General features: G+C 44.8%; 1 protein-coding gene and 1 long non-coding RNA gene across 2 annotated transcripts in view; both read left to right on the forward strand.

The window, feature by feature from the left end:
• LOC306919572 (uncharacterized protein) overlaps window positions 1-2166 on the forward strand; it is a gene marked incomplete at its 3' end in the record, with an annotated part of 47573 nt that extends 45407 nt beyond the window's left edge. The window contains exon 5 of the mRNA XM_079532332.1: window positions 2141-2166. Within this exon, the coding sequence (XP_079388458.1) occupies window positions 2141-2166 (26 nt within the window). The remainder of the gene's footprint in view (window positions 1-2140) is intronic.
• Window positions 2167-28899: 26733 nt separating this feature from the next.
• LOC306919583 lies at window positions 28900-35149 on the forward strand. Its single transcript, XR_013789576.1, has 3 exons — window positions 28900-29350; window positions 30449-30544; window positions 32724-35149. It is a non-coding gene; the product is annotated as an uncharacterized lncRNA (long non-coding RNA).
• Window positions 35150-72089: the final 36940 nt, after the last annotated feature.

Below are 72089 nucleotides of genomic sequence, written 5' to 3' on the forward strand. Positions count from 1 at the left end.
TAGGGTCCATCATCGGTTATTCCACTTTCCATAGGACGCAGATTTACATACTCTCTGTTCACGGAGACCCGCGCCGTCGCTTGAGTGTTTGTGTCTTTGTGAGATGTTTCAAAGATGCATAACACAGCTATAGGAAACAACTGAAATGTGTGCGAAATAGCGCTAATCGGAGTTGCCGTTAAGTATTTTTAATCTTTTTCCCGAAAGGGGCTACTCTCCTCCTTGTGTCTGTGTGTAAAGAGGTTTCTTCTCTCCTCCTTGTGTCTGTGTGTAAAGAGGTTTCCCCTTTACATGAGGAGAGGAGGTCCAGTCTGGTCAAGGAGGAACCACAACATGAGGAGAGGAGGTCCAGTTTGGTCCAGGAGGAACCACAACCCTCACAACATGAGGAGAGGAGGTCCAGTCTGGTCAAGGAGGAACCACAACCCTCACAACATGAGGAGAGGAGGTCCAGTCTGGTCAAGGAGGAACCACAACCCTCACAACATGAGGAGAGGAGGTCCAGTCTGGTCAAGCAGGAACCACAGCCTACACACATTAAAGAGGAAAACATGGAAGAGGAGGTTGATGTGTCAACATTGACATTACTACATGGGAAGACAAGGTGCCACACTCTCTCAGGTAAAAAATAAAAATCACACCCGTGTGAAGTGAGGGGTGCTAATATAATTAAAGTCTAACTCATGTTGATTAGGTGATGTAATGGTGATGTAAAACTAGGGATGGATCTCGTTAATTTTTATTGATAATGATCACCTTATCGAGTAGGCTTATCGAGCCGGGTCCTTATCAAGCCCACTATCGATTCTGAACAGAACCTTATTTTTATTGGCCAGTTCAAACCAGTTGTGAGAGTTTGTATACCATAATTGTGTCTCTCTCTCACACACACACACACACACACACACACACACACACACACACACACACACACACCTTACATTCTCAAGATATATATTATTGTTATTATTAAACATCTGCATTACTTAATTTACAAGAAGTCAATTAATTTACAATTCGAGAATGTAGAATCATTTGTCGTTTGCCTGTCGTTCATCTCCTTTTTTTAAATAGGCTACTGTATTTATTATTAGATTGAGTGAATCGTTTTGAAACTACAGCTTATAGAACTGAAGTCAAGTTAAACCTCTTATAGAGAATGGCTATATCATTCAGAGATAGTTACATATCAATCCTCTATCTATGTATGGACCTATCCCATCATGCATAGCGGGGATTGCATTTGCTTTGTGTTCATTCATGGATGTCTTTCACGCCTCCGTGTGAGTAGTGTGACTAGTCTTGTTACAGATGATCTCTGACTGAGACCGGATGTAAGCAACTAGCATAACATAGAGAGTTTTTTTTACAAAATATCATTGCTTGACAGTGCCAGCAACATGATCAAGGCATTTTTACATCCTCCCTGAAGTGGAGAAAGATGATGATGAAGTGAAAAAAGCCACTATATGGCCATTGGCCGCGGCGCCTGGGGCCGTGTTTCAATTGTTATAAAGAGAGAGAGAGATGACTTTAGTCGCAGAAATAAAGGATTTTATGCAACTCACATTCAACACGTTGGCTTTCCAGGGCAGCTCCCCAAACTAGTAGCAGCTCCCTTTAATTCCTCTGAAGTGACGCAGAACTTTATTTCCAGTCCCCGTTCACAAAGTGCAACAGTCCCGTATATGTTATTAGGCTATCAACTGCCAAGCTTGGCTAGTAGTTTACATCAATCATTGCCTCTCAAGCCCATACGCGCAATCTGCGTCACGGACTGTCCATGAGAATAGACATACAAATCACCAATGCACCGCTCATGGCGTGTCGACAGTTTACAGATCTGTTCTTTTGGATTTGGACACATGCGACGACGGGTAGCCTACAATAAGCATTTTGGAAACGAAATAGCCTGTACAGTGGACTGTAGGCCTCATGTAACTTGCCTGTATCTTACATGTATGCAGTCTGCAGTGAACATTAACGTTTACGTTATATGGAGAGTTTACCGCGGTGACGTTGATTGATTAGGTCAGGATAACATTAGGTTATTATTCACTGCACCCAGCTGGGTTAACGAGACAGCAGTGCAACATGAAACCCTGATGTGTTTTTAAACGCATACATGTTTATGCTCCAGGCAATAATGACGATGTGTTTAATTAGACAATATCAGGAAAACAGCATTGTATTTATTTTTTCCCCCCCGCCATTTTTTGCTGCTGAGCGGGTGTATCTGAGCGGAGCGCGTAGCGCCCAATGCGCAAATGAAGGTGAGCGCTGAGCGAGCGTAGAGCGCCCTTGACTTTTATACCACTTAGAAAAGATCTGTTTCTCCAGATCGGGTAAATTGCCGATCACCGAGTTAAAATCTGCCGATTTAAGTCCGTGGCTGGTCGATTGGAGCATCTCTAATCAGTAGGCATTCCCGCATAACTTCCAGGTATGATGATGATGTCACACAATACCCTCTATAGCCAATAATGTTTAATGAAGATGGAATGCACTTGCTTTGCAGTAGGGCTACGGGGCAACCTGAAAGCAAACTCCACTCGTTATTTACTTGTCACGGGCAGTGGGGCAACCGTTAGTGTACCCCGTACAGTGTCCCATTTTGTCTAAATTAACGGTTTTACTGCTCCTGGCGGAACGTTCCGTCATAAGGAATCCAACCAGCAACTGCTTCTGGTGTAATGTTCCGTCTGCTAAGCTTTATTATTGATATCAAACCGGATCACTGATTTCTTTTTTTTTAATAATTATTTTGGCTTGGCCTTTCCTTCTTTAGCAACCCTAGACCGGATTGCGCTGCCGTCCACCTCCCTTCATACAGGCTGACTAAAAAGCTGAATAACTCGAAATCTACGGAGCTCTCCATGGTTTGGATAAAATGCGCGATGTTCGGAGGTCTTTGCTTATTATCCGGTGGTTTAGATGGAAACATTGGCGCTTTCTAGAGCAAGGATGGCTTCATTTTAGCTCGCTAGCATTGAAGCTATTTATTTAGCATTAAAGATGGACGCCCAGACAGGATATGAGTCCAGCGTGTGCTGCTTGGAAACCGGCTCGGCAGTCTGTGGTTGGCTCTGCGTCCAGCAGAAGGCAGTATATGAGCTAAGCATGCCATTTCTGTTTGCAGGTTGCCTAATCCAGTTTAAATGCATGTACAACACTTGAAGATCCGAACATCAATAAAGAATATGCAACACGACGGCTAATTGTTTAATCCAGGGTTCCACCACACGTAATACGCTAAACCCGCTATTTGTTTAATGCGTTTAATTCGCCGTTTTAAAATAATTAAAAAGAAATAGCCTATTTGTCCCGGACCTGGTGACGAGGCCGTCGCGTTATAATGACGAAACCGGAAATCAAGTCATTGAGCCCATTTTTGGTGGCATTTTTGGTCAAAACAAGGTTTATTCCACGGCCCAATGCCTTCCATTAGACTCCATTAGACCGGACGGTAAACAAGGAAGAGATCTTGCATCGTCACACACGCTTCCGGTCTGAAAATTTGGCTCTTCAAAATAAGAGCTGAACAGGTAAAAATGCTGTCGTGAATTATATCACAATTTATCAATAAATGCTGGCGGATTAAGAGTAAGTACGAGAATGCAAGCCCGACCACTGAAAAATATCAAGGTGACAATATTGTTTTAATTTCTTTTAAAATAATTAACATCCAGCCGACATGGAAGAACAGCACAGCAGCCAGCTATCAGCAGATAACTTCACAGAATCCAGAGCGGTTGAACTTGTGACATGAAATCCACTTTGATTTGTTGGCAAACAATTTGCAATTGAACCGTGAACAGAAGCTGCACTTTGACCGTGGCTCTGTCGGTGGTCAACATGTGACGATAACCTCAAGTTGAACATAAAATGTTTGCAATTGATGTCTTTTCTGCTTTAAAGTGATAGTTCGGATTTTTGGACTTACTATAGTCTAGGAAATACTTGCCATTAGTATAGTGGTTGCAAAGGTATTAATTGACTGACCGAGTCCCGTGGTGGGAGTTCTGTTCTGTTTTTTGGGAATATTAAGTAGTTCTGGGGGCCACGCATTACAAATAAATTAATCTACAAAACTAGCGTAATTTGTATTGTTAACCTATTTCTACCATACAAGTAAGACGCGCGAACGCGTGAAGCGAACGCAGATCGTAAATTGCAATAACAATTAGAATAAATTACGAATTATTGAAAAGTGTGTGGTACTGTGAAATTAGTGAAAACAGGGCCGCCACGAGAAGGCTCAGCACCGCTAGCCCCATAATATATATATATATATATATATATATATATATATATATATATATATATATATATATATATATATATATTTTTTTTTATTGGGGTTTATTTTGTTTTTTGTTTTTTTTGTCTTTGTTTTATACGTTTTTTTTTATTCATTTTTTTTGTCTTTGTTTTATACATTTTTTTTTGTGATACAGCTTGTGTAGTAGGTGGGAGTGAGAGGGTCTACGGAAAATGTAGTTATGCTTGTTCGTTGGCATGTGCCAGCTTGTTGTGCATTCGAAGTAAGGCCTTGTCCACGTTCCTGCGTTCATCATGACCCTTGGCTTTGTTGATTTTTTCAAACCGGGTCCATGTATTGGCCTGAATGTCTGCTGGTCGCAGGCACAGGCCTTGGGGAGACGTGACTCGGGAGCAGCCCACAAAAGTAATGCCCAAAGAATGTTCTGAGGCTCCGATGTCTAGCATGACTTTCTCTCTAGTCCATCCTTGGCTTTTGTGGATGGTAACGGCAAAGGATAAACAAAGGGGAAGCTGCGTACGTGTGCACACCTTCTCTCCTTTAATCCATTTGCGTGTCAGAGGGGGAATTGGTACGGTGCGGTTTGGCAGAATGTCTGGCAGGAAGGTTGGCCCTTTGTAGATGTCAAATGTGACGAGGACAGCCAAAGGCAGGGCGGGTGGCTGTGCCCCGTTGGGATCGTAGAGGACCCCTCTGATTGTCCCCAAGGCTCCGTTAGTCAAGCCAGCCTCCACCCAGAGATTTTGCCGCAGCATGACACGGGCCCCCTTTGCCAGCCGTAACACATTCTGCAGGCCCCCTGCATCCTCAGTCTTGGCATTCTTGGCATTTGGACCTGCATTGACCGCATGTATGCTGACCTTTGCGTCAGGTAAGCTGCGAAGTTTATCGTTGTTGATTACTTCCTCAGCTTGGTGTGTGCTGACGAGGATTTGCGCGTCCTTGAAGCTGTCTTTTTCCTCAGTATTCAGCGTGTGGAAGGATCGGCTGATGAGGAACTGCCAATCAGCTCGTGTGACTTGGCCTTTTCGAAGTCGGTCAAGAATGTCTGTGAACTGTTTCATGTTTGGTGTGTCGGCAGCGATGCGCTCCACCTTCTGGAGAACGATGGCCTGCGTAAAGGCAGCAAAGACTTTCTTTCCTGCACCGCTCAATCCTTGCGCTGCGGCCTTGGCATACATAGGTAGATCCATGACAGGTGGTAACTGTCCAAAATCTCCCATGAGCACGACGGAAACTCCTCCGAACCATTCCTGATTGCGTTCTGGGAAGATCTGTCGCAGGCGCGCATCAATGGCACCAAGGCATCGGCGGCCCACCATGCTCATTTCGTCAATGACTAGCACCTTCAGGTCCTGCAGCTTTGCCTGCAGGTTGCCAAGGGCTTCGGGTGGCATCTGTGGCAGAGTGTTGCACAGAGGCACTGGCAGGTTCAAGAGTGAGTGCAATGTGACCCCTGCGATGTTAAAAGCAGCTGTGCCAGTGGGAGCAGCCAATCTGATTGCAGCTGTGGCGTCTTGTTCTCCATACACTGTGCGACAATGGTTTACCAAGCATTTGATAATGTAGGATTTGCCTGTGCCAGCGGTGCCACAGATGAACATGCGTGTTGTGCGGCGCTGTGGCCCATTGAGCATGGCATCGTGGACAGCCTGGCACAGGCTGTTGAATGCCAATTGCTGGCGCTCGTTGAGCCTGGTCGTGTCTGCGTCGTCGTAATTGACATGAGCCAGCTGGTACTCGGCTTTGTTTTGTTGCACAAAATCCTTGGCATCTTGCAGCGTCTGTTCGGAGAACCCTTTGTCACGCAGCTCCTGCCAACATTGGCTTGGATCGAACTGTGGTCCGCTGTCTTGTTGTTCTGCGAATTCTGTGCGAACCGCAGCCGCGTGCATCCAATCATCTCGAAACTCTTCTGGCAATTCGTCCTCGTCACTTGAGCTGTCAGAGTGTTGTGGGGCGTGTTCAGGTTCTGCATTTGTTGTTAAGCGGTTGAAATCTGATGCGACGCGGTCTGGGGCGGATCCGTTTTCCACGGCGTGTTTCAGGGCTTGTTGCCAGGACCCATGATTGCCAAGGAGGTTGGCTTCGTTGCGGCAGGGTATATTCACCATCATTTGTAGACGACACCATTCCTCAAACTTCTCATCAAGGCTGCTGCCGCAGAAGATTCTGGGGAAAATTCGTGGGATGACTTCCTTGCGACGTGTCACGTACTTGCCCTTGGTGAAATTGCATCGTTCTGTGAATGTCCTGAAAGACAGGTTTTCAAGTTCTTTTTGGGGTCGTTCCACGTATATTTCCCAGTGTGACTTCTTGACCTTGCTGTCCTGCACACTCCACTCCTTGCTTCCGGTGAGGCTAGCGATTTGGAAGGATCGTGAGCACAGGTATGCGGGTAAGGCGAGGAGGTGGTGTGCCACCTCTTGGGCGGTGTAGTCTCTGTCGCCAACAGATCCTACCAGCACCCTGGTGTAGGCGTCAGCAGAGGTAGCGTTTTCCTGTTTTTGCAAGGCCTCCGCCACCACCTTCAGCGTCTGAGACGGCGGCTCGGCTTTGGTGCAGTACTTAGTGAGGTACGTTACCATTGCGTAGTGGCTGAGGACGGGTTTTATATCCATGTTTGCGCGCCAGCATTCATAGGCCTGATCCTTCACGGGGTAGGTGTTCATCAGGGGGTCGTTTCTTGCAGGGACATATACAAAATCGCCAGGGGCCCTTCCCTTATCTGAAAAGTCTGACTTGGCAGCCATCGGCCATGGTGCTCCCGCCTTGCATTGGTATTGGCCATGTTTCTTTTTTAGACAGGTTTGTGTAGAACAATTCTTATGTCTATTTGTGAAATTGGCCAAGGCAGCAAGGTTACTTGGTTGATCCGGGTCAAATTGTTTCCTGCAGGGGTGTTCGATGTTAGGTGGCAGAGGCAGGGGAGGGTTGGCCATGTCTGGAAAAAGCTTCGGGTTGGAGAGCATGATCTGGAGCTGATCCCGTGACCAGGACACGGGGTTCCATGCACTGCAGAACTGGTCATAAAAGTCCAGTAGCAGCTGCTGGTCAGCCTGGCGGGTAGGATCAGTGACGACAGCCTGCACATCATCGAATGGGCATTGGCCCGGCTCCAGCCAGATGACCGCATGGGCATGGATTGAACCGCGTCCTTGCCATTCGAAAATTATCCAATGTTCGTCAATTTTGAAGCCCTTCTTGCCGATGGTCGCCATGAAAATTTGCAGCCGTTCAAGGAACCACTCATTGACCAATGCAGGGTTTTCGTTAACGCGCCGATTTCGTCCATTGTCGTCAATGGGGTGGTCCGGCGGCTTCCCCTCTGACTGCAGCAGTACATGCTGTAGGAGGTCCCACTGGACGTCTGCTGAACTCCAAGTCACAAAGAAATGCGGCAGGCCCTTGGCATCTAGCATGTCTAGTAGTTCAGAGCGTCGTGCACGTTTCCAAGCGGGTGTGCCGCGCAAGTGTGAGGCAAAGTGGTACAACCTATGACAGGTTGCTCTGTCACCTTGGTCTAGAAGGTCGATGAGCTGGTTGAGCGTCATGTCGGCTTGGCCGTCTGCATGGTTCACAAACACTTTACCGGTCATGCGTGCACGACGTCTCTGCAGCATGTTAAAGACGTGGTAGCGCCACCGTGGATGCTTGGCGAAACGACCGTCCTTCCAGCTCATTAAGAATTGGGCCCAATCGGCCAAGGACACATCTCGGACTATGTTGTTACTACCGACATTGCTAATGTCGGCACGGCCTGTGGGGAATAACGTTGGGTAAGACATGCTCCAGAGGCCAGGGGTGTTGTACTCAGAAGCAGGTTCCTGTCCGCGTGTGGGCCATTGATGAACAGCGGCTCGTACTTTGGCCGCCTCAACCCGTGGATCTACCTCATCCGTCAAGCCGGTGACGACAGTGTCTCCCTGTTGGACCTCGCGCGACTCGTCAAGCTGTGGTTCCACGTTTTCGTCTTCATTGTCGTGCACAATCTCCTGTAGCTCGGTGGGCACCCCGTCTTCGGGTAGTTGTGCGATGACGTCGTCCTGGATGTTAATGTCGGCATACAATGGATTGTTGGTCTTCAACCATGTCAAGGCGGAGAGGATGCGTTGTCCACGAACTCTGAAGTCCTTGTGCGTGTTGTTGATGCCCTGCCTCCGCACGATGAGTATGTTTGCTTCACGTGGAGTCCGAGGAAGGTCGTCTACCAAGGTCTGAATGTCCTGTTGAAAGGCGATGACGTGATTTCGGTATCCGAACTGTCCACCAGCACGTAGGCGACACACATACATGCAGGGTAAGTAACGTGCAATGAGCATTTCTTCCAAGAAGGTAAGGTCAGAGAGCTCAGAGGGCACGTGTGCGTCTGGCTGCATGCCGTTGTTGGCACTCCATTTTTTTGGGTGCTGCTTGTCAGAGTGGCAGCTGAGGCAAAGGCCTTGGCGGTTGAGCATGAGCGTCAGGCGTTTGCGGTGACAGCAGGCACACTCTTGAAGTGTCAGTTTGCGTTCACTTTCTATGAACTCCTGCTGAGGTGTGGGAGGAGTTGGTGCGGCTCTTGACCGCTGGTGCTGCAGAGCATCTCGCTGCCGCAGCTGGACCCGGCTGTCCTCATCCAGTTGTTGGCGTTGCTGCTGCATCCTCTCAGCATTTTGTTCCCGCAGCTGGACCCGGCTGTCCTCATCCAGTTGTTGGCGTTGCTGCTGCATCCTCTCAGCATTTTGTTCCCGCAGCTGGGCCCGGCTGTCCTCATCCAGTTGTTGGCGTTGCTGCTGCATCCTCTCAGCATTTTGTTCCCGCAGCTGGACCCGGCTGTCCTCATCCAGTTGTTGGCGTTGCTGCTGCATCCTCTCAGCATTTTGTTCCCGCAGCTGGGCCCGGCTGTCCTCATCCAGTTGTTGGCGTTGCTGCTGCATCCTCTCAGCATTTTGTTCCCGCAGCTGGGCCCGGCTGTCCTCATCCAGTCGTTGGCGGTGCTGCTGCTTCATCTCAGCATCTCGTTGCCGCAGCTGGGCCCGGCTGTCCTCATCCAGTTGTTGGCGGTGCTGCTGCATCATCTCAGCATTTTGTTCCCGCAGCTGGGCCCGGCTGTCCTCATCCAGTCGTTGGCGGTGCTGCTGCTTCATCTCAGCATCTCGTTGCCGCAGCTGGGCCCGGCTGTCCTCATCCAGTTGTTGGCGGTGCTGCTGCATCATCTCAGCATTTTGTTGGCGCAGCTGGGCGAGCCTTTCGTCTGTGTGTTTTTTGCGTTGACGCTGCTTCCGTTCCCTGGCGAGACGTCGGCGACGATCTTCTTTACTCTCCTCTGGCCTATCTGCACATGAGGGTATTTGGCTGTTTGATGGTGATGTGCTGGTGGAGGGCTGGTGCTGTGACATGTCGATGTCGATGTTAAATGCAGTAGAGTAGAAGTGGCAATAGATATGTTGAAATGCTTGCTGGGGTAGTAGAACTGATTCACCCCTTTACCAACTCGCCCCTGCTTAGTGTTAATGTAGTTAACAGTGAATGTATTATTTCCCTACCGCCCTGAAATCATGGAAATTGTGTTGTATACAGATTTATTTGATATAGTAGAGTCTATCTCCATATTTTGTGCTAGTATCGACAGTGTCGTCGTTCAGCAGCAGTAAAGGTTTAGCCCATACACACACTAGTACACCTAGTTACATACAGTGTTGTTGGTAAGCAGCAGTAAAGGTTCACACTATTATTTTTAAATTACGTACTTTTTAAGGTTTTTTTTTAAGTTTTTTTGTTTTAAAAGTTTTTTCTTACGTTTTTTTAAGTTACGTTGTGTGTGTGTGTGTGTGTGTGTGTGTGTGTGTGTGCGTGCATGTGTGTGTGTGTGTGTTTTTCTAAGTTATTTTTTTTTAAAGTTTTTACTTGTAAGTTTTTTTTTTTAAGTTAAGTTTTTTTTAAGTTAGATTTTTTTAAGTTAAGTTGTGTGTGTGTGTGTGTGCGCGTGCATGTGTGTGTTTTTTTTTTAAGTTAAGTTTTTTTAAAGTGTTTTTCTAAGTAATTTTTTTTTAAGTTTTTACTTTTAAGTTTTTACTTTTAAGTTTTTATTTTTAAGTCAATTTTTTTTTAAGTTAAGTTTTTTTTAAGTTAATTTTTGTTTTAAGTTAAGTTTTTTGTGTGTGCGTTTTTCCTTTTTAAGTTTTTTTTTAAGTACATTTTTTTTTTAAGTTAAGTTTTTTGTGTGTGCGTTTTTCCTTTTTAAGTTTTTTTTTTAAGTTACGTTTTTTTTTAAGTTAAGTTTTTTTTTAAGTTAATTTTTTTTAAGTTAAGTTTTTTGTGTGCGTTTTTCCTTTTTAAGTTTTTTTTTTTTGAAGTTAAGTTTTTTTTTAAGTTAAGTTTTTTTTTTGTGTGTGTGTGTGTGCGTGTGTGCGTGCGTGCGTGTGTGTGTGTGTGTGTGTGTGCGTGTGTGTGTGTGTGTGTTTTTGTGTGTGATACAGCTGCGCCCTCTGGTGGTGGGCGGGTGGTGTTACAGCGTGACACACAGACACACAGACACACACACACACACACACACAGACGTGATCTGCTGGGTCTCATAGTAAATGCTCACTGCGTTCGCAATCACTGCGTTCGCAAATAGTAAATGCTCACTGCGTTCGCAATAAAGCAACTTTCTTTCAACTTTGACCCCTCTGTCACATGGTACTATTTTTTTGTGGTCAGTATCACTACACCGCATAGAGTGCAGCAGCTTCACGGGAATCGCGGCAGCATGAGCATTCAGCAGCCCTGGTCAGCCTTTTCTTTTTTTCCCAGATATTTTTTGCGGCTTTCGCTTTCGAGGTATAGGCAGTAGGCTGAGAGAGAGATGGGGGGTGACATGCAGTAAAGGCTGTCGGGATCAGGAGTCGAACCCGCGGCACACTGCCAGAATGGATTACCAGCCAAGGTGCCCTATGCCAGCCGCCCGGGCCCAGTCAGCTGTTTCTAGCGTAGCTACGACTCAGAGGTTTCAACGCAATTGAAAACATTTACTTTTATACTCGTTCCGGCTACTTTATACGTTTTGTTTCATAGAGGAAAATAATAGTTGTTTCAATTCTTTCAAACTAGATCTAAACATTAGTCAACATGTCAGACAGTTCAGAGTCAGACTATGAAAGTGATCAAGATATTGCTTTCACTGCACAACCGATGGCATGGATTGAAGTTCTCAGACTGATTTCAGTCTTCTTGAAATGAAATGAAATGAAATGAAATGAAATGAAATGAAATGAAATTCTTGATTCCAAAGAAGCCATCATCATGTGTTCTTTGGAGGCATGTTGCACAGCGAAAACATGCTCTTTGCTCTCAATGCGTTGCCATTGAGAGCTTGTAGATCGGGGACTGTGTGTGTGTGTGTGTGTGTGTGTGTGTGTCCGTCACATTTCTTCAACGGCCGCATGGGAACAGCATGCTCTTTAATTGAGAACCCCAGATGCGCAGCGTGTCCGTGCATTATTAGTTGATGTTTTTTCCAGAGAGAGATATCAGAAGCAAGAGCGGTACAGAGCGTATTTTGTCACAAGCAGAAATAAAGCAGCCCAATTGACAGTGAAACCAAACGTAACAATAAAATAATATCAACCATATTCACATAGCCTTTAGCCTATAGGCTGTATAATAGGCTAATATTTATTATGAGAATATTGCTATCCGTCGCATTCGCTATGCGCAGTATAGGCTATATACGCATGGCCATGGCTCCGTTCAGTTTATTTAATCCATTGCTTATGAAATAAAGAATGGATTAGGCCTACAACAATATTAACATTCTCTTTAATCAGTAACATGTGGGCTATAACTATATCAAATATTGTTTTATTCAGAGGCAATAAATGGCTAGACTGTATGAAGTCTCTCAGCCAGCTTTGGGTATGACTATAGGCCCATCACGCACTGTGTGCGCACCGCCGATCTACAAGCTGACTACAAGCAATAAAACGTATTATTTTTCTATAAACTGTCTGGCCATCCATAGCCTATCTAATAATAGCCTATTATGATTATAAAATGGGTCACCATGTCATACATGTGTGTATAAAACCAACGCGAAGTGTGTGTGTGTGTGTGTGTGTGTGTGTGTGTGTGTGTGTGTGTGTGTGTGTGTGTGTGTGTGTGTGTGTGTCTGTGTGACTGTGTGGTGTGACTGAGAGACTGGCTTTTGTGCTTCATTTCATCTGTGTATGTTTAAAGTTATTCTTGTAAAAAAGAGACATTACATGTTAAATTTTTGCAGTGATGTTACATAAATAACTGTAGTCTCACAGAGAAGCTAGTTCAGATTTTGCATTGACGCCATAGTGCATTAATTGTATATCATATTTGTCAGTTAAGATTATGACATGATTCTTTTTCTGTATTCACACTTTGGATTCTTAATAAATAGACGTAACGGTTTGTGTTCAAATGAAGAGGATGAGTGTTTGTGCTGTCTGGTGATGCGTACACATACACGTGCTCAGGTGCCAAAATGATTATAAATTATCTGCAGCTTTTCTTATTAGAGATGTCCCGATCACGTTTTTTCGCTCCCGATCCGATTCCGATCATTTGATCTTGAGACATGCCGATACCGATATCCGATCTTTATATTTTATAAAACACTTATGCCATGTGATAAATCTATGTCACTCTAGTCTAGTTAGTTGCCTTTCAATTGTGCAAAGGCAAAAATATGTGACTTTTATTAGAACTATAGAAGGACATTGTGGACTTTTTATGTTTTCATGTCGTATGAAAGCAGGGAATCATAGCAAAAATAATTATGTATTGGTTAATTAGATTGAGTGAATCTTGCAGTTGCAACTACAGCTTATGGAACAGAAGTCAAAGTTAAAACTCTTGTAGAGAAAACACCATTTGCATGGCTTTGGCTATCATTTGACTATGTATCGAGATAGATAGTAGGCCTACTACAGGACATTATCATATCATGCATAGTGGGGCTTGCGTTACTTTGTTTTCTTCATGGGACTATTTCACGCCTGTGTGAATGTCTTTTCACAAAATATACATCTTTCTCTCAGATTTACATTAGACACAAGCCTATTTAGACACACTTTTTTATTGAAATAAAAAAAGAAAATCTCCGATTTATTTCTCCCAATCCCGATCATTTGAAAATGACAATTTCCGATCACCCGATCCGATCAGGACATCCCTAATTATTATCACACCATATCACCAGATGACACTATTATACATATCGGCTATTACTCAGGCATTCCACGTTTCATATTTTTTACTTTATTTGTTTAAGTCCTTCAATTCCTTCATTCCAGACCAGTGTGTGGAGTCCAGCCTGCAGGTGATCATGAGTTCTCCACAACCAGCCTGCACTGTACAGAAACGGGAACATGACGACCACCTGGAAACCAGTACGTTTATTTTATTCTGCTATGTTGTAGGTGTAGGACTAGATCCTTGCCTGGTTTGGCACTTGAAATATTATGTCTATAACAAAGGTGTTTGTGTTTATAACTATTGGAATGGTGCGTTTAGACAGATAAAGAGTATTTTACTCTTTCTATTGACTGTATTGTACGACAGACAGCCGGAAGTAGTATTCAGATCAGTACAGTAAAATAAACGTAAATGTGTTGCACCGCATTGAAGAACCTCCTTCATTACTTAAAGGAGAGTTTCGCACAAGCTGTTTTCTTACCGTATATGAAGACACGTATCCATTCGTCATTAAAAACAAACATGGTTCCATACCAAATTAGCGGATTTACCGTCCGGGTAGATCAACCGCTAGAACTTTTATTCAATCGTGCTTTTAGTTTTTGTTTACATCTGTTGTAGATGATATGACAGGTTAGTCCATTCATTGTTGTTGCTGCACTCTTCCTCAGTGGTGTCATGCTCGTAGAACGCAGTACCACGCCATGGTGGCAGTAACTTTTTGACGTTCACGCACAGGGACGGAACGGTGCACGTGCGTGCATGCTAGAACGCGTCCCCCTATTCAAGAGAAGTCACCACCAAGACGCACCAAGTACCCAGTGGTCTAGGTTTACTGGTGTGGCTGACGCCCACCTCCCCCTAACTTTTTAGTTTCGCTAGTGTGCAGTAAAGATGTTTGTCTGACCATTTTAAGTCTACTTTTGTGTTTTGTTTGCGTTTCTAAAACTCATACACTATTTAACAATAGGTTTAGGCTATGCAGCTGTTTTGTGTGCATACCACGATGTGCACATGCACGCGCGTGCAACGTTCCGTGGTACCAGCATAGAGTATAAAGAAGGATAGAGACTGATCTGGCGCGAAGCTCCGCCCCCTCCGCTATTCATGTCAGTGGAAGTTGCTCAGTGGCGTTTTGAAGCACCCGGAAGGACCGTCTCAAAACGTCTACTTCCGCATTGTCCAATGCGGAAGTGCAACCGAGCGCTCAATGTTAAAGCCCAGCTGCACAGGGTTTCCCGGTCATGAATCCACGGGTCCGCCTGTAGTCCCTCCTCTTACCACTAGGGCCCAGTGCTTCAACGTTGGAGTGCCTCACTGGCCCCTTGGGTACCAGTAAAAAAATCACAGTGACACCACTGCTCTTCCTGTTCTACGTGGGCTGACGTTAGACCCCTCCTACGCTTTTCTTAAAGGACCAGCGCCCTATATGTTTATTTTTTTTGTATATTGTTTTTGGTCAATATACATTATAATCAACATGATTTTGTAAAAATAAAACGGTTAGGAAGAAATTCCCCTTTAAAAGAGAATTCCATGATAGAAGGCTTTCTTACCTTTCGTTGCAGTTGTTAGTTCTGCACCAAAGTGGTCCAGGTGTTCTCTCCGAGAGCCCTGTATAGTACAGTACAGTGTAGTGTACAGTACAGAGTACAGTCCAATTCAGAGTAGTACAGCACAGAGTACAGTATAATACAGATCGTGGATGAATGAGAATGACGTTAAAGTTGATCGAGTTGATTTTGTTTCTCCTAGCCCTGAAACGTGACTGTTATGACTACATTTACAACATTTAAGTCTACATAAACATTCCGATTCCAAATATAAAGTGCTCACCCCGGGGCCACGGATGTTAGAATTTTGCTCGGGTCGTTATTAGCACCCTTTTTGCGTTATGCGTTCAATACAAATATTTATTTTATCCCACCACCGGCCAGTTTCTCAGTCTTTCACCATGCTTTCAACTACGCACCCCTATCGGTTGGGAGGTGTATTGCACTCTGATACATAATTTGAGAAAATGGCCACAGATCGGATTAAAATGCTTTTTATTGAAGATTACGGGATACACGGGTGCTAATACCCATCTGTGCAAAATTCTAACATCCCGGAGGTGAGCACTTTAGATTTTAAATCTGAACGTTCATGTACACGTTAGCTTTGTAAATGTAGCAAGGCGCTCAAAACAGTGGGAAGGTGTGCCATCATGCTCGTTAAGAACGAGCATCACCATGGCTAACATTTCCTCCAACTACCACGGGAAATGTGTCTGAAGTGTTTACTTCCTTGTAGTACAACAGCGGAAACACTGCATGGAAAATGTTAAGTTCAACATTTAATGGATTTCTTTCATTTTATCTTTTGCCTAAAGAAGAGCTTTCCCCTGAACATCAGGAGAGGAGGTCCAGTCTGGTCCAGGAGGAACCAGAGTCTTTACAGATTAAACAGAAGCTACTTCAAAGATCAGTGGAGGATGACGGGTCAACATTGACATTACTTGCAGTGCAAAGTGATGATGATGATGGAGGCAGAGAGACAGAGCCTCTAGCCAGCACTTCAACCCAACACATGAATACACAAGCTGATGTAGAGGACTGTGGAACATCACAACCAACTGGTGATAACCAGCTCCTCTCTTTACACTCTTCTGAATCAGACAATAAATCTGACACTGAAGACAGTGATGAGTTAGAGGAGACCAGGGAAGGTCCATCAGATTTAAACACACCGACATCACACAAGACACAAAATGTGAAAGGTCAATCCTGGTCGTTGAGCAACAAGCTGTCCCAGGACCTGAAAACAACAAAACAAACTGATTCCATGAGGAGTCACACAGGGAAGAAAAGGTTTAGTTGTACAGAGTCTGGCAAAATGTGTAATAGGAAGGAACATCTTACCCAGCACATGAGGACTCATACAGGGGAAAAACCCTTTACTTGCAAAGTTTGTAGCAAAGGTTTTGGTCGAAAATGTGAATTAAAAGATCACATGAGGAGTCATACAGGGGAAAAGCCCTTTACTTGTAATGTTTGTTCCAAAGGCTTTGGTCTAAAGCGTTCTCTAACTTACCACATGACCACTCATACGGGGGAAAAAACATTTACTTGTGAAGTTTGTAGCACAGGCTTTTGTGGTAAGCCTGGTCTAACTTACCACATGACCACTCATATGGGGGAAATGGAAAAACCATTTACTTGTAAAGTTTGTAGCAAAGGCTTTGGTAGTAAGCCTGGTCTAACTTACCACATGACCACTCATATGGGGGAAATGGAAAAACCATTAACTTGTAAAGTTTGTAGCAAAGGCTTTGGTCATAAAAGTAATCTAAATCTTCACATGAGGAGTCATACAGGGGAAAAGCCCTTTACTTGTAAAGTTTGTAGCAAAGGCTTTGGTCATAAAAGTAATCTAAATGTTCACATGAGGAGTCATACAGGGGAAAAGCCCTTTACTTGTAAAGTTTGTAGCAAAGGCTTTGGTTTAAAAAGTAATCTAAAAGTTCACATGAGGAGTCATACAGGGGAAAGGCCCTTTACTTGTAACGTTTGTAGCAAAGGCTTTATTTTAAAGAGTCATCTAACTTGCCACATGATGACTCATACAGGAGAAAAGCCCTTTACATGTTAAGTTTGTGGGAAAGGCATGTGTAAAATGAGTAGTCTAAAAGTTCACATGAGTCATACAGGGGGATGGCCCTTTACTTGTAACGTTTGTAGCAAAGGCTATATGTTAAACAGTCATCTAAAAGAGCACATGAGGACTCATACGGGGGAAAAAACATTTACTTGGAAAGTTTGTAGCAAAGGCTTTATGTTAAAGAGTCATCTAACTTGCCACATGAGGACTCATACAGGGGAAAAGCCATTTACTTGTACAGTTTGTGGCAAATGCTTTTGGAAAAATAAAACACTTATAAAACACATGAGTCACACAGGGGAAGAACCACTTTAGTTAGAGCTTTTGGCAAATGCATTGGTCAATTTCACTTCTGGTACGAGGATTCATACACGGGAGGCAATGTCGGAAACAGTAATACAGCTTTCTTTTTCTCTCCCTTTCAAGTACGCCACACATTTATGACAAATGATAGATACTGAAGCATTTAGGAGTCCACAATATGACAATTACCACATGTTAAACTTTGTCAATTTACAATTGCAATTTACCAATTAGGCATTTAGCGGACAATCTTATCCAATCTTATAAGCAAGGTAAATAATCACTTAGAATGCAGAATGATGGTGTAGGTAGGGCCTCAATGAACTAGGACACCAGGTGAACCATGAACCTGGCATCTGTCTAAATAACACTGTTGTTGGGCCTCAAGAAAGTCGGACACCGGATAATAGTGGTCCTCCACTGCTGGGCCTGATTGATGTGCCTAAAAAAGTTCCAACTAAAAAACAAGGTGAAGCAGCTAACTGTTTCTACGGGCTGACGGCGTGGAACAAACTGACTATACCTTCGATGTCTGTAGACATTTTTGCTCAAGACCTACTTCTCCACTTTTGCTTTCAGTTGAGCTTTTAACATTAAAAGTTGTTATTCATGTCCTCACTGTATTTCATAACTGCTATTTTAATGTTTTTTGTCTTTATTTCTCTATTGCTTTGTAAAGCACCGTGAGCTGATGTCATGAAAAGGTGCTATACAAATAAAGTTTATTATCATTATTGTTATGTATATTATATTCGTATCATTTGTGATCAGGAAAAAAACACCTAAGAAACAAAAACATTGAGTGACCAAAGATATGTCTAAGTACCCCTATCTTGGTCAAACACTTGCAACAAGGGACACTTCACCCCTTTTGCAAAAAAATATATATTAATGACGTTTATAAGATTTGGAACACTTTACTGGGGTTCTTATGTGTAATCTGTGGTTTTAGATTTTTTCGGAGTGGCTCTGACGTCAGAGACACTGTTGTCACTTCCTTTATAACTTCAACTACCAGAATGCTTTGCGCACCCAAACTCCCTGACGGGGCACGGTTCCCAAAACACATCCACTCTATGATCCACCCTGGTTCCACCCTTAAGGCTCATTCATAGTATGGATTTTTGGTGGTGAGGTGACCACTGAACTACAACATGACGTCACGAGCCGCGGTGAAGAGCAAACCACCGCCCCAGCCCTTCTCTCTGTTTTTACTCACCACCACTCAACGTTATCTCAGCTCCGGTGGTCACCTAACCACCCGAGCGGTGGTCACCTCACCACCGAAAATCCAGACTATGAATGAGCATTATACTCTAGGTTCCACCCAGGTTGCATACACATAACACACTGTGTACAGTTTAGAAGCGGAGGAGGGACCATCCTGGCGAAGTTAGCAATTTCCAGTCAACGATCTAAAGCGTTCCATGGAGTGCGTCAGAGCAATTAAGAACCCAAAGTACAACAACAACACGCCACTCATAGAGTTACAGAATGAGCGAGTGTGTAGTCTGCAGTCTGCACTTCAAACCAGAGGAGTTTGAATGTGGCGACATGACGAGGTACCGTCTCATGGGAGGTAAAAAGCCTACAGCAGTGCTGTCGACCGGGGACCACTACGGTTCCTTCCATCAACTTGGACGAACCAGAGACAGCTGAACCTCTGCCAGCGAAAAGGAGTCGAACAGATCGAGGAACTCATAAAGTTAGTTACAGTAATTGTAATGCACAATCTATGTAAAGCGCCAATCCAAGGCGCTATATAAATGCACCATTTGCCATGACTGCATCTGAGTACATTGAGAAAACATAGCTATAACGTAGCATAACGATGTGTCTAATTTGGCTGCCCCATTGTGTAACACTATGCCCCCCCAACCTTTTTATGTTGTTTGTTTTGGGGTTCCGCAGCAACTTTTGCAGGGCGGTCCTTGGCGTCCAAGACACAGTTCTCCCTCGGGAGACAAAATAAAGAAACCTTGATATAGTATTGCAGCTCGCAGCAGCTGTTACAATGCCAAACATACAAATATGACCCGCGTCTAATAGTTATGGAGTGGGAACAGTATCAAAAGTGTCACGGTAAATATTACAGATTTGTAATTCACAAGTTCAGATTTGCAACTCACGTGAGTGAACTCACAGGTTCACATTTGTGTTTTGTATCCACAAGTTCAGATTTGTGTTTTGTATCTGTATTTCGCATCTGTGTTTTGTATTTGTGTTTTGTATTTGTGTTTTGTATCTGTAATTTGCATCTGTGTTTTGTATCCGTGTTTCGCATCTGTGTTTGAAACACAAATACAAAACACAGTTGTGAAACACGGATACAAAACACAGATGCAAATTACAGATACAAAACACAAATACAAAACACAAATACAAAACACGGATGCGAAACACGGATACAAAATACAAAACACAAATCTGAACTTCTGGATACAAAACACAAATGTGAACCTGTGAGTTCACTCACGTGAGTTGCAAATCTGAACTTGTGAGTTACAAATCTGTGAGACCTTTGAGTCTGTGCTAAAACTCTGCTGCTCTACTTTTGAGACTCTTCTGACATTGGGCGTTAACAAACGTCATCATTGGCTGAGGGAATGATTCCTCGGCCAATCAGATCGGTCCGCCTTCAGCCAATCCTATGGCTCTAACGCCCTGGGGGCACGCTGGTCCATAGCTCTAATGCCCTATGACGGCGGGCACGCTGGTCCATAGCCCTAACGCCCTATGGCGGGGGGCACGCTGGTCCATAGCCCTAACGCCCTATGGCGGGGGGCACGCTGGTCCATAGCCCTAACGCCCTATGGCGGGGGGCACGCTGATCCATAGCTCTAATGCCCTATGGCGGGGGCGCTCTGGTCCATAGCTCTAGAGCCCTATGGCGGGGGGCACGCTGGTCCACATAGCCCTAACGCCCTATGGCGGGGGGCACGCTGGTCCATAGCTCTAATGCCCAATGGCGGGGGGGCACGCTGGTCCATAGCTCTAATGCCCTATGGCGGTGGCACGCTGGTCCATAGCTCTAATACCCTGTGGCGGGGGGCACTAGAGCTATGGACCAGCGTGCCCCCCGGGCGTTAGAGCTATGGACCAGCGTGCCCCCCGCCATAGGGCATTATAGCTATGGACCAGCGTGTCCCCCGCCATAGGGCATTAGAGCTATGGATCAGCGTACCCCCGCCATAGGGCATTAGAGCTATGGACCAGCGTGCCCCCCGCCATAGGGCATTAGAGCTATGGATCAGCGTACCCCCGCCATAGGGCATTAGAGCTATGGACCAGCGTGCCCCCCGCCATAGGGCATTAGAGCTATGGACCAGCGTGCCCCGCGCCATAGGGCATTAGAGCTATGGACCAGTGTGCCCCCGCCATAGGGCATTAGAGCTATGGATCAGCGTGCCCCCCATCATAGGGCATTATAGCTATGGACCAGCGTGCCCCCCGCCATAGGGCATTAGAGCTATGGACCAGCGTGCCCCCCGACATAGGGCATTAGAGCTATGGACCAGCGTGCCCCCCGCCATAGGGCATTAGAGCTATGGACCATTATGCCCCCCGCCATAGGGCATTAGAGCTATGGACCAGCGTGCCCCCGCCATAGGGCATTAGAGCTATGGATCAGCGTGCCCCCCGCCATAGGGCATTAGAGCTATGGAACAGCGTGCCCCCGCCATAGGGCATTAGAGCTATGGACCAGCGTGCCCCCCGCCATAGGGCATTAGAGCTATGGACCAGCGTGGTAGGGCATTAGAGCTATGGACCAGCGTGCCCCCCGCCATAGGGCATTAGAGCTATGGTTCAGCGTGCCCCCCGCCATAGGGCATTAGAGCTATGGACCAGCGTGCCCCCGCCATAGGGCGTTAGAGCTATGGACCAGCGTGCCCCCCGCCATAAGGCGTTAGAGCTATGGACCAGCACACATCCCCGGTCCGCTGGAACTTGTCGTCAAAAAAACTCGCTAATTAGACTGAATAAAAAAGCCGCTGTTTCTTCTCCTAACTGGCGTAAAAGGCACCATGAAGGCGGGTTTCGCGCATCATCTGTCGTATCTGGTAGACACGAAACACTCTAGACTAGTTCTACTTAACCAAAATACTGGAGAGGAGAAGAGAATTGTGACACGGCAGCAGACAGAGTGATGTTCCTTGATGATGTTGGTTTATTCAGCAATACAGCATACAGCATACACAGCATAGGCTCACGCCAGCCAGAATGGCTGGTGCTGCTCATGCATGGGCTGACGCCCAACTGACCAAGTTACATTGAAAATCAACTCGCTTATCAACAGTTTACAATACACATTGAACCAGACTGGTCTGTAACCCCCTTGACAGTAGAATTGGGATCACTGTGGACCTTTGTTCCACTGTTTAGCATGTAATTGCCCTAGGTGTGACTCAGGAACTAAACAAACCATCCCCCTCCTGTGACTGTCCTTCTCACTCCAGGTGGAATAACAAAGACAGGCCTTGCAGACAAAATGACTAGTGGCTTGCATAATTAAGTCAGCCAACTATAGTTGAGTACATTTGTTCACACATAGCCTATGTCCAAGAGAATTATTGATTCCCAGATATCACATATCCCCCCTCGACAGACATAACAGCCCACCAGAATAACAGCAGTACAGTACAGAATCTCCCCAAATGGTTTTCAAACACAGACATTTAAGATTACACAATTTGACATAAATTACTTTCACTACAATAGTTACATCATTAGGAGGATAATTTCTGTCGTTACTCAAATCTAGGATAACATGTTTATAAGCACCAGATCACATGAACTCTCTTTGGAGTTTCACAGGACCAAAATCAAAATAAGTCTCCAGACTTATCCTGACAATAACACACCAAATCACATGAACCTCTCTTTGAGATTCACATGACAATAAAATAAGAAAAAATAAGGAAGAACACGTTATACCCCAGAAGCCAACAGAAACCTAAACCTCACTAATAATTCCCATCCCGTAATTTAAATCACTTTTCCGACAGATAAATAATCTTAAACAGTGAATAATGGTAAAATGATTAGTACAAACGAAGGCGACGCACAATTTGTAATCAGAAAGAAGGAATGTCCGTCTCCCCTCCGATATGGACAAAGGAAAATCTTCTGTATTCTGCATTCCGTTACCTCAATGTTCGCTTCAGCCGCACGGATCAAGTTGAGAAAAAGTTCACTGCTGTTTTCGCTGAAAGTTCTCATAATCATCTCCCCCCTCCCAGCTCTGAATCATCATCAGAGATGGGAAAAGGCCGAACATCTTCATCACAGACCCAGTGCTGCGGGTCTGCAAGGCCCTCAGCTTATGTAGGTCAGTTGGCATGGAAAGCCACGCCGCTGCCCCGTGCTGCGTCGCGCTGCATCCCTCCGCTCGCCGCCCGCCGTCTCCTGCGCCGAGGTGATGATCGAAGGCCTCCGTGTGGCTGTTGCCTCGTCGAATGCTCCGCTTGTCCACCCGTCCATGCACGTCGTCGATGCGCACACTCCTCGCGGTGGTCCGTCGTCATCATCCCCGGTCCGCTGGAACTTGCCGTCAAAAAAACTCGCTAATTAGACTGAATAAAAAAGCCGCTGGTTCTTCTCCTAACTGGCGTAAAAGGCACCATGAAGGCGGGTTTCGCGCATCATCTGTCGTATCTGGTAGACACGAAACACTCTAGACTAGTTCTACTTAACCAAAATACTGGAGAGCAGAAGAGAATTGTGACACGGCAGCAGACAGAGTGATGTTCCTTGATGATGTTGGTTTATTCAGCAATACAGCATACAGCATACACAGCATAGGCTCACGCCAGCCAGAATGGCTGGTGCTGCTCACGCATGGGCTGACGCCCAACTGACCAAGTTACATTGGAAATCAACTCGCTTATCAACAGTTTACAATACAAATTGAACCAGACTGGTCTGTAGAATTGACAGTAGAATTGGGATCACTGTGGACCTTTGATCCACTGTTTAGCATGTAATTGCCCTAGGTGTGACTCAGGAACTAAACAAACCATCCCCCTCCTGTGACTGTCCTTCTCACTCCAGGTGGAATAACAAAGACAGGCCTTGCAGACGAAATGACTAGTGGCTTGCATAATTAAGTCAGACAACTATAGTTGAGTACATTTGTTCACACATAGCCTATGTCCAAGAGAATTATTGATTCCCAGATATCACACTCACAAGTTCAGATTTGCAACTCACGTGAGTGAACTCACAGGTTCACATTTGTGTTTTGTATCCACAAGTTCAGCTTTGTGTTTTGTATCCGTGTTTCGCATCTGTGTTTTGTATTTGTGTTTTGTATTTGTGTTTTGTATCTGTAATTTGCATCTGTGTTTTGTATCCGTGTTTCACAACTGAGTTTTGCATTTGTGTTTCAAACACCCCTGTTCTAGCAACCCTACCAACCCTACCAATAACAACCCTATATTTTGTGCATGCCATAGGCAAACTGTTAAAAGAAATATAACAATTCCAATGCTTGTCAATTGATTCCACCATTGCTATGAAACCATATACACATCATCTAAAATAATCACAATAAACATACTATAGCCTACAGTATTTCTGTTATTTTTCACTATAAGGTCTTTCAATATGTTGATGCAGTCAATTAGGCTACTTAAAAATAAAATAGGCTATACAATTTTCTCAAATTCATAATTCCGTTTTACATAATATATAATAAATATATTGTATTCTTCTTCAGCTTACACAAAGAGTGTGTGTGTGTGTGTGTGTGTGTGTGTGTGTGTGTGTGTGTGTGTGTGTGTGTGTGTGTGTGTGTGTGTGTGTGTGTGTGTGCGTGCGTGCGTGCGTGCGTGCGTGCGTGCGTGCGTGCGTGCGTGCGTGCGTGCGTGCGTAGGATCTATTACATCGCTGTACCCACCCAATTTGGTGTTCATATATTTGAACGGGTATTCTAGACACTTATCATATTTTTTGAGCAGTGCCATTAACCGCGTATTGGAAGAGGGATTTGATATAGATAGATTATAGGTTGATCCAAGATTTGGGTCACAAGGTGGCGCTAATGCACCAAAAACTGGTTGCCATGGTTGCCATCTGCCGTAAAGCAAAGAAGAAGCTGCTGCTATTGCGCATGCGCAAACCACGTTGTTGCGCATGCGTGTTGTTTTTCATGGCGGCGAGGAACAAATCAGCGTGGTGAAAAATGTCTTACAAACGAGGTAGAATGCGTCAAACGGACTCTCTAAGGCTGAGGCTGTCGATAAATGAACACCTGACGTCGGTGGGAGAGGAGATATTGTGTGTTTTTGAAAAACAGCCAAGTGATGCTGGTCAGCTGAAGCTTGTCAGAGTGTTTGTGTTGGAGCGCCTCAGCACTGCTGCAGGATTCATGTTCAGCCTCTTCCAGAGAGAGATGGAGACACTAGAAACTCTGCTGATGAGACAAGACAAACTTCTGGACGTCCTTTTACAGCCACAAGTCATATTATACAGACCAGGTTTGTTAAGCCGACAAATCAACAAATAGGAGAATAAATGGCATACGTTTAGAAAAGCACTTTGAGTAGTTGTGCTGATGCTATATAGTCTAGTGGGAAGAGGGGGGTATCATGCACCCCCCGGAAATATACTTCTAATCAGTGTTTTCTTATTGGAAAAAATGTGCTGAAAATGATGAGCTATGATAAAAAGTTGTCAAAATGTCCCACCTACCTCAAAACCCCCTTTTTGGTATATGGCTCAGGCGAAATTGTGTAAAGGCAAATATTAATTCACTAAAAATACATAAATAGACATGGAAGTCTGAAATTTGTCATGGAGTATCCTGACACATAGGGGTAAGTATAAGAATAGGATTTGGGGGGTTGCTACTATTATAGTTTTAAATATGACCTACATTATCCCCAGAAAAACTAAAAAAGATGCTGTCCGCTTGACTAATAATAACAAAGATGGTTATTTTCCAACACATTATGGTGACAATCACTGCCTCACTTGTATATAGAAAACTTCCCATATCCCTTTCTATCTTGAAAATTACTCTTTCTGTAGCCAAAACTCTGAACTATACCTCAAATCGGTGAAAATTGTATATTCAGTCAGTATCAGCTAAACATTTGGAATGAATGAATGAATAACTGAGTTTGAACTGACTCCACATTATGGAATATTTCTTACTTGAATAAGCTATGTTAAAAAGTTGGCAAAGTGTCCAATCTACCATTTTTATGCAAATGAGTGTCACCATTATCAAAACAATCAATGTTTACTATATCTCAGCCAATATTGCACTTAAATGAACAAATACGTTGTCTAGACCTATGTTTTGATGGTCAAGGATCTCAGTTAAACTATTCTTAAAGTGACCACATGTGCCCGTGGCATGCTGGTGTACAAATCAGTGCTGCCATTACAATAAAGTCACATTTATACCAAGTAAGAGATACCAATATTGCATATAACTTTACAAATAAGGTATCTAGACAGGTGCTGTGTTTTTATGGTAGCTTTATAATTTAGAATATATATACTGTAGCATAACATCACACACAAAAAACATCCTCAGTATGAACAATAGTAGGCGGCAGTATACACACTATAGAATGGCCTGCAATATGCAGTACAAAATACAAACAGTCACACAATCCTGTAACAGTATTCCATCATATACACACTCAAAGGCAAAAATGTAAGCAACAGTGACCACCCTATACACTAGCCTGCACCATAAAGAACAAAATGCACAGTCACATTAATTAGTCATCGTGTTAGAACTCGTCAGAGTCTTCTTTGTCTTCTTGTCCATGGTCTCCAATGACAAGGAGTCAAGGAGATCAAAGGTTGGTAGGACTGGATCGCAGGACCACACTGGATTCAAAAACCCTTCGATTTTCAACCATCCCTGCCCTTCATAAGGTTTTGGTTTTTCCACAATTGCTTCATCAGCTCGCTTGTATAAGGCAACACGGTAGTTCTCTTCAGAGCAGAGTAGCATGGAGGAAGACGAGCCAGGTCAACTTTAGATTTAAGAAGTGAGTTTGTCATTTGCCCCCACCATTGTCCGCAGAAACTTGGCACGGGTGAAGTCCACTGGGGCAGCAGTGGCTCAGGGGTAGAGTGGCCGGATGGTAACCGTAAGGTTGCCAGTTCAAACCCGGGCTCCCCCAGAGTTAGTGTCGAAGTGTCCTTGAGCAAGACACTGAACCCCTAATTGCTCCTGATGTGCTGGTTGGTGCCTTGCATGGTTTCCGCCGCCATCGGTGTGAATGTGTTTGAATGGGTGAATGTAATCTATGTAAAGCGCCTTGGATAAAGGCGCTATATAAATGCACCATTTACCATACTGAAGACTCGCAACTCTGTCCATACAGCAGACAGATGCATTGCTGCAACTATACTAATTAAGGATCTGTTCCATATAGACCGATTCAGAAACGGGTCTCAAGGTCACAGGCAACGTATGTCCTGTGTACGGAGACGACATATCTGCGGTGTAAACAGTCGGCTCTTCTACTACATTGAATGGATAGAGTGACCAATAGAGTGCTCAAACGTTACTCTTTTACCTGCTTCTTAATAACACTAACTTTACAAAGATGCCCAGAACATCAGGATGAACCTGTAGTGTATGGCTGCTTCAACAGTGGTGGCAACGTTCAACTTTGGAGAGAAATACGTTTCCTGCGACCCGTTTCTGAATCGGTCTATAGTGTAGCACAAGGCACATTTCAAGGACCCCCAGTCCCCCATAACCCTTACGGGTCCATTTGGTTCCATTTTGTACGTTCAGAATTGCACACCAGTAAGATATCAACAGCTCAGTGGCCTTGTAGTCAGAGCGTTCGCCCTGAGACTGGGAATTCGGGGTTCGATCCCCGGCCGGGTCATACCAAAGACTCAGTCGGTAAGTCGGACATATCCCTGCTACATACTAGTGTCATGTCCAGGGGGTGTACTTGTACATCAAGCTGCCTCATACTACAGAAACAGGAGATAGGCTTCTGCCCTATGGGCCTCATGGCTACACAAGGCTTACTTACAGGTCAATTTGGTTCCATTTTCTACACTCTAGAGTTACACACCCGTAAGAAGCTCTGGATATCATCAACAGCTCAGTGGCCTTGTAGTTAGAGCGTCCGCCCTGAGACTGGATGGTCAGGGGTTCGATCCCCAGCCGGGGAATACCAAAGGGTTGGATTGGGGTAAGTCCTTGCGACATACTAGTCATGCCAGGGAGTGTACTTGTTAGGCTCCTGCCCTATGGGCCATATGGCTTGGCTAGGCTCAGAATATATGCTATTTAAATTGTGAGTCTTCAGTGAAAGAGTGTTGGGGGCAGATGACAAAGTTGACCTGGCTCGCCTTGTGACACTTTGGAGTGCTCACCACTGTACATGCTACTCTGCTCTGAAGAGAGCCACCGTTGCCTTATACAAGCGAGCTGATGAAGCTATGGTGGAAAAACCAAAACCCTATGATGAAGGACAGGGATGGTTGAAAACCAAATCGTTTTTGAATCCAGTGTGTCCTGTGGTGCAGTCCAACCTCACTGCTTGATCTCCTTGACACTGGAAAGCATGGACAAGAAGCCGACGAGATAGAGGAATTGATTTCATCGGCACTGATTTTCACACCAGCATGCCGCGGGCACATGTGGTCACTTTAAGAATAGTTTCACTGAGATCCTCGACCCTCAAAACATAGGTCTAGACACTTTATTTGTTCATTTAAGTGCAGTATTGTCTGAGATATAGTGAAAATCGATTATTTTGATAATGGAAGCACTCATTTGCATAGAAATTGTAGAACTTGTAGAACTTTTTAACATAGCTTATTCAAGTAAGAAATATTCCATGATGTGGAGTCAGTTCAAACTCAGTCATTCATTAATGTATTCCAAATGTATAGCTGATACTGACTGAATATACAATTTTCACCGATTTGAGGTATAATTCAGAGTTTTGGCTACATAAAGAGTAATTTTCAAGATAGAAAGGTTATCTCGGGCTCAAATTGAAGCTTAGGGATATGGGAGGTTTTCTATATACAAGTGAGGCAGTGATGTTCACCATAATGTGTTGGAAAATAACCATCTTTGTTATTATTAGTCAAGCGGACAGCATCTTTTTTAGTTTTTCTGGGGATAATGTAGGTCATATTTAAACTATAATGGTAGCAACCCCCCAAATCCTATTCATCTACTTACCCCTATGTGTCAGGATACTCCATGACAAATTTCAGACTTCCATGTCTATTTATGTAATTTTAGTGAATTAATATTTGCCTTTACACAATTTCGCCAGAGCCATATACCAAAAAGGGGGGTTTGAGGTAGGTGGGACATTTTGACAACTTTTTATCATAGCTCATCATTTTCAGCACATTTTTTCCAATAAGAAAACACTGATTAGAAGTATATTTCCGGGGGGTGCATGATACCCCCCTCTTCCCACTGTACTAATAGCTCTTCTCTCCTCCTTGTGTCTGTGTGTAAAGAGGTTTCCCCTGAACATGAGGAGAGGAGGTCCAGTCTGGTCAAGGAGGAACCACAACCCTCACAACATGAGGAGAGGAGTTCCAATCTGGTCAAGGAGGAACCACAACCCTCACAACATGAGGAGAGGAGGTCCAGTCTGGTCAAGCAGGAACCACAACCCTCACAACATGAGGAGAGGAGGTCCAGTCTGGTCAAGGAGGAACCACAACCCTCACAACATGAGGAGAGCAGGTCCAGTCTGGTCCAGGAGGAACCACAACCCTCACAACATGAGGAGAGGAGGTCCAGTCTGGTCAAGGAGGAACCACAACCGCCACACATTAAAGAGGAGAGGAGGTCCAGTCTGGTCAAGGAGGAACCACAACATACACACATTAAAGACGAGAACATGGAAGAGGAGGTTGATGTGTCAACGTTGACATTACTACATGGGAAGACAAGGTGCCACACTATCTCAGGTAAAAAATAAATACAATAAAAATAAGTATCACTAATTAATTTGAGTCTAAAAGTCAAACTATAGCAGCCCATACATTCTTCTAGGTCAGATGGGGGTAGGCATTCCCGCATATCTTCCAGGTATGATGATGTCACACGATACCCTCTATAGCCAATAATATTTAATGAAGATGGAATGCACTTGCTTTGCAAGTTTGCAGTCGGGCTACCGGGCAACCTGAAAACAAACTCCACTCGCCCAAATGTGTTATTTACTTGCCACGGGCAGTGGGGCAACCATTAGTGTCAACCCCCGTACAGTGTCACTTTAGCCATTTTGTGTAAATTAAGCATGCCATTTCTGTTTGCAGGTTGCCTAATCCAGTTTAAATGCATGCACAACACTTCCGATCATTAATACAGAATGTCATTAAAGAGGGACAATAAAAGTGTGTGTGTGTGTATGTGTGTGTGTGTGTGTGTGTGTGTGTGTGTGTGTGTGTGTGTGTGTGTGTGTGTGTGTGTGTGTGTGTGTGTGATGATCAGCAGATGTGAATGAGGAATGGGAAGATAGGCTTTTGTGCTTCATTTCATCTGTGTATGTTTAAAATTATTGTAAAAAAGACATTTCATGTTACATTATTTCATTGTTGCTAGTTTAATTTTATTGCAGTGAATTGATGTTACATAAAATGTATTTGTCATAAATAACTAGTCTCACAGAGAGAAGCTAGTTCAGGTTTTGTATGTTGCATTGACGTCATTTCATTAATTGTATATCATATTTGTCAGTTAAGATTATGACATGATTCTTTTTCTGTATTCACACTTTCACACTTGATTCTTAATAAATGGACGTAACGGTTTGGATTAATTAAATTTATTTATTTATTAATTAGGAGGATGAGTGTTTGTGCTGTCTGGTGGTGCGTACACAATACACATACACGTGCTCAGGTGCCAGAATTTATAGATTATAAATGATCTGCAGCTATTCTTATCACACCATATCACAAGATGACACTATTATACATAGGCTACTGTATAGGCTATTTCCACTTTTCATATTTTTTACTTTCTTTATGTTTAAGTCTTCCAATTCAATTCCTTCATTCCAGACCAGTGTGTGGAGTCCAGCCTGCAGGTGAACATGAGTTCTCCACAACCAGCCTGCACTGTACAGAAACAGGAACCTGACGACCACCTGGAAACCAGTATGTTTTATTTTGTTCTATGTTGTAGGCCGAGTGGAATAGTAAGAGAGTGGCAACACTAGCGTTGAGTCCCATTGTAACAATGGAATGCAGAAGTTTATAACTATTGGAATGGTGCGTTTAGACAGATAGAGTATTTTACTCTTTACAGTTACTGTACTGATTTCTATTGACTGTATTGTATGACAGACAGCTGGAAGTAGTATTCAGATCAGTGCAGTAAAAAAAATGTAATTGTGTTGCACCGGATTGAAGAACCTCCTTCATTACTTAATATGTGTAACAGATGTAATCAAAGATGACCTCAATACTTCTATCGCTATATAGATATCAATCTGATCATGTTAAGTTAAAACGTTGTTTTTGGTGCCGAGTCCCACACCGAAAAGAGCCGATGTACTAGGTCACAATGCGTCCGATCACGATGCCTTTTGAGTTTGTAAGTTGGCTCCATATTTTAAATCCGATCGATTGGATAGTGGCTGCAAAACATGCACATTGCGTTAACATTCAACAGTAACTTTAGTCATTTAGAAGCCAGGGTACATTTTCCTGGAGTTTGCACACAATGTTGGATGTTGAATGTCGCAGTACCTGTGGACAGACACTGTCTGCAGATCGGCACCTCATCTTTCTATGGTTTTATTACTGTACCCATAATATTTTCACACGCATCATGTCATCCTTTGTGGGAAGGATATGGCTGTCGCGTTAATTGTATGTCTTCTTCTGACATCTTGATGTTGAAAGCCTGGCTTCACTTTTGTTTTTATCCTGTTGTACACTGTAATGTGGATGAGTCAACAACTTTATATGAATGTGACTTCACTGAAAATCAGCAGCTCAACATAACAATGCCAATACATATCCCGTTTTTTAGTCACTTTATTTACAGCTTAGCTAAACCGTGAATCTGACGGGACTCCTCGGGGTCCCGCCTCGGCTCCCGGGACCCGCACAAAACGGTTAGCACAAAATGCTAACATTTCCACTAGCCATGTCTTCATCTTGTCTCTGCCATTCATGTCCGTAATCCATTATTCAGCCACTCCAGCCACATTTCTATTTCAGTACAAAGCACAGTACAGAGTACAGAGTAGTACAGCACAGATTGCAGTAGAATACAGATCGTGGATGAATGAGAATGATGTTAAAGTCGAGTTGATTTTGTTTCTCCTAGCCCCGAAACGTGACTGTCATGCAGTCACGCAGTACTGCAGCCTGTTTTGGGCACCTTGCTACATTTACAACATTTAAAGGTATATTCAGTGATTTGACTTAATCTAAATATCACTTATTTTTTCTTTTTTTCTGGATAATCCTTCCTACTATAGAGTGTGCTGACCATATAAGGAGTTCCTCCCTGTCCCCAGTGAGCCCCTGGGGTCAAAAAACCCTAGTTTCAGTTTTGGTGGCGGGTGGCAAAGCCTTCATCCAATCAGGATGAGAGGGGCCTTCCTCCAATCATGATCGAGTGGGGGCGGGCCTTGGTGCACATGCTGTTGGCCTGTTGCACTTCCCCCCACTGTAGAGCGTGCATGTGCACATTTTGTTACGGGGGCGGACTGGGTGGTTTTCCAAATCACTCAAATCACTGAATGCTCCTTTAAGTCTACATAAACATTCAGATTCAGATCAGTGCTCACCCCGGGGCCACGGATGTTGCTCGGGTGAGTTTTAGCAACCTTGCATTATGCGTTGTTCAATACAAATATTTATTTTATCCCACCGCCGGCCAGTTTCTCAGTCTTTCTCACCATGCTTTCAACTACACACCCCTATCGGTTGGGAGGTGTATTGCACTCTGATACATAACTTGAGAAAATGGCCACAGATCGGATTAAAATGCTTTTTATTGAAGATTACGGGATGCACGGGTGCTAATACCCACCTGTGCAAAATTCTATCATCCGTGGCCCCCGGAGGTGAGCACTTAAGATTTTAAATCTGAACGTTCATGTACACGTTAGCTTTGTAAATGTAGCAAGGAGCTCAAAACAGTGGGAAGGTCTGCCATCATGCTCGTTAAGAACGAGCATCACCATGGCTAACATTTCCCGTGGTAGTTGGAGGAAATGTTTGTCTGAAGTGTGTACTTCCTTGTAGTACAACAGAGGAAACACTGCATGGAAAATGTTAAGTTCAACATTTAATGGATTTCTTTCATTTTTTCCTACAGAAGAGCTTTCCCCTGAACATCAGGAGAGGTGGTCCAGTCTGGTCCAGGAGGAACCAGAGTCTTTACAGATTAAACAGAAGCTACTTCAAAGATCAGTGGAGGATGACGGGTCAACATTGACATTACTTGCAGTGCAAAGTGATGATGATGATGAAGGCAGAGAGACAGAGCCTCTAGCCAGCACTTCAACTCAACACATGAATACACAAGCTGATGTAGAGGACTGTGGAACATCACAACCAACTGGTGATAACCAGCTCCTCTCTTTTCACTCTTCTGAATCGGACAATGCATGTGACAGTGAAAACCCATTTACTTGCAAAGTTTGTAGCAAAGGTTTTGGTCAAAAACGTAATCTAAATGTTCACATGAGGAGTCATACAGGGGAAAAACCATTTACTTGTAAAGTTTGTAGCAAAGGCTTTGGTCGTAAGGGTGGTCTAACTTACCACATGACCACTCATATGGGGGAAATGGAAAAACCATTTACTTGCAAAGTTTGTAGCAAAGGTTTTGGTCAAAAATGTGATCTAAAAGTTCACATGAGGAGTCATACAGGGGAAAAGCCCTTTGCTTGTAAAGTTTGTAGCAAAGGCTTTAGTGTTAAACATTCTCTAATAGATCACATGAGGACTCATACAGGGGAAAAACCATTTACTTGTAAAGTTTGTAGCAACGGCTTTGGTAGTAAGCATGGTCTAACTTACCACATGACCACTCATATGGGGGAAATGGAAAAACCATTTACTTGCAAAGTTTGTAGCAAAGGCTTTGGTTTTAAAGCTTATCTAATAGAGCACATGAGGACTCATACAGGGGAAAAACCATTTACTTGTATAGTTTGTAGCAAAGGGTTTAGTCAAAAACGTAATCTAAATGTTCACATGAGGAGTCATACAGGGGAAAAGCCCTTTTGCTTGTAAAGTTTGTAGCAAAGGCTTTGGTTTTAAAGCTTCTCTAATAGAGCACATGAGGACTCATACGGGGGGGAAAACATTTACTTGTAAAGTTTGTAACAAGCTTTGCTGTAGTGGGTACTCTTAAGAAGCATGAGGATGCATACAGGGGACATGCCCTTTCTTTGTTCAGTTTGTAGCAAATACTTTGTTAAGAAATGGCATCTAAAAAAGCACATGAGTTTTCATACAAGGGAAAGGCGCTTTACTTGTAACGTTTGTAGCAAAGGCTTTATTTTAAACAGTCATCTAAAAGAGAACATGAGGACTCATACGGGGGAAAACAACATTTACTTGTACAGTTTGTAGCAAAGGCTTTAGTTCAAATAAAGGTTATCTAAAAGTGCACATGAGGACTCATACATGAGAAAAGCCATTTACTTGCAGAGTTTGTAGCAAAGGCTTTGGTAGTAGCATGGTCTAACTTACCACATGACCACTCACATGGGGGAAATGGAAAAACCATTTACTTGTAAAGTTTGTAGCAAAGGCTTTGGACAAAAAAAGTAATCTAAATGTTCACATGAGGAGTCATACAGGGGAAAAGCCCTTTGCTTGTAAAGTTTGTAGCAAAGGCTTTGGTGTTAAGTGTAGTCTAACTTACCACATGGCCACTCATATGGGGGAAAACCATTTACTTGTAAAGTTTGTAGCAAAGGCTTTGGTTTAAAAAGTAATCTAAATGTTCACATGATGAGTCATACAGGGGAAAGGCCCTTTACTTGTAACGTTTGTAGCAAAGGCTTTATTTTAAACAGTCATCTAAAAGAGCAGATGAGGACTCATACAGGAGAAAAGCCATTTACTTGTACAGTTTGTGGCAAATGCTTTTGGAAAATTAAAACACATGAGTCACACGGGAAGATCCACTTTAGTTAGAGCTTTTGGCAAATGCATTGGTCAATTTCACCTCTGGTACGAGGATTCATACACGGGAGGCAATTCAGAAACAGTAATACAGCTTTTTTTTCCTCTCCCGTTCAAGTACGCCACACATTTATGACGAATTATAGATACTGAAGCATATAGGAGTCACACAATATGACAATTACCACATGTTAAACTTTGTCAATTTACCAAATAGGCATTTAGCAGACAATCTTATCCAGAGCTAAATAAAATAAGCAAGGTAAATAATCACTTAGAATGCAGAGAGATGGTGTAGGTAGGGCCCTCAATGAACTAGGACACCAGGTGAACCATGAACCTGGCATCTGTCTAAATAACACTGTTGTTGGGCCTCAAGAAAGTCGGACACCGGGTAATAGTGGTCCTCCACTGCTGGCCTGATTGATGTGCCTAAAAAAGTGGCAACTAAACAAGGTGAAGCAGCTTTCTGTTTCTACGGGCCGACGGCGCGGAACAAACTGACTATACCTTCGATAGGCATACATTTTTGCTCAAGACCTACTTCTCCACTCTTGCTTTCAGTTGAGCTTTTAACATTAAAAGTTGTTATTCATTTCCTCACTGTATTTGTTTTTTGTCTTTATTTCTCTATTGCTTTGTAAAGCACCTTGAGCTGCATGTCATGTCATGAAAAGGTGCTATACAAATAAAGTTTATTATCATTGTTATGTATATTATATTCGTATCATTTGGGATCAGGAAAAAACAACCTAAGAAACAAAAACATGGCTATGAGTGACCAAAGATATGTCTAACCCCTAACCCCTATCTTGGTCAATCACTTGCAACAATGAACTTAAAGGGACACTTCACCCCTTTTGCAAAAAAAATATATTAATGACGTTTATACGATTTGGAACAATTTACTGGGGTTCTTATGTGTAATCTGTGGTTTTAGATATTTTCGGAGTGTCTCTGACGTCAGAGACACTGTTGTCACTTCCTTTATAACTTCAACTACCAGAATGCTTTGCGCACCCAAACTCCCTAACGGGGCACGGTTCCCAAAACACATCCACCCTATGATCCACCCTGGTTCCACCCTTAAGGCTCATTCATAGTATGGATTTTTGGTGGTGAGGTGACCACTGAACTACAACATGACGTCACGAGCCGTGGTGAAGAGCAAACCACCGCCCCAACCCTTCTCTCTGTTTTTACTCACCACCACTCAACGTTACCACCGAAAATCCAGACTATGAATGAGCATTATACTCTAGGTTCCACCCAGGTTGCATACACATAACACACTGTGTACAGTTTAGAAGCGGAGGAGGGACCATCCTGGCGAAGTTAGCAATTTCCAGTCAACGATCTAAAGCGTTCCATGGAGTGGGTCAGAGCAATTAAGAACCCAAAGTACAACAACAACACGCCACTCATAGAGTTACAGAATGAGCGAGTGTGTAGTCTGCAGTCTGCACTTCAAACCAGAGGAGTTTGAATGTGGCGACATGACGAGGTACCGTCTCATGGGAGGTAAAAAGCCTACAGCAGTGCTGTCGACCGGGGACCACCGCGGTTCCTTCCATCAACTTGGACGAACCAGAGACAGCTGAACCTCTGCCAGCGAAAAGGAGTCGAACAGATCGAGGAACTCATAAAGTTAGTTACAGTAATTGTAATGCACAATCTATGTAAAGCGCCAATCCAAGGCGCTATATAAATGCACCATTTGCCATGACTGCATCTGAGTACATTGAGAAAAACGATGTGTCTAATTTGGCTGCCCCATTGTGTAACACTATGCCCCCCCCTCCCCCCAACCTTTTTATGTTGTTTGTTTCTGGGTTCCGCAGTAACTTTTGCAGGGCGGTCCTTGGGGTCCAAGACACAGTTCTCCCTCGGGAGACAAAATAAAGAAACCTTGATATAGTATTGCAGCTCGCAGCTGTTACAATGCCAAACATACAAATATGACCCGCGTCTAATAGTTATGGAGTTAGAACAGTATCAAAAGTGTCACGGTAAATATTACAGATTTGTAACTCACAAGTTCAGATTTGCAACTCACGTGAGTGAACTCACAGGTTCACATTTGTGTTTTGTATCCACAAGTTCAGATTTGTGTTTTGTATCTGTATTTCGCATCTGTGTTTTGTATCTGTGTTTTGTATTTGTGTTTTGTATTTGTGTTTTGTATCTGTAATTTGCACCTGTGGTTTGTATCCGTGTTTCGCATCTGTGTTTTGTATTTGTGTTTTGTATTTGTGTTTTGTATCTGTAATTTGCATCTGTGTTTTGTATCCGTGTTTCGCATCTGTGTTTGAAACACAAATACAAAACACAGTTGTGAAACACGGATACAAAACACAAATACAAAACACGGATGCGAAACACGGATACAAAACACAAAACACAAATCTGAACTTCTGGATACAAATGTGAACCTGTGAGTTCACTCACGTGAGTTGCAAATCTGAACTTGTGAGTTACAAATCTGTGAGACCTTTGAGACTGTGCTAAAACTCTGCTGCTCTACTTTTGAGACTCTTCTGACATTGGGCGTTAACAAACGTCATCATTGGCTGAGGGAATGATTCCGCCAATCAGATCGGTCCGCCTTCAGCCAATCCTATGGCTCTAACGCCCTGGGGGCACGCTGGTCCATAGCTCTAATGCCCTATGACGGGGGGCACGCTGGTCCATAGCCCTAACGCCCTATGGCGGGGGGCACGCTGGTCCATAGCCCTAACGCCCTATGGCGGGGGGCACGCTGGTCCATAGCTCTATCGCCCTATGGGGGGCGCTCTGGTCCATAGCTCTAACGCCCTATGGGGGGCGCTCTGGTCCATAGCTCTAGAGCCCTATGGCGGGGGGCACGCTGGTCCACATAGCCCTAACGCCCTATGGCGGGGGGCACGCTGGTCCATAGCTCTAATGCCCAATGGCGGGGGGGCACACTGGTCCATAGCTCTAATGCCCTATGGCGGGGGCACGCTGGTCCATAGCTCTAATGCCCTATGGCGGGGGGCACTAGAGCTATGGACCAGCGTGCCCCCCGGGCGTTAGAGCTATGGACCAGCGTGCCCCCCGCCATAGGGCATTAGAGCTATGGATCAGCGTACCCCCGCCATAGGGCATTAGAGCTATGGACCAGCGTGCCCCCCGCCATAGGGCATTATAGCTATGGACCAGCGTGCCCCCCGCCATAGGGCATTAGAGCTATGGACCAGCGTGCCCCCGCCATAGGGCATTAGAGCTATGGATCAGCGTGCCCCCCGCCATAGGGCATTAGAGCTATGGAACAGCGTGCCCCCGCCATAGGGCATTAGAGCTATGGACCAGCGTGCCCCCCGCCATAGGGCATTAGAGCTATGGACCAGCGTGGTAGGGCATTAGAGCTATGGAACAGCGTGCCCCCGCCATAGGGCATTAGAGCTATGGACCAGCGTGCCCCCCGCCATAGGGCGTTAGAGCTATGGACCAGCGTGGTAGGGCATTAGAGCTATGGACCAGCGTGCCCCCCGCCATAGGGCATTAGAGCTATGGACCAGCATGCCCCCTGCCATAGGGCATTAGAGCTATGGACCAGCGTGACCCGCCATAGGGCGTTAGAGCTATGGACCAGCGTGCCCCCCGCCATAGGGCGTTAGAGCTATGGACCAGCGTTCCCCCCCACCATAGGGCGTTAGAGCTATGGACCAGCGTGCCCCCGCCATAGGGCGTTAGAGCTTTGGACCAGCGTGCCCCCCGCCATAGGGCGTTAGAGCTATGGACCAGCGTGCCCCCGCCATAGGGCGTTAGAGCTATGGACCAGCGTGCCCCCCACCATAGGGCATTAGAGCTATGGACCAGCGTGCCCCCCACCATAGGGCATTAGAGCTATGGACCAGCGTGCCCCCCGCCATAGGGCATTAGAGCTATGGACCAGCGTGCCCCCCACCATAGGGCATTAGAGCTATGGACCAGCGTGCCCCCCACCATATGGCGTTAGAGCTATGGACCAGCGTGCCCCCCGCCATAGGGCATTAGAGCTATGGACCAGCGTGGTAGGGCATTAGAGCTATGGACTAGCGTGCCCCCCGCCATAGGGCATTAGAGCTATGGACTAGCGTGCCCCCCGCCATACGGCATTAGAGCTATGGACCAGCGTGCCCCCGCCATAGGGCGTTAGAGCTATGGACCAGCGTGCCCCCCGCCATAGGGCGTTAGAGCTATGGACCAGTGTGCCCCCGCCATAGGGCGTTAGAGCTATGGACCAGCGTGCCCCCAGGGCGTTAGAGCTATGGACCAGCGTGCCCCCGCCATAGGGCGTTAGAGCTATGGACCAGCGTGCCCCCGCCATAAGGCGTTAGAGCTATGGACCAGCACACATCCCCGGTCCGCTGGAACTTGTCGTCAAAAAAACTCGCTAATTAGACTGAATAAAAAAGCCGCTGGTTCTTCTCCTAACTGGCGTAAAAGGCACCATGAAGGCGGGTTTCGCGCATCATCTGTCGTATCTGGTAGACACGAAACACTCTAGACTAGTTCTACTTAACCAAAATACTGGAGAGCAGAAGAGAATTGTGACACGGCAGCAGACAGAGTGATGTTCCTTGATGATGTTGGTTTATTCAGCAATACAGCATACAGCATACACAGCATAGGCTCACGCCAGCCAGAATGGCTGGTGCTGCTCACGCATGGGCTGACGCCCAACTGACCAAGTTACATTGAAAATCAACTCGCTTATCAACAGTTTACAATACACATTGAACCAGACTGGTCTGTAACCCCCTTGACAGTAGAATTGGGATCACTGTGGACCTTTGATCCACTGTTTAGCATGTAATTGCCCTAGGTCTGACTCAGGAACTAAACAAACCATCCCCCTCCTGTGACTGTCCATCTCACTCCAGGTGGAATAACAAAGACAGGCCTTGCAGACGAAATGACTAGTGGCTTGCATAGTTAAGTCAGCCAACTATAGTTAAGTACATTTGTTCACACATAGCCTATGTCCAAGAGAATTATTGATTCCCAGATATCACAAGTTCAGATTTGCAACTCACGTGAGTGAACTCACAGGTTCAGATTTGTGTTTTGTATCTGTATTTCGCATCTGTGTTTTGTATCTGTGTTTTGTATTTGTGTTTTGTATTTGTGTTTTGTATTTGTGTTTTGTATCTGTAATTTGCACCTGTGTTTTGTATCCGTGTTTCGCATCTGTGTTTTGTATTTGTGTTTTGTATTTGTGTTTTGTATCTGTAATTTGCATCTGTGTTTTGTATCCGTGTTTCGCATCTGTGTTTGAAACACAAATACAAAACACAGTTGTGAAACACGGATACAAAACACAAATACAAAACACAAATACAAAACACGGATGCGAAACACGGATACAAAACACAAAACACAAATCTGAACTTCTGGATACAAATGTGAACCTGTGAGTTCACTCACGTGAGTTGCAAATCTGAACTTGTGAGTTACAAATCTGTGAGACCTTTGAGACTGTGCTAAAACTCTGCTGCTCTACTTTTGAGACTCTTCTGACATTGGGCGTTAACAAACGTCATCATTGGCTGAGGGAATGATTCCTCGGCCAATCAGATCGGTCCGCCTTCAGCCAATCCTATGGCTCTAACGCCCTGGGGGCACGCTGGTCCATAGCTCTAATGCCCTATGACGGGGGGCACGCTGGTCCATAGCCCTAACGCCCTATGGCGGGGGGCACGCTGGTCCATAGCCCTAACGCCCTATGGCGGGGGGCACGCTGGTCCATAGCTCTATCGCCCTATGGGGGGCGCTCTGGTCCATAGCTCTAACGCCCTATGGCGGGGGGCACGCTGGTCCATAGCTCTAATGCCCTATGGCGGGGGTACGCTGATCCAATTTCACCTCTGGTACGAGGATTCATACACGGGAGGCAATGTCAGAAACAGAAATACAGCTTTTTTTCTCTCTTTCAAGTACGCCACATTTATGACAAATGATAGATACTGAATCATATAGGAGTCACACAATATGACAATTACCACACGTTAAACGTCAATTTACAATTGCAATTAACCAATTAGGCATTTAGCGGACAATCTTATCCAGAGCTAATTAAAATAAGCAAGGTAAATAATCACTTAGAATGCAGAATGATGGTGTAGGTAGGGCCTCAATGAACTAGGACACCAGGTGAACCATGAACCTGACATCTGTCTAAATAACACTGTTGTTGGGCCTCAAGAAAGTCGGACACCGGATAATAGTGGTCCTCCACTGCTGGGCCTGATTGATGTGCCTAAAAAAGTTCCAACTAAAAAACAAGGTGAAGCAGCTAACTGTTTCTACGGGCTGACGGCGTGGAACAAACTGACTATACCTTCGATGTCTGTAGACATTTTTGCTCAAGACCTACTTCTCCACTTTTGCTTTCAGTTGAGCTTTTAACATTAAAAGTTGTTATTCATGTCCTCACTGTATTTCATAACTGCTATTTTAATGTTTTTTGTCTTTATTTCTCTATTGCTTTGTAAAGCACCGTGAGCTGATGTCATGAAAAGGTGCTATACAAATAAAGTTTATTATCATTATTGTTATGTATATTATATTCGTATCATTTGTGATCAGGAAAAAAACACCTAAGGAACAAAAACATGGCTATGAGTGACCAAAGATATGTCTAAGTACCCCTATCTTGGTCAAACACTTGCAACAAGGGACACTTCACCCCTTTTGCAAAAAAATATATATTAATGACGTTTATAAGATTTGGAACACTTTACTGGGGTTCTTATGTGTAATCTGTGGTTTTAGATTTTTTCGGAGTGGCTCTGACGTCAGAGACACTGTTGTCACTTCCTTTATAACTTCAACTACCAGAATGCTTTGCGCACCCAAACTCCCTGACGGGGCACGGTTCCCAAAACACATCCACTCTATGATCCACCCTGGTTCCACCCTTAAGGCTCATTCATAGTATGGATTTTTGGTGGTGAGGTGACCTGACCACTGAGTTAACTACAACATGACGTCACGAGCCGCGGTGAAGAGCAAACCACCGCCCAACCCTTCTCTCTGTTTTTACTCACCACCACTCAACGTTACCACCGAAAATCCAGACTATGAATGAGCATTATACTCTAGGTTCCACCCAGGTTGCATACACATAACACACTGTGTACAGTTTAGAAGCGGAGGAGGGACCATCCTGGCGAAGTTAGCAATTTCCAGTCAACGATCTAAAGCGTTCCATGGAGTGGGTCAGAGCAATTAAGAACCCAAAGTACAACAACAACACGCCACTCATAGAGTTACAGAATGAGCGAGTGTGTAGTCTGCAGTCTGCACTTCAAACCAGAGGAGTTTGAATGTGGCGACATGACGAGGTACCGTCTCATGGGAGGTAAAAAGCCTACAGCAGTGCTGTCGACCGGGGACCACCGCGGTTCCTTCCATCAACTTGGACGAACCAGAGACAGCTGAACCTCTGCCAGCGAAAAGGAGTCGAACAGATCGAGGAACTCATAAAGTTAGTTACAGTAATTGTAATGCACAATCTATGTAAAGCGCCAATCCAAGGCGCTATATAAATGCACCATTTGCCATGACTGCATCTGAGTACATTGAGAAAACATAGCTATAACGTAGCATAACGATGTGTCTAATTTGGCTGCCCCATTGTGTAACACTATGCCCCCCCTCCCCCCAACCTTTTTATGTTGTTTGTTTCTGGGTTCCGCAGTAACTTTTGCAGGGCGGTCCTTGGGGTCCAAGACACAGTTCTCCCTCGGGAGACAAAATAAAGAAACCTTGATATAGTATTGCAGCTCGCAGCTGTTACAATGCCAAACATACAAATATGACCCGCGTCTAATAGTTATGGAGTTAGAACAGTATCAAAAGTGTCACGGTAAATATTACAGATTTGTAACTCACAAGTTCAGATTTGCAACTCACGTGAGTGAACTCACAGGTTCACATTTGTGTTTTGTATCCACAAGTTCAGATTTGTGTTTTGTATCTGTATTTCGCATCTGTGTTTTGTATCTGTGTTTTGTATTTGTGTTTTGTATTTGTGTTTTGTATCTGTAATTTGCACCTGTGGTTTGTATCCGTGTTTCGCATCTGTGTTTTGTATTTGTGTTTTGTATTTGTGTTTTGTATCTGTAATTTGCATCTGTGTTTTGTATCCGTGTTTCGCATCTGTGTTTGAAACACAAATACAAAACACAGTTGTGAAACACGGATACAAAACACAAATACAAAACACGGATGCGAAACACGGATACAAAACACAAAACACAAATCTGAACTTCTGGATACAAATGTGAACCTGTGAGTTCACTCACGTGAGTTGCAAATCTGAACTTGTGAGTTACAAATCTGTGAGACCTTTGAGACTGTGCTAAAACTCTGCTGCTCTACTTTTGAGACTCTTCTGACATTGGGCGTTAACAAACGTCATCATTGGCTGAGGGAATGATTCCGCCAATCAGATCGGTCCGCCTTCAGCCAATCCTATGGCTCTAACGCCCTGGGGGCACGCTGGTCCATAGCTCTAATGCCCTATGACGGGGGGCACGCTGGTCCATAGCCCTAACGCCCTATGGCGGGGGGCACGCTGGTCCATAGCCCTAACGCCCTATGGCGGGGGGCACGCTGGTCCATAGCTCTATCGCCCTATGGGGGGCGCTCTGGTCCATAGCTCTAACGCCCTATGGGGGGCGCTCTGGTCCATAGCTCTAGAGCCCTATGGCGGGGGGCACGCTGGTCCACATAGCCCTAACGCCCTATGGCGGGGGGCACGCTGGTCCATAGCTCTAATGCCCAATGGCGGGGGGGCACACTGGTCCATAGCTCTAATGCCCTATGGCGGGGGCACGCTGGTCCATAGCTCTAATGCCCTATGGCGGGGGGCACTAGAGCTATGGACCAGCGTGCCCCCCGGGCGTTAGAGCTATGGACCAGCGTGCCCCCCGCCATAGGGCATTAGAGCTATGGATCAGCGTACCCCCGCCATAGGGCATTAGAGCTATGGACCAGCGTGCCCCCCGCCATAGGGCATTATAGCTATGGACCAGCGTGCCCCCCGCCATAGGGCATTAGAGCTATGGACCAGCGTGCCCCCGCCATAGGGCATTAGAGCTATGGATCAGCGTGCCCCCCGCCATAGGGCATTAGAGCTATGGAACAGCGTGCCCCCGCCATAGGGCATTAGAGCTATGGACCAGCGTGCCCCCCGCCATAGGGCATTAGAGCTATGGACCAGCGTGGTAGGGCATTAGAGCTATGGAACAGCGTGCCCCCGCCATAGGGCATTAGAGCTATGGACCAGCGTGCCCCCCGCCATAGGGCGTTAGAGCTATGGACCAGCGTGGTAGGGCATTAGAGCTATGGACCAGCGTGCCCCCCGCCATAGGGCATTAGAGCTATGGACCAGCATGCCCCCTGCCATAGGGCATTAGAGCTATGGACCAGCGTGACCCGCCATAGGGCGTTAGAGCTATGGACCAGCGTGCCCCCCGCCATAGGGCGTTAGAGCTATGGACCAGCGTTCCCCCCCACCATAGGGCGTTAGAGCTATGGACCAGCGTGCCCCCGCCATAGGGCGTTAGAGCTTTGGACCAGCGTGCCCCCCGCCATAGGGCGTTAGAGCTATGGACCAGCGTGCCCCCGCCATAGGGCGTTAGAGCTATGGACCAGCGTGCCCCCCACCATAGGGCATTAGAGCTATGGACCAGCGTGCCCCCCACCATAGGGCATTAGAGCTATGGACCAGCGTGCCCCCCGCCATAGGGCATTAGAGCTATGGACCAGCGTGCCCCCCACCATAGGGCATTAGAGCTATGGACCAGCGTGCCCCCCACCATATGGCGTTAGAGCTATGGACCAGCGTGCCCCCCGCCATAGGGCATTAGAGCTATGGACCAGCGTGGTAGGGCATTAGAGCTATGGACTAGCGTGCCCCCCGCCATAGGGCATTAGAGCTATGGACTAGCGTGCCCCCCGCCATACGGCATTAGAGCTATGGACCAGCGTGCCCCCGCCATAGGGCGTTAGAGCTATGGACCAGCGTGCCCCCCGCCATAGGGCGTTAGAGCTATGGACCAGTGTGCCCCCGCCATAGGGCGTTAGAGCTATGGACCAGCGTGCCCCCAGGGCGTTAGAGCTATGGACCAGCGTGCCCCCGCCATAGGGCGTTAGAGCTATGGACCAGCGTGCCCCCGCCATAAGGCGTTAGAGCTATGGACCAGCACACATCCCCGGTCCGCTGGAACTTGTCGTCAAAAAAACTCGCTAATTAGACTGAATAAAAAAGCCGCTGGTTCTTCTCCTAACTGGCGTAAAAGGCACCATGAAGGCGGGTTTCGCGCATCATCTGTCGTATCTGGTAGACACGAAACACTCTAGACTAGTTCTACTTAACCAAAATACTGGAGAGCAGAAGAGAATTGTGACACGGCAGCAGACAGAGTGATGTTCCTTGATGATGTTGGTTTATTCAGCAATACAGCATACAGCATACACAGCATAGGCTCACGCCAGCCAGAATGGCTGGTGCTGCTCACGCATGGGCTGACGCCCAACTGACCAAGTTACATTGAAAATCAACTCGCTTATCAACAGTTTACAATACACATTGAACCAGACTGGTCTGTAACCCCCTTGACAGTAGAATTGGGATCACTGTGGACCTTTGATCCACTGTTTAGCATGTAATTGCCCTAGGTCTGACTCAGGAACTAAACAAACCATCCCCCTCCTGTGACTGTCCATCTCACTCCAGGTGGAATAACAAAGACAGGCCTTGCAGACGAAATGACTAGTGGCTTGCATAGTTAAGTCAGCCAACTATAGTTAAGTACATTTGTTCACACATAGCCTATGTCCAAGAGAATTATTGATTCCCAGATATCACAAGTTCAGATTTGCAACTCACGTGAGTGAACTCACAGGTTCAGATTTGTGTTTTGTATCTGTATTTCGCATCTGTGTTTTGTATCTGTGTTTTGTATTTGTGTTTTGTATTTGTGTTTTGTATTTGTGTTTTGTATCTGTAATTTGCACCTGTGTTTTGTATCCGTGTTTCGCATCTGTGTTTTGTATTTGTGTTTTGTATTTGTGTTTTGTATCTGTAATTTGCATCTGTGTTTTGTATCCGTGTTTCGCATCTGTGTTTGAAACACAAATACAAAACACAGTTGTGAAACACGGATACAAAACACAAATACAAAACACAAATACAAAACACGGATGCGAAACACGGATACAAAACACAAAACACAAATCTGAACTTCTGGATACAAATGTGAACCTGTGAGTTCACTCACGTGAGTTGCAAATCTGAACTTGTGAGTTACAAATCTGTGAGACCTTTGAGACTGTGCTAAAACTCTGCTGCTCTACTTTTGAGACTCTTCTGACATTGGGCGTTAACAAACGTCATCATTGGCTGAGGGAATGATTCCTCGGCCAATCAGATCGGTCCGCCTTCAGCCAATCCTATGGCTCTAACGCCCTGGGGGCACGCTGGTCCATAGCTCTAATGCCCTATGACGGGGGGCACGCTGGTCCATAGCCCTAACGCCCTATGGCGGGGGGCACGCTGGTCCATAGCCCTAACGCCCTATGGCGGGGGGCACGCTGGTCCATAGCTCTATCGCCCTATGGGGGGCGCTCTGGTCCATAGCTCTAACGCCCTATGGCGGGGGGCACGCTGGTCCATAGCTCTAATGCCCTATGGCGGGGGTACGCTGATCCAATTTCACCTCTGGTACGAGGATTCATACACGGGAGGCAATGTCAGAAACAGAAATACAGCTTTTTTTCTCTCTTTCAAGTACGCCACATTTATGACAAATGATAGATACTGAATCATATAGGAGTCACACAATATGACAATTACCACACGTTAAACGTCAATTTACAATTGCAATTAACCAATTAGGCATTTAGCGGACAATCTTATCCAGAGCTAATTAAAATAAGCAAGGTAAATAATCACTTAGAATGCAGAATGATGGTGTAGGTAGGGCCTCAATGAACTAGGACACCAGGTGAACCATGAACCTGACATCTGTCTAAATAACACTGTTGTTGGGCCTCAAGAAAGTCGGACACCGGATAATAGTGGTCCTCCACTGCTGGGCCTGATTGATGTGCCTAAAAAAGTTCCAACTAAAAAACAAGGTGAAGCAGCTAACTGTTTCTACGGGCTGACGGCGTGGAACAAACTGACTATACCTTCGATGTCTGTAGACATTTTTGCTCAAGACCTACTTCTCCACTTTTGCTTTCAGTTGAGCTTTTAACATTAAAAGTTGTTATTCATGTCCTCACTGTATTTCATAACTGCTATTTTAATGTTTTTTGTCTTTATTTCTCTATTGCTTTGTAAAGCACCGTGAGCTGATGTCATGAAAAGGTGCTATACAAATAAAGTTTATTATCATTATTGTTATGTATATTATATTCGTATCATTTGTGATCAGGAAAAAAACACCTAAGGAACAAAAACATGGCTATGAGTGACCAAAGATATGTCTAAGTACCCCTATCTTGGTCAAACACTTGCAACAAGGGACACTTCACCCCTTTTGCAAAAAAATATATATTAATGACGTTTATAAGATTTGGAACACTTTACTGGGGTTCTTATGTGTAATCTGTGGTTTTAGATTTTTTCGGAGTGGCTCTGACGTCAGAGACACTGTTGTCACTTCCTTTATAACTTCAACTACCAGAATGCTTTGCGCACCCAAACTCCCTGACGGGGCACGGTTCCCAAAACACATCCACTCTATGATCCACCCTGGTTCCACCCTTAAGGCTCATTCATAGTATGGATTTTTGGTGGTGAGGTGACCTGACCACTGAGTTAACTACAACATGACGTCACGAGCCGCGGTGAAGAGCAAACCACCGCCCAACCCTTCTCTCTGTTTTTACTCACCACCACTCAACGTTACCACCGAAAATCCAGACTATGAATGAGCATTATACTCTAGGTTCCACCCAGGTTGCATACACATAACACACTGTGTACAGTTTAGAAGCGGAGGAGGGACCATCCTGGCGAAGTTAGCAATTTCCAGTCAACGATCTAAAGCGTTCCATGGAGTGGGTCAGAGCAATTAAGAACCCAAAGTACAACAACAACACGCCACTCATAGAGTTACAGAATGAGCGAGTGTGTAGTCTGCAGTCTGCACTTCAAACCAGAGGAGTTTGAATGTGGCGACATGACGAGGTACCGTCTCATGGGAGGTAAAAAGCCTACAGCAGTGCTGTCGACCGGGGACCACCGCGGTTCCTTCCATCAACTTGGACGAACCAGAGACAGCTGAACCTCTGCCAGCGAAAAGGAGTCGAACAGATCGAGGAACTCATAAAGTTAGTTACAGTAATTGTAATGCACAATCTATGTAAAGCGCCAATCCAAGGCGCTATATAAATGCACCATTTGCCATGACTGCATCTGAGTACATTGAGAAAACATAGCTATAACGTAGCATAACGATGTGTCTAATTTGGCTGCCCCATTGTGTAACACTATGCCCCCCCTCCCCCCAACCTTTTTATGTTGTTTGTTTCTGGGTTCCGCAGTAACTTTTGCAGGGCGGTCCTTGGGGTCCAAGACACAGTTCTCCCTCGGGAGACAAAATAAAGAAACCTTGATATAGTATTGCAGCTCGCAGCTGTTACAATGCCAAACATACAAATATGACCCGCGTCTAATAGTTATGGAGTTAGAACAGTATCAAAAGTGTCACGGTAAATATTACAGATTTGTAACTCACAAGTTCAGATTTGCAACTCACGTGAGTGAACTCACAGGTTCACATTTGTGTTTTGTATCCACAAGTTCAGATTTGTGTTTTGTATCTGTATTTCGCATCTGTGTTTTGTATCTGTGTTTTGTATTTGTGTTTTGTATTTGTGTTTTGTATCTGTAATTTGCACCTGTGGTTTGTATCCGTGTTTCGCATCTGTGTTTTGTATTTGTGTTTTGTATTTGTGTTTTGTATCTGTAATTTGCATCTGTGTTTTGTATCCGTGTTTCGCATCTGTGTTTGAAACACAAATACAAAACACAGTTGTGAAACACGGATACAAAACACAAATACAAAACACGGATGCGAAACACGGATACAAAACACAAAACACAAATCTGAACTTCTGGATACAAATGTGAACCTGTGAGTTCACTCACGTGAGTTGCAAATCTGAACTTGTGAGTTACAAATCTGTGAGACCTTTGAGACTGTGCTAAAACTCTGCTGCTCTACTTTTGAGACTCTTCTGACATTGGGCGTTAACAAACGTCATCATTGGCTGAGGGAATGATTCCGCCAATCAGATCGGTCCGCCTTCAGCCAATCCTATGGCTCTAACGCCCTGGGGGCACGCTGGTCCATAGCTCTAATGCCCTATGACGGGGGGCACGCTGGTCCATAGCCCTAACGCCCTATGGCGGGGGGCACGCTGGTCCATAGCCCTAACGCCCTATGGCGGGGGGCACGCTGGTCCATAGCTCTATCGCCCTATGGGGGGCGCTCTGGTCCATAGCTCTAACGCCCTATGGGGGGCGCTCTGGTCCATAGCTCTAGAGCCCTATGGCGGGGGGCACGCTGGTCCACATAGCCCTAACGCCCTATGGCGGGGGGCACGCTGGTCCATAGCTCTAATGCCCAATGGCGGGGGGGCACACTGGTCCATAGCTCTAATGCCCTATGGCGGGGGCACGCTGGTCCATAGCTCTAATGCCCTATGGCGGGGGGCACTAGAGCTATGGACCAGCGTGCCCCCCGGGCGTTAGAGCTATGGACCAGCGTGCCCCCCGCCATAGGGCATTAGAGCTATGGATCAGCGTACCCCCGCCATAGGGCATTAGAGCTATGGACCAGCGTGCCCCCCGCCATAGGGCATTATAGCTATGGACCAGCGTGCCCCCCGCCATAGGGCATTAGAGCTATGGACCAGCGTGCCCCCGCCATAGGGCATTAGAGCTATGGATCAGCGTGCCCCCCGCCATAGGGCATTAGAGCTATGGAACAGCGTGCCCCCGCCATAGGGCATTAGAGCTATGGACCAGCGTGCCCCCCGCCATAGGGCATTAGAGCTATGGACCAGCGTGGTAGGGCATTAGAGCTATGGAACAGCGTGCCCCCGCCATAGGGCATTAGAGCTATGGACCAGCGTGCCCCCCGCCATAGGGCGTTAGAGCTATGGACCAGCGTGGTAGGGCATTAGAGCTATGGACCAGCGTGCCCCCCGCCATAGGGCATTAGAGCTATGGACCAGCATGCCCCCTGCCATAGGGCATTAGAGCTATGGACCAGCGTGACCCGCCATAGGGCGTTAGAGCTATGGACCAGCGTGCCCCCCGCCATAGGGCGTTAGAGCTATGGACCAGCGTTCCCCCCCACCATAGGGCGTTAGAGCTATGGACCAGCGTGCCCCCGCCATAGGGCGTTAGAGCTTTGGACCAGCGTGCCCCCCGCCATAGGGCGTTAGAGCTATGGACCAGCGTGCCCCCGCCATAGGGCGTTAGAGCTATGGACCAGCGTGCCCCCCACCATAGGGCATTAGAGCTATGGACCAGCGTGCCCCCCACCATAGGGCATTAGAGCTATGGACCAGCGTGCCCCCCGCCATAGGGCATTAGAGCTATGGACCAGCGTGCCCCCCACCATAGGGCATTAGAGCTATGGACCAGCGTGCCCCCCACCATATGGCGTTAGAGCTATGGACCAGCGTGCCCCCCGCCATAGGGCATTAGAGCTATGGACCAGCGTGGTAGGGCATTAGAGCTATGGACTAGCGTGCCCCCCGCCATAGGGCATTAGAGCTATGGACTAGCGTGCCCCCCGCCATACGGCATTAGAGCTATGGACCAGCGTGCCCCCGCCATAGGGCGTTAGAGCTATGGACCAGCGTGCCCCCCGCCATAGGGCGTTAGAGCTATGGACCAGTGTGCCCCCGCCATAGGGCGTTAGAGCTATGGACCAGCGTGCCCCCAGGGCGTTAGAGCTATGGACCAGCGTGCCCCCGCCATAGGGCGTTAGAGCTATGGACCAGCGTGCCCCCGCCATAAGGCGTTAGAGCTATGGACCAGCACACATCCCCGGTCCGCTGGAACTTGTCGTCAAAAAAACTCGCTAATTAGACTGAATAAAAAAGCCGCTGGTTCTTCTCCTAACTGGCGTAAAAGGCACCATGAAGGCGGGTTTCGCGCATCATCTGTCGTATCTGGTAGACACGAAACACTCTAGACTAGTTCTACTTAACCAAAATACTGGAGAGCAGAAGAGAATTGTGACACGGCAGCAGACAGAGTGATGTTCCTTGATGATGTTGGTTTATTCAGCAATACAGCATACAGCATACACAGCATAGGCTCACGCCAGCCAGAATGGCTGGTGCTGCTCACGCATGGGCTGACGCCCAACTGACCAAGTTACATTGAAAATCAACTCGCTTATCAACAGTTTACAATACACATTGAACCAGACTGGTCTGTAACCCCCTTGACAGTAGAATTGGGATCACTGTGGACCTTTGATCCACTGTTTAGCATGTAATTGCCCTAGGTCTGACTCAGGAACTAAACAAACCATCCCCCTCCTGTGACTGTCCATCTCACTCCAGGTGGAATAACAAAGACAGGCCTTGCAGACGAAATGACTAGTGGCTTGCATAGTTAAGTCAGCCAACTATAGTTAAATACATTTGTTCACACATAGCCTATGTCCAAGAGAATTATTGATTCCCAGATATCACAAGTTCAGATTTGCAACTCACGTGAGTGAACTCACAGGTTCAGATTTGTGTTTTGTATCTGTATTTCGCATCTGTGTTTTGTATCTGTGTTTTGTATTTGTGTTTTGTATTTGTGTTTTGTATTTGTGTTTTGTATCTGTAATTTGCACCTGTGTTTTGTATCCGTGTTTCGCATCTGTGTTTTGTATTTGTGTTTTGTATTTGTGTTTTGTATCTGTAATTTGCATCTGTGTTTTGTATCCGTGTTTCGCATCTGTGTTTGAAACACAAATACAAAACACAGTTGTGAAACACGGATACAAAACACAAATACAAAACACAAATACAAAACACGGATGCGAAACACGGATACAAAACACAAAACACAAATCTGAACTTCTGGATACAAATGTGAACCTGTGAGTTCACTCACGTGAGTTGCAAATCTGAACTTGTGAGTTACAAATCTGTGAGACCTTTGAGACTGTGCTAAAACTCTGCTGCTCTACTTTTGAGACTCTTCTGACATTGGGCGTTAACAAACGTCATCATTGGCTGAGGGAATGATTCCTCGGCCAATCAGATCGGTCCGCCTTCAGCCAATCCTATGGCTCTAACGCCCTGGGGGCACGCTGGTCCATAGCTCTAATGCCCTATGACGGGGGGCACGCTGGTCCATAGCCCTAACGCCCTATGGCGGGGGGCACGCTGGTCCATAGCCCTAACGCCCTATGGCGGGGGGCACGCTGGTCCATAGCTCTATCGCCCTATGGGGGGCGCTCTGGTCCATAGCTCTAACGCCCTATGGCGGGGGGCACGCTGGTCCATAGCTCTAATGCCCTATGGCGGGGGTACGCTGATCCAATTTCACCTCTGGTACGAGGATTCATACACGGGAGGCAATGTCAGAAACAGAAATACAGCTTTTTTTCTCTCTTTCAAGTACGCCACATTTATGACAAATGATAGATACTGAATCATATAGGAGTCACACAATATGACAATTACCACACGTTAAACGTCAATTTACAATTGCAATTAACCAATTAGGCATTTAGCGGACAATCTTATCCAGAGCTAATTAAAATAAGCAAGGTAAATAATCACTTAGAATGCAGAATGATGGTGTAGGTAGGGCCTCAATGAACTAGGACACCAGGTGAACCATGAACCTGACATCTGTCTAAATAACACTGTTGTTGGGCCTCAAGAAAGTCGGACACCGGATAATAGTGGTCCTCCACTGCTGGGCCTGATTGATGTGCCTAAAAAAGTTCCAACTAAAAAACAAGGTGAAGCAGCTAACTGTTTCTACGGGCTGACGGCGTGGAACAAACTGACTATACCTTCGATGTCTGTAGACATTTTTGCTCAAGACCTACTTCTCCACTTTTGCTTTCAGTTGAGCTTTTAACATTAAAAGTTGTTATTCATGTCCTCACTGTATTTCATAACTGCTATTTTAATGTTTTTTGTCTTTATTTCTCTATTGCTTTGTAAAGCACCGTGAGCTGATGTCATGAAAAGGTGCTATACAAATAAAGTTTATTATCATTATTGTTATGTATATTATATTCGTATCATTTGTGATCAGGAAAAAAACACCTAAGGAACAAAAACATGGCTATGAGTGACCAAAGATATGTCTAAGTACCCCTATCTTGGTCAAACACTTGCAACAAGGGACACTTCACCCCTTTTGCAAAAAAATATATATTAATGACGTTTATAAGATTTGGAACACTTTACTGGGGTTCTTATGTGTAATCTGTGGTTTTAGATTTTTTCGGAGTGGCTCTGACGTCAGAGACACTGTTGTCACTTCCTTTATAACTTCAACTACCAGAATGCTTTGCGCACCCAAACTCCCTGACGGGGCACGGTTCCCAAAACACATCCACTCTATGATCCACCCTGGTTCCACCCTTAAGGCTCATTCATAGTATGGATTTTTGGTGGTGAGGTGACCTGACCACTGAGTTAACTACAACATGACGTCACGAGCCGCGGTGAAGAGCAAACCACCGCCCAACCCTTCTCTCTGTTTTTACTCACCACCACTCAACGTTACCACCGAAAATCCAGACTATGAATGAGCATTATACTCTAGGTTCCACCCAGGTTGCATACACATAACACACTGTGTACAGTTTAGAAGCGGAGGAGGGACCATCCTGGCGAAGTTAGCAATTTCCAGTCAACGATCTAAAGCGTTCCATGGAGTGGGTCAGAGCAATTAAGAACCCAAAGTACAACAACAACACGCCACTCATAGAGTTACAGAATGAGCGAGTGTGTAGTCTGCAGTCTGCACTTCAAACCAGAGGAGTTTGAATGTGGCGACATGACGAGGTACCGTCTCATGGGAGGTAAAAAGCCTACAGCAGTGCTGTCGACCGGGGACCACCGCGGTTCCTTCCATCAACTTGGACGAACCAGAGACAGCTGAACCTCTGCCAGCGAAAAGGAGTCGAACAGATCGAGGAACTCATAAAGTTAGTTACAGTAATTGTAATGCACAATCTATGTAAAGCGCCAATCCAAGGCGCTATATAAATGCACCATTTGCCATGACTGCATCTGAGTACATTGAGAAAACATAGCTATAACGTAGCATAACGATGTGTCTAATTTGGCTGCCCCATTGTGTAACACTATGCCCCCCCTCCCCCCAACCTTTTTATGTTGTTTGTTTCGGGGTTCCGCAGTAACTTTTGCAGGGCGGTCCTTGGGGTCCAAGACACAGTTCTCCCTCGGGAGACAAAATAAAGAAACCTTGATATAGTATTGCAGCTCGCAGCTGTTACAATGCCAAACATACAAATATGACCCGCGTCTAATAGTTATGGAGTTAGAACAGTATCAAAAGTGTCACGGTAAATATTACAGATTTGTAACTCACAAGTTCAGATTTGCAACTCACGTGAGTGAACTCACAGGTTCACATTTGTGTTTTGTATCCACAAGTTCAGATTTGTGTTTTGTATCTGTATTTCGCATCTGTGTTTTGTATCTGTGTTTTGTATTTGTGTTTTGTATTTGTGTTTTGTATTTGTGTTTTGTATCTGTAATTTGCACCTGTGGTTTGTATCCGTGTTTCGCATCTGTGTTTTGTATTTGTGTTTTGTATTTGTGTTTTGTATCTGTAATTTGCATCTGTGTTTTGTATCCGTGTTTCGCATCTGTGTTTGAAACACAAATACAAAACACAGTTGTGAAACACGGATACAAAACACAAATACAAAACACAAATACAAAACACGGATGCGAAACACGGATACAAAACACAAAACACAAATCTGAACTTCTGGATACAAATGTGAACCTGTGAGTTCACTCACGTGAGTTGCAAATCTGAACTTGTGAGTTACAAATCTGTGAGACCTTTGAGACTGTGCTAAAACTCTGCTGCTCTACTTTTGAGACTCTTCTGACATTGGGCGTTAACAAACGTCATCATTGGCTGAGGGAATGATTCCTCGGCCAATCAGATCGGTCCGCCTTCAGCCAATCCTATGGCTCTAACGCCCTGGGGGCACGCTGGTCCATAGCTCTAATGCCCTATGACGGGGGGCACGCTGGTCCATAGCCCTAACGCCCTATGGCGGGGGGCACGCTGGTCCATAGCCCTAACGCCCTATGGCGGGGGGCACGCTGGTCCATAGCTCTATCGCCCTATGGGGGGCGCTCTGGTCCATAGCTCTAACGCCCTATGGGGGGCGATCTGGTCCATAGCTCTAACGCCCTATGGGGGGCGCTCTGGTCCATAGCTCTAACGCCCTATGGGGGGCGATCTGGTCCATAGCTCTAACGCCCTATGGGGGGCGCTCTGGTCCATAGCTCTAGAGCCCTATGGCGGGGGGCACGCTGGTCCACATAGCCCTAACGCCCTATGGCGGGGGGCACGCTGGTCCATAGCTCTAATGCCCAATGGCGGGGGGGCACACTGGTCCATAGCTCTAATGCCCTATGGCGGGGGCACGCTGGTCCATAGCTCTAATGCCCTATGGCGGGGGGCACTAGAGCTATGGACCAGCGTGCCCCCCGGGCGTTAGAGCTATGGACCAGCGTGCCCCCCGCCATAGGGCATTAGAGCTATGGATCAGCGTACCCCCGCCATAGGGCATTAGAGCTATGGACCAGCGTGCCCCCCGTCATAGGGCATTAGAGCTATGGACCAGCGTGCCCCCCGACATAGGGCATTAGAGCTATGGACCAGCGTGCCCCCCGCCATAGGGCATTAGAGCTATGGACCAGCATGCCCCCCGCCATAGGGCATTAGAGCTATAGACCAGCGTGCCCCCGCCATAGGGCATTAGAGCTATGGATCAGCGTGCCCCCCGCCATAGGGCATTAGAGCTATGGAACAGCGTGCCCCCGCCATAGGGCATTAGAGCTATGGACCAGCGTGCCCCCCGCCATAGGGCATTAGAGCTATGGACCACCGTGGTAGGGCATTAGAGCTATGGACCAGCGTGCCCCCCGCCATAGGGCATTAGAGCTATGGACCAGCATGCCCCCTGCCATAGGGCATTAGAGCTATGGACCGGCGTGCCCCCGCCATAGGGCGTTAGAGCTATGGACCAGCGTGCCCCCCGCCATAGGGCGTTAGAGCTATGGACCAGCGTGTCCCCCGCCATAGGGCATTAGAGCTATGGATCAGCGTACCCCCGCCATAGGGCATTAGAGCTATGGACCAGCGTGCCCCCCGCCATAGGGCATTAGAGCTATGGACCAGCGTGCCCCCTGCCATAGGGCATTAGAGCTATGGACCAGCGTGCCCCCGCCATAGGGCATTAGAGCTATGGATCAGCGTGCCCCCCGCCATAGGGCATTATAGCTATGGACCAGCGTGCCCCCCGACATAGGGCATTAGAGCTATGGACCAGCGTTCCCCCGCCATAGGGCGTTAGAGCTATGGACCAGCGTGCCCCCCACCATAGGGCATTAGAGCTATGGATCAGCGTGCCCCCAGGGCGTTAGAGCCATAGGATTGGCTGAAGGCGGTCTGATTGGCCTGATTGGCCAAGGAATCTGAAGGCGGGTTTCGCGCATCATCTGTCGTATCTGGTAGACACGAAACACTCTAGACTAGTTCTACTTAACCAAAATACTGGAGAGCAGAAGAGAATTGTGACACGGCAGCAGACAGAGTGATGTTCCTTGATGATGTTGGTTTATTCAGCAATACAGCATACACAGCATAGGCTCACGCCAGCCAGAATGGCTGGTGCTGCTCACGCATGGGCTGACGCCCAACTGACCAAGTTACATTGAAAATCAACTCGCTTATCAACAGTTTACAATGCACATTGAACCAGACTGGTCTGTAACCCCCTTGACAGTAGAATTGGGATCACTGTGGACCTTTGATCCACTGTTTAGCATGTAATTGCCCTAGGTGTGACTCAGGAACTAAACAAACCATCCCCCTCCTGTGACTGTCCTTCTCACTCCAGGTGGAATAACAAAGACAGGCCTTGCAGATGAAATGACTAGTGGCTTGCATAATTAAGTCAGCCAACTATAGTTGAGTACATTTGTTCACACATAGCCTATGTCCAAGATAATTATTGATTCCCAGATATCACACTCACAAGTTCAGATTTGCAACTCACGTGAGTGAACTCACAGGTTCACATTTGTGTTTTGTATCCGTGTTTCGCATCTGTGTTTTGTATTTGTGTTTTGTATTTGTGTTTTGTATTTGTGTTTTGTATTTGTGTTTTGTATTTGTGTTTTGTATCTGTAATTTGCATCTGTGTTTTGTATCCGTGTTTCACAACTGTGTTTTGCATTTGTGTTTCAAACACAGATGCGAAACACGGATACAAAACACAGATGCAAATTACAGATACAAAACACAAATACAAAACACAGATACAAAACACAGATGCGAAACACGGATACAAAACACAGATGTAAATTACAGATACAAAACACAAATACAAAACACAAATACAAAACACAGATGTGAAACACAGATACAAAACACAGATGCGAAATACAGATTTCTTCTGGATACAAATGTGAACCTGTGAGTTCACTCACGTGAGTTGCAAATCTGAACTTGTGAGTTAGAAAATCTGTAATATTTACCGTGACACTTTTGATACTGTTCTTACCCCATAAATAGTAGCCTAGTATTAAAATGGTATTGTGTTTTTTATGTCCAATATTTAAGTTCATAAAGTTAACATAAGTAGGCTATAACTAAATGCATTTGAAATTAAATCAAAATTATACTTTTCAGGATTATAATTCATATAATATGGGCTTGTAGATCGGCTATTTTGCTACAACAGTATATGCAATGTGGCCCTCGAGTGAGTGTGGAAATATGTTGGCCCTCTCCATCATCAAGGTTGGCCGCACCCCTGTTCTAGCAACCCTACCAACCCTACCAATACCAACCCTATATTTTGTGCATGCCATAGGCAAACTGTTAAAAGAAATATAACAATTCCAATGCTTGTCAATTGATTCCACCATTGCTATAAAACCATACATATCATCTAAAATAATCACAATAAACATACTATAGCCTACAGTATTTTTGTTATTTTTCACTATAAGGTCTTTCAATATGTTGATGCAGTCAATTAGGCTACTTAAAAATAAAATAGGCTATACAATTTTCTCAAATTCCGTTTTACATAATATATAATAAATATATTGTATTCTTCTTCAGCTTACACAAAGAGTGTGTGTGTGTGTGTGTGTGTGTGTGTGTGTGTGTGTGTGTGTGTGTGTGTGTGTGTGTGTGTGTGTGTGTGTGTGTGTGTGTGCGTGTGCGCGTGCGTGCGTGCGTAGGATCTATTACATCGCTGTACCCACCCAATTTGGTGTTCATATATTTGAACGGGTATTCTAGACACTTATCATATTTTTTGAGCAGTGCCATTAACCGCGTATTGGAAGAGGGATTTGATATAGAAGATAGATTATAGGTTGATCCAAGATTTGGGTCACAAGGTGGCGGTAATGCACCACAAACTGGTTGCCATGGTTGCCATCTGCCATAAAGCAAAGAAGAAGCTGCTGCTATTGCGCATGCGCGAAACACGTTGTTGCGCATGCGTGTTGTTTTTCATGGCGGCGAGGAACAAATCAGCGTGGTGAAAAATGTCTCAAAAACTAGGTAGAATGTGTCAAACGGACTCTCTAAAGCTGAGGCTGTCGATAAATGAACACCTGACGTCAGTGGGAGAGGAGATATTGTGTGTTTTGGAAAAACAGCCGAGTGATGCTGGTCAGCTGAAGCTTGTCAGAGTGTTTGTGTTGGAGCGCCTCAGCACTGCTGCAGGATTCATGTTCAGCCTCTTCCAGAGAGAGATGGAGACACTAGAAACTCTGCTGATGAGACAAGACAAACTTCTGGACGTCCTTAAACAGCCACAAGTCATATTATACAAACCAGGTTTGTTAAGCCGACAAATCAACACATAGGAGAATAAATGTCATACATTTAGAAAAGCACTTTGAGTAGTTGTGCTGATGCTATAGCTCTATAGCCCCTTTCAGGACCCTCGGTTACCTTTTCTGAATTTTGTACGGCGGTAGCCTAGGGTCCATCATCGGTTATTCCACTTTCCATAGGACGCAGATTTACATACTCTCTGTTCACGGAGACCCGCGCCGTCGCTTGAGTGTTTGTGTCTTTGTGAGATGTTTCAAATATGCATAACACAGCTATAGGAAACAACTGAAATGTGTGCGAAATAGCGCTAATCGGAGTATTTTTAATCTTTTTCCCGAAAGGGGCTACTCTCCTCCTTGTGTCTGTGTGTAAAGAGGTTTCTTCTCTCCTCCTTGTGTCTGTGTGTAAAGAGGTTTCCCCTTTACATGAGGAGAGGAGGTCCAGTCTGGTCAAGGAGGAACCACAACATGAGGAGAGGAGGTCCAGTTTGGTCCAGGAGGAACCACAACCCTCACAACATGAGGAGAGGAGGTCCAGTCTGGTCAAGGAGGAACCACAACCCTCACAACATGAGGAGAGGAGGTCCAGTCTGGTCAAGGAGGAACCACAACCCTCACAACATGAGGAGAGGAGGTCCAGTCTGGTCAAGGAGGAACCACAACCCTCACAACATGAGGAGAGGAGGTCCAGTCTGGTCAAGGAGGAACCACAGCCTACACACATTAAAGAGGAAAACATGGAAGAGGAGGTTGATGTGTCAACATTGACATTACTACATGGGAAGACAAGGTGCCACACTCTCTCAGGTAAAAAATAAAAATCACACCCGTGTGAAGTGAGGGGTGCTAATATAATTAAAGTCTAACTCATGTTGATTAGGTGATGTAATGGTGATGTAAAACTAGGGATGGAGCTCGTTATTTTTTATTGATAATGATCACCTTATCGAGTAGGCTTATCGAGCCGGGTCCTTATCAAGCCCACTATCGATTCTGAACAGAACCTTATTTTTATTGGCCAGTTCAACCCAGTTGTGAGAGTTTGTATGCCATAATTGTGTCTCTCTCTCTCTCACACACACACACACACACACACACACACACCTTGCATTATGCGTTGTTCAATAAAAATATTTATTTTATCCCACCGCCGGCCAGTTTCTCAGTCTTTCTCACCATGCTTTCAACTACACACCCCTATCGGTTGGGAGTTGTATTGCACTCTGATACATAACTTGAGAAAATGGCCACAGATCGGATTAAAATGCTTTTTATTGAAGATTACGGGATGCACGGGTGCTAATACCCACCTGTGCAAAATTCTAACATCCGTGGCCCCCGGAGGTGAGCACTTTAGATTTGAGATCTGAACGTTCATGTACACGTTTGTAAATGTAGCAAGGAGCTCAAAACAGTGGGAAGGTCTGCCATCATGCTCATTAAGAACGAGCATCACCATGGCTAACATTTCCCGTGGTAGTTGGAGGAAATGTTGTCTGAAGTGTTTACTTCCTTGTAGTACAACAGAGGAAACACTGCATGGAAAATGTTAAGTTCAACATTTAATGGATTTCTTTCATTTTTTCCTAAAGAAGAGCTTTCCCCTGAACATCAGGAGAGGAGGTCTCTCCAGGAGGAACCAGAGTCTTTACAGATTAAACAGAAGCTACTTCAAAGATCAGTGGAGGATGACGGGTCAACATTGACATTACTTGCAGTGCAAAGTGATGATGATGATGAAGGCAGAGAGACAGAGCCTCTAGCCAGCACTTCAACTCAACACATTAATACACAAGCTGATGTAGAGGACTGTGGAACATCACAACCAACTGGTGATAACCAGCTCCTCTCTTTTCACTCTTCTGAATCGGACAATGCATCTGACAGTGAAAACCCATTTACTTGCAAAGTTTGTAGCAAAGGTTTTGGTCAAAAACGTAATCTAAATGTTCACATGAGGAGTCATACAGGGGAAAAAACATTTACTTGTGTGAGGAGTCATACAGGGGAAAAAACATTTACTTGTAAAGTTTGTAGCAAAGGCTTTGGTAGGAAGCATGGTCTAACTTACCACATGACCACTCATATGGGGGAAATGGAAAAACCATTTACTTGCAAAGTTTGTAGCAAAGGTTTTGGTCAAAAAGGTAATCTAAAAGTTCACATGAGGAGTCATACAGGGGAAAAGCCCTTTGCTTGTAAAGTTTGTAGCAAAGGCTTTAGTGTTAAAGCTTCTCTAATAGATCACATGAGGACTCATACAGGGGAAAAACCATTTACTTGTAAAGTTTGTAGCAAAGGCTTTGGTCTTAAAGCTTCTCTAATAGTGCACATGAGGACTCATACAGGGGAAAAACCATTTACTTGTAAAGTTTGTAGCAAAGGCTTTGGTAGTAAGCATGGTCTAACTTACCACATGACCACTCATATGGGGGAAATGGAAAAACCATTTACTTGCAAAGTTTGTAGCAAAGGTTTTGGTCAAAAAGGTAATCTAAATGTTCACATGAGGAGTCATACAAGGGAAAAGCCCTTTGCTTGTAAAGTTTGTAGCAAAGGCTTTGGTTCAAAAGCTTCTCTAATAGAGCACATGAGGACTCATACGGGGGGGGGAAACATTTACTTGTAAAGTTTGTAACAAAAGCTTTGCTGTAGTGGGTACTCTTAAGAAGCATGAGGATGCATACAGGGGACATGCCCTTTCTTTTGTTCAGTTTGTAGCAAATACTTTGTTAAGAAATGGCATCTAAAAAAGCACATGAGGACTCATACAGGAGAAAAGCCATTTACTTGCAAAGTTTGTAGCAAAGGCTTTTGTAGTAAGCATGGTCTAACTTACCACATGACCACTCACATGGGGGAAATGGAAAAACCATTTACTTGTAAAGTTTGTAGCAAAGGCTTTGGTCAAAAAAGTAATCTAAATGTTCACATGAGGAGTCATACAGGGGACAAGCCCTTTACTTGTAAAGTTTGTAGCAAAGGCTTTGGTGTTAAGTGTAGTCTAACTTACCACATGGCCACTTATATGGGGGGAAAACCATTTACTTGTAAAGTTTGTAGCAAAGGCTTTGGTTTAAAAAGTAATCTAAAAGTTCACATGAGGAGTCATACAGGGGAAAGGCCCTTTACTTCTAACGTTTGTAGCAAAGGCTTTATTTTAAACAGTCATCTAAAAGTGCACATGAGGACTTGTACAGTTTGTGGCAAATGCTTTTGGAAAATTAAAACAATTAAAACACATGAGTCACACAGGGGAAGAACCACTTTACTTAGAGCTTTTGGCAAATGCATTGGTCAATTTCACCTCTGGTACAGGGATTCATACACGGGAGGCAATGTCAGAAACAGTAATACAGCTTTTTTTTCTCTCCCTTTCAAGTACGCCACACATTTATGACGAATTATAGATACTGAAGCATATAGGAGTCACACAATATGACAATTACCACATGTTAAACTTTGTCAATTTACCAATTAGGCATTTAGCAGACAATCTTATCCAGAGCTAAATAAAATAAGCAAGGTAAATAATCACTTAGAATGCAGAGAGATGGTGTAGGTAGGGCCTCAATGAACTAGGACACCAGGTGAATCATGAACCTGGCATCTGTCTAAATAACACTGTTGTTGGGCCTCAAGAAAGTCGGACACCGGGTAATAGTGGTCCTCCACTGCTGGCCTGATTGATGTGCCTAAAAAAGTGGCAACTAAACAAGGTGAAGCAGCTTTCTGTTTCTATGGGCCGACGGCGTGGAACAAACTGACTATACCTTCGATAAGCATACATTTTTGCTCAAGACCTACTTCTCCACTCTTGCTTTCAGTTGAGCTTTTAACATTAAAAGTTGTTATTCATGTCCTCACAAATAAAGTTTATTATCATTGTTATGTATATTATATTCGTATCATTTGTGATCAGGAAAAAACAACCTAAGAAACAAAAACATGGCTATGAGTCACCAAAGATATGTCTAACCCCTAACCCCTATCTTGGTCAATCACTTGAAACAATGAACTTAAAGGGACACTTCACCCCTTTTGCAAAAAAATTATATTAATGACGTTTATACGATTTGGAACACTTTACTGGGGTTCTTATGTGCAATCTGTGGTTTTAGATATTTTCGGAGTGGCTCTGACGTCAGAGACACTTGTCACTTCCTTTATAACTTCAACTACCAGAATGCTTTGCGCACCCAAACTCCCTAACGGGGCACGGTTCCCAAAACACATCCACCCTATGATCCACCCTGGTTCCACCCTTAAGGCTCATTCATAGTATGGATTCTCGGTGGTGAGGTGACCACTGAACTACAACATGACGTCACGAGCCGCGGTGAAGAGCAAACCACCGCCCCAGCCCTTCTCTCTTTTTTTACTCACCACCGATCAACGTTATCTCAGCTCCGGTGGTCACCTCACCACCGGAGCGGTGGTCACCGCACCACCGAAAATCCAGACTATGAATGAGCATTATACTCTAGGTTCCACCCAGGTTGCATACACATAACACACTGTGTACAGTTTAGAAGCGGAGGACGGACCATCCTGGCGAAATTAGAAATTTCCAGTCAACAATCTAAAGCGTTCCAAGGAGTGAGCAATGAAGAACCCGAAGTACAACAACGCCACTCATAGAGTTACAGAATGAGCGAGTGTGTAGTCTGCAGTCTGCACTTCCAGAGGAGTTTGAATGTGGCGACATGACGAGGTACCGTCTCATGGGAGGTAAAAAGCCTGCAGCAGTGCTGTCGACCGGGGACCACCGCGGTTCCTTCCATCAACTTGGACGAACGAGAGACAGCTGAACCTCCGCCAGCGAAAAGGAGTCGAACAGATTGAGGTACTCATAAAGTTAGTTACAGTTGTGGAATCTTTCCTTAAACAGGTCCGTGGATTCTCTCCTTATTTTCCTTAATATAGCATGAAGTGAGTCGCGATATCCAGGCAAAGTCCTTCTTTTATTCAATCAAGGCATATCCCATAGTTACATCAAGTTACACGCATCAAGTCATCTTTCCATAGAGCATTCTCAGGCCAGGCCAAGCCTGTCCTCTCCGTTCTCCCCACTCCAAACCAACCAACCTCCCAACTCTTCTGTGTCCCATCTCTTTATACAAATATGTGGGTGTCACCTTTGTCCCTGTGTGTGTGTGTGTGTGTGTGTGTGTGTGTGTGTGTGTGTGTGTGTGTGTGTGTGTGTGTGTGTGTGTGTGTGTGGAAGGAAGTCAAAGGACCCCCACCTGTGACAGGCACTATAATAAAATGCATAGAGTCAAACTATTAACCTCCTGTAAAGCATCCTGAGTAATAAAAGATGTTGAAACAGACCCCAAAGATAGCCTAGGTATGTTTACAGCTGCCGTAAGCCAAGGCCTGTGGTCGCTGCCCCTAAAGATAATATCAGCAAAGATCACTTTGGTAACTTGGCTCTCCCCAATACTTCAAGTCAGGGAGTAAAACCTACAATTTGGTTTCAGCCCAAGATTGGCTTCCTGCCTGTGACTTCAGTTGATATGCAAATAGACTTCAGTTTAAGGCACTTTGTTAAGACACTGGAGAAATGGCTTACAGAAATTAAAGTTATATGTACAATTGTGACTAACCATGTAGTTATGATTCATAATACACCACACGGTAATTGTAATGCACAATCTATGTAAAGCGCCTTGGATAAAGGCGCTATATAAATGCACCATTTGCCATGACTGCATCTGAGTACATTGAGAAAACATAGCTATAACGTAGCATAACGATTGGTCTAATTTGGCTGCCCCATTGTGTAATTAAATGTCACTATGCGCCCCCTCCCCCCCTCAAATTCAACAACAAGGGCAACTTTTGCAGGGCGGGTCATTGGGGTCCAAGACAAATTTCACAAAATAAAGAAACCTTGATATAGTATTGCAGCTCGCAGCAGCTGTTACAATTCCAAACATACAAATATGACCCGTGTCTAAGTAGCCTATTATTAAAATGGTATTGCGTTTTTTATGTCCAATAATGTACCGGTATTTGTATTTAAGTTCATAAAGTTAACATAAGTATAACTAAATGCATTTGAAATTAAATCAAAATTATACTTTTCAGGATTATAATTCAAAATAGATCGGCTATTTTGCTACAGCAGTATATGTAATGTGGCCCTCAAGAGTGAGTGTGGAAATATGGTGGCCCTTTCCATCATCAAGGTTGCCCGCACGGCCGGACCCCTGTTCTAGCTGGTAAGATTGTAGTGAAATACCAACCCAATACCAACCCTATATTTTGTGCATGCCATAGGCTAACTGTTAACACATAATTTGCTAACCACGTATCCGTACGTCTTTAATTAATCAAACGTCCGGTGCGAATCACGTATCCATACGTTTTAATCACTTTTTTATTGAATACTTTCATTCATCTTTTTACCCACCCGGACAATGAATAACCATCCCCCTATCATTGCTACTTAGTCCCGCTCACGTGATCAGAAAAAAAAAAAAGGAGCCTCCCCCCTCCTGAAAACAGGACGGCGGGCCGCTTTACGTGCCTGCAGGGTATCTAAAATGGACGCGCCCATGATCTAGTCAGTGTGTGAATAGAAGTATCACATTTCACCCAACACCGTAACACTCGATTCCCCCCTCCCCTCCTGTTTCTCCCGAGGAGGAGGACCTTGTGAGATGGGGGGGTCTGCCTCTCGGAAAAAACATGATGAACGAACGCAGCCTAAACAACACCAATCTGCACCGTCCGTATGGATGCATTGCCAACTGCCATAAAACCCCACGAAGAATAAGAATAATCTGCACCGGATCGGCATTGCATAACGTCTGCAACACACATGGACAGATGCATGTTTCCTTCTTCATATTACGAACTAACAAACGAACCACAGTATCGAGGCACCGCCATGACAACAGACAGTGGCCGGTTACAGGTCTACTGTTGCGGAATCACGGATCCATCATAATCGGCGATCACTCGGACGTGTGATTGTAACGCTTTTGTATTCATTATAATTGCAGTGATAAGACCGCAATGAACGCGTCGGGGACGTCATCGACCCGGTTGTAACTTAGCCTATAAACGAACAAAACTTTTCCCCATCACAAACGGTTTATATACACCTTGGTGTTGTGTGGAAGCGACTGACTTTTTTCTTCCTCGCCCCAACATCACCGCCGGTTATAACATGCCCAGACATGTACAGTCTTGCATCATATGCGATCGATCGTAACACTTTTGTATTCATTATAATTAGGGCCGGGACTTTAACGCGTTTATTGAGATTAATTAACTACAGAAAAATGTACGCGTTAAAAAAATTAACGCATTTAATCGCACCTTTTTTTTCACGGCGGAACGTTTTTCACTGGGCGCATTTCTAGTACTGAATAGGCTCATTAGGCTGCTGCATGCCTTACACGGCTTGCAGGGGGAGGAGCAGCCCCCCCCCCCCCCCCCTCGCAGCAGCAGCAGTCCAGTTCACTCTACACTACAGCTCCGTCAGACAACAACAACACCCAAACGAATCGAATGAAGAAGCCGCTTATATCGCTTTTGCTCCGTGGATGGGACATTTAGATTTAAAAGCTATCGGATGGACGCGTGGATAGCAGCATGGTTGTGTGCAATGTCAGAGGGAAAGGATCCATAAGCCATAACCAACGCTAGCTTCCATGCTAGCTGCTTCAGCTTAGCATGTCTCGCAGTCGCAGAGTAGAGGCTTGCAGAGGCTCGCGGAGATTTCACCACAGCACGAAGCTGTCAAGCTGTCCTCGATGCGAAACATACTGAAGCAGCAAGTGTGAAAGTCCGTGGTCAGACAATGGTCTGCCCCATGCAACCCCATGTGAAATGCACTCCCCAGCTAGTTCATTCCACCGTTTTTTATTTTATTCCTTTGTCTAAGTGTTTCCCCCCTAATAAAGTTGTTTTTATTTGTTTTCTGGCCACCATGTAAAGCACATTTGAGTATTCATAGACACTTTATATAGGCACTTGCTGCACTTGTTTATCTGTTGAAAAAAAAGTTTTATTGCTTAAAGGGGAATACCACTCATTTTCAACATTTTTCTATGGAGTTGTGTGGAAAACTGGAAATAATAAAAAGTCACCCCATTTTGTGTTGCCTAGAACTGGAGGTCTGACAAAAAACAGTAACAATATGAAGTACAGCTTTGTGATGTCACTGAGATGTACTTGTTACTGTTACTGACAGCTCTAAGGTATATTAATGACAGTAAAATGTTGAAAATGAGTGGTATCCTGTAGTCACTATTCATTGATTCACTGGGATACCAAAAAACTTTTGAAAAAAAAGGTTTATCACTGTTCTCGGGTTGAATATTGATATGCGATTAAAATGCGATTAATCAAGATTAATTAATCACAAAGCTTCTAATTAATTAGATTACAAATTTTAATCGAGTCCCAGCTCTACAATTGCAGTGATAAGATCACAATAAACGCGCCAGGGACGTAATCGACCCGGTTGTAACTTAGCCTATAACGAACAAAACCGTGGTGGTGTCTGGTGTGCTGTGGAAGCGACTGACTTTTTTTCTTTCTCGCCGTACGGTTATCTACATGCCCAGACATGCACAGATGGATAAGTACTAGGCCTAATGACAACGCTGGATAGTGGGACTTTGATCAAGACTTTGATGTCCCCTGTTAGTGCGATCGACGGAATGAAAGCAATCTGTGCGATAGATTCAGCGATCCTCCTCCTCCTCCTCCAGTAACAAAGCAGACTTATGGAAAGTTTAAAGTCACAGACATTGACAAGCAGATATACAAATTAACACAATAAATATCCTATACATCCTATACATAGCGACATATAAATACTATATACCGTATGAAACAGAAAACTCTCTGCTTTCATAAGGAAAAAAATCTACTGTAATAATAAAAATCACACCCCTGTGAAGTGAGCGGTGCAACTCTACTTCTCTACTTATTCACTACAGCTCGCTATATACGGACTGAGGCAGAAAGTCATGTAAACCTTTTATTTACAGTTTGGTCTGTAAACTTCTACTGTAATAATAAAAATCACACCCCTGTGAAGTGAGTGGTGCAACTCTGTCCCACAGAGTTGCTGTAGTGAATAAGTAGAGAACAGAGTTGCACCGTCTTATGTCTTCTCTGAAGTTATCTGGTGGGCACAAGCTGCATTCAATAACCAATTACTGTCAAACTGTAGATGGGATCAATGTGTACTGTTTTCCTCGTAAAAGTACACATTCAGGGCTTTCATTCGGTGTATAGGATGTATAGGATATTTATTGTGTTCATTTTTATATCTGCCTGTCAATGTCTCTGACTTTAAACCATCCATAACTCTGCTCGCTGTTCAAGATAACCACTTCCAGGCAAAAGCAGGTGTTGCAAAAAGGTCAATATCTCCAGAATGGAACATGGTAAAATCAAAATGTATTTTTTAAATTGAAGTGGACAAGTTCAGCTTTCTTTTGATACATGCGTGTGATTCTCGCTATAAGAGAACATTTTGCTGTGGGCCCCCGAACAAGGCCTTCGTGCAATGTTAAACGGTAGCAACATCAGAATAGGCCTGGGTAGATTCTGTAGCAATCAAAGTGTTAAAAGAAATATAACAATTCCAATGCTTGTCAATTGATTCCACCATTGCTATAAAACCATACATATCATCTAAAATAATCACAATAAACATACTATAGCCTACAGTATGTTTGTTATTTTTCACTATAAGGTCTTTCAATATGTTGATGCATCAATTAGGCTAATTCAAAATAAAATATAACATTTTCTCAAATTCATAATTCCATAATGAAATAAATATATTTTATTCTTCTTCATAATACACAAAGGTTGTGTGTGTGTGTGTGTGTGTGTGTGTGTGTGTGTGTGTGTGTGTGTGTGTGTGTGTGTGTGTGTGTGTGTGTGAGTGTGTGTGTGTGTGTGTGTGTGTGTGTGTGTGTGTGTGTGTGTGTGTGCGTGCGTGCCTTAGAGTAGGTGCGTGCGTGCGTGCGTGTGTGTGCGTGCCTAGGATCTATTACATCGCTGTACCCACCCAGTTTGGTGTTCATATATTTGAACGGGTATTCTAGTTATCATATTTTATGAGCAGTGCCATTAACCGCGTATTGGTTGAAAGAGGGATTTGATATAGCCTAGTAAAGAGAGATTTTAGGTTGATCCAAGATTTGGGTTGCAGCACCAAAACTGGTTGCCATGGTTGCCATCTACCGTAAAGCAAAGAAGAAGCTGCTTCTATTGCGCATGCTTGAACCACGTTGTTGTGCATGTGTTGTTTAACTTGTTTTTCATGGCGGCGAGGAACAAATCAGCGTGGTGAAAAATGTCTCAAAAACGAGGTAGAATGTGTCAAACGGACTCTCTAAAGCTGAGGCTGTCGATAAATGAACACCTGACGTCGGTGGGAGAGGAGATATTGTGTGTTTTGGAAAAACAGCAGAGTGATGCTGGTCAGCTGAAGCTTGTCAGAGTGTTTGTGTTGCCTCTTCCAGAGAGAGATGGAGACACTAGAAACTCTGCTGAAGAGACAAGACAAACTTCTGGACGTCCTTTTACAGCCACAAGTCATATTATACAGACCAGGTTTGTTAAGCTGACAAATCAACAAATGGGAGAATAAATGTAATACCTTTAGAAAAGCACTTTGAATATTGTGCTGTAGCTCTGGTCCATAGCTCTAATGCGTTGCATTTAGTTGTGCTGATGCTATAGCTCTTCTTTCCTCCTTGTGTATGTGTGTAAAGAGGTTTCTTCTCTCCTCCTTGTGTCTGTGTGTAAAGAGGTTTCCCCTGAACATGAGGAGAGGAGGTCCAGTCTGGTCAAGGAGGAACCACAACCCTCACAACATGAGGAGATTGGGTCCAGTCTGGTCAAGGAGGAACCACAACCTCCACACATTAAAGAGGAGAACATGGAAGAGGAGGTTGATGTGTCAACATTGACATTACTACATGGGAAGACAAGGTGCCACACTATCTCAGGTAAAAAAAAAACTAAATAAAAATAAGCATCACTAATTAACTTTAGTCTAGAAGTCATACTATAGCAGCCCCTACTACCTACATTCTTCTAGGTCAGATGGGGGTGGGTTCAGAAAGTGAGTGAGTGAGTGGCATTGTGAGTTTAATGCAATCCGATGGGACTTTTATTTTTGGATGTATGGGCTGTCAAGGCCAGAACGTTTTGTTTTTATGCCACTTCAGTAGGGGTGCTCTGATCAGGTTTATTTGGGACCGATCCCAATCACAGATTGTTTCTTCTCACGATCGACCGATTCCGATCTTATGCGTAAGGGGAACATTTGAATATTTATAAAATTATATGTCAAAACACACGTCCAAACGGTTCCTGTGTGTGTGTGGAGGAAGGGGAGAATGTTTAGGCCTGTCACAAAGATGCAAATCGATATTATTGTGACCGCACGTCGTAATTACTATGAAAACGTGCATTTCCCGTCTGTTAGTTGGTTATCTTGTCACCGCAGGCATGATGGTCATACCTCGTCACATCATCAGGGATGGAGATCTTAATATTAAGCCCATATATGGGAATGCCCATGGAGTTCCCTGATGTCATCAATATTGGCCAGTAACTCTACATCTGACCTCAAACCCTTAGATCTCCATATATGGAGCTGACCTGTTCTGACATATCATATGTTGATCCATCCATCCTTTCTCTTCGATGCCTCCCTTTTGACTGATACCTGTCCATTTAAACTCTAGACGAGCCTGCCCCAAAGTTATTTGTGCAGCCGCGCCCGGCAGCCGGCGAAAACTAGCATTCTCAACAGGCTCGAAAGTTAAGGCCCGGCCCTACCTGGGCCCTCATCAAACCCTGTACACTCAAGACACTGCCCCTGCTGCCACCCTTAGATCTCCATATATGGAGCCGACCTGTTTTTGACATTCCATATGTTGATCTGACCTCATCAAACCCTGTACACTCAAGACATGCTCCTTATATGGCCAGTATAATAATTCATGCCCCCCCCCCCCCTGTATGGCCTTCCTCAGCATTTGTGACAAGACAACAGGAAGTGTGGTATTTATGTATGAGATACAATCAACAGTAATTGAACACAGGTGTCAACCGTTATCAACTTACACAGTATCAATAAGTCTCTATTTATGGTACCAAGACAGGATAATTAACATGTAAGATTATCATGTAAGCACAATAGAATAAATAGTAAAATATGAATACATCACAATGAGCTATCATAATGAATGTGGGGCCGGCCCCTAAAGTGCCTGGAAAGACTGAACAGACAATGCAGCTTAAACCCATTAGAAATGTATAAAGACAATAGATAAATAGAAAATATTAATAGAAAACATTAAATATAGATAAGGAGGGAGACCTTTGGAATCCAGATCACTCGTATCGGTTCTCATTGTAGAACTTATAAACCGTCATATACCTTACGGTTTATAAGTTCTACATTTACAAACGGGTTGGTTTATTACAAACGTTGTCAACGTGGCTATGATTCAGGATGCTTATCTGCTTCATTTTATTTTTTATATGAACGTCATACAAAAGTATGCGGACGTCTCTGACGTTTATAACAAACCAAACAGTTTGAAAATCGGTTGAAAATTTAATTTAAAAAGTAACATGCACATAGACACAATGTTATGCTGCCCATCGGTAAGATGGCCTCCACGTAGCAACGTCGCTCTCCATTGGCCAGAGCGCGGGTGAGCCATCTTATATATATCTATGGAACTCGTGACATGAAATCCACATTGCTTTGTTGGCAAATTTGCAATTGAACCGTGAACAGAAGTTGCACTTTGATCGTGGCTCTGTCGGTGGTCAACATGTGATGATAACCTCAAGTTGAACATGAAATGTTTGCAATTGATGGCGCATTTGTCTTTTCTGCTTTAAAGTGATAGTTCGGATTTTGGGACTTACTATAATCTATGAAATACTTACCATTAAAGGGAAACTCCACCCATTTTGCAAAAAAATATATGTTAATGACTATTTAGAACACTTTTCTGGGGGTCTTTATGTGTGTAATATGTGGTTTTAGATTTTAACAGTGAGCCCAGTGTCTCTGATGTCATGGACACTGGGCTTTGGCACACAATGTTGGATGTTTGTCGCAGTACCTGTGGACAGACACTGTCTGCAGATCGGCACCTCATCTTTCTATTGTTTTATTACTGTACCCATAATATTTTCACACACATAATTTCATCCTTTGTGTATGTCTGCCGCGTTAATTATATGTCTTCTTCTGACATCTTGATTAATGTTGAAAGCCTGGCTTCACTTTTGTTTTTATCCTGTTGTAGGCCTACGCTGTAATGTGGAACAACTTCATATGAATGTGACTGAAAATCAGCAGCTCAACATAAGAATTAGGGATGTC

Source organism: Electrona antarctica, assembly GCF_951216825.1.
Source record: "Electrona antarctica genome assembly, contig: scaffold_26, whole genome shotgun sequence".
NCBI lineage: Eukaryota > Metazoa > Chordata > Actinopteri > Myctophiformes > Myctophidae > Electrona > Electrona antarctica.